Raw genomic sequence first — 61,730 nt, forward strand, 5'->3', positions numbered from 1 at the left:
GATGTAGATCGTCTGATTCGCCGGAACTTCGCTGCCGCTGTTGTTCTCTCCCATGGCTTCTCTCTCTGACAATTTTGATTTCCCGAACAAAGGGGTTTTAGCCGAGGCTTTGAATCAAGTACACGCTGCACCAGGCCTTTAGCTTAGGCTGTTGATATGCCCTAAACGGCGCAGTGATAGATTGAGATGAGCTGGGCTGATGGTGAACGAGTCGGTTTGGGCTGGCTTAACCCAAACTTGAGTTATGATATACCCACGACACAAGGCCTGACCCGACAAGAACATTGCACATCAAAACTTTTAGCGTTCGCCCCAAGGGATGTTTTCCATGAACTCAGGTTCAAACTAAGGACCTTTCAGAAGAATTCTAGCACCGTCTGCCCCACTTGTAGACTTGTTTTGGCCATGCGTCTCAGCAGGGGCAGAGTCGGGACTTCGATGGCGCAAAAGTAAAAATACGGTTGCGGGGCGTGCCACCTCGCGGACGAGGAGAAAGTGCGCTGCGCTAAACTTCTAAACAAGCAAGAAAGGGGTTTCCGATGCCACCTCGCGGATGAGGGATTACGAGTAAAACCTCTTGTCACCTGTGAATCGATACTCACTGTTAGAGCGAGCAGAGCAACAAATAGGAAGAAAGGACGAATCCGTAAGGGATCTGAGAACTAAGGCGAGGTGCGCTTAGAACTTTTAGGGTTTCGAGGATGCTCGAAGATTTGTAGTTGTTTTGTATGATTTGATTGTGTGTGTAGACCAGATCCTCAAGCTCCCTTATATAGCGATCCGCAAGCAATCGGCAGAGACCTAATCACAAATCCATTCGGACTCAGCAATTACAACACGTGTCCAAAAAAGAGTTCGCCTAGGTCTCTCTCACCGCAAAGCGTTACTGTAGCGTCGTATGCGAACTCGAACACTAAGCGGTCTTATCCAACGAGGCGCTACAGCCCCTTTCTACCTCGCCATGCACTGCAGAGTCCTACGCGAACTGAAACAAGGATCTCGCGAGGACATTGAATCCCACGGGGTATCAGAATCCTTACAAAAATCTAGCTCGCGCGCTGCCAGATCTCGCCACCCTACATGGGCTTCGTATTTAAAAAGGGCCACAGGTATTGGCCCAAATGTTATCTAAAACTTATTTCGAGTCTTGGACCAAAATATCCACTGGGCTCAAACATTGCCCCCTAGGCCTTGAGCTTAACCCATTTCGCAACGGATAAGCGAAAAGGCCTTAATGAATACTTTACGGGAATTCGAAATTCAAAAGGTGCTGACGTTTTGGCATCATCGCCTCCCTTCATCATTACGACTGTTTGAAATTCGAAACACGCTGACGTTTCGGTCGTCATCGCGTCTCTTCATTACGGCTACTGATTGAAAAGACATTACGGTCCGTCTCCTTTATAAACCTCGATGCGGGTCCCCACATCTCACCATCGCTTTCCAACCAGTCTTTCTCCTTCTTTCTGCAACCAACAAACCTCACCGCCGTACTTTGCTCGACCCAGAAAATGGTTCCTAAACTAGCTGTTAGAGACCCAAACCTTAACCTCACGGCGGCGAGCTCCTGGTCGACCAACCTTGCCCGCCGTTTTACCAACAACCCTCCTCAAGGAACACCCATTTATTTCCTTGAAACGGGGGCAGCCCTGCTTGGCCCGACGCCTTCACAGCCCTTATCAGCCGCTGACCTGAACCATTATGCTGACTCCGTGCGTCGGCCAATCCTTGCCCAACGTCGCGAATCGGGAAATTTCGCCTCCTGGTTTCAACAAGCTCGCTCTCACATAAACATCAGGGTCGGAGAGTGGCCCACTGCCATCGTGGAGGACCGGAAATGGTATGCGGTTTGCCTCTAGACCGATCAAACGATCTGGGAAGCAGCCGGCATCGGCGAAGCCACAGCCTTGAGTTTCTCGCTACCCCCTCATGCCGACAGAGCACCCATCGTTGTCGCAGCCTGCCTATGGAACAGCACCACCAACACCTTCGATTTCCCCTTCAGGCAAATGAGCATCTCTCTGCTGGACATCCTTGCCATCACAGGGTTACCAATCCACGCCAAGCCATATGTGCCGGGCGACTTTGCATCGACCGAATTCACACATTCCTGCAACTTGGGGGCTCGCTGCGCCCTGAAAGGCTCATATGCAGTGTGGCGGGCTTACTACATTGGCCATGCAGAACAACACGAGGGAGGTATCGCTTTCCTTGAATATTGGCTTGATAAATTCATATTCTGTGGCAGCGCTCACAAGCCTACAGGGAAATGGAGAAAGCTAGCCGAGGCACTTTACAACGGGATCGAAGTAGGGCTAGGGCAGCCCGTGCTGGGCGCGCTTTACCGGACCCTCCATACACTCTCCCTAAGGCCCTTCCACCTGTCTGCTGGTCCCCTGTGGGTTTTGGATTTGTGGATGCAGCTATACTTCCCGCTCTTCCGGCGCGCCCCGCTTGACTTTTTACCTGAGGACCAACTGCTTGGGTTCGCCGTGTGCAGGAACTCCGCGAACCGGACTCCTCTGTCATTCTTTGCCAGCTTCTCCATCCTGTACAATCAACTCGAGCCGCCTCCCACCATAGATATGATGGTTCGCCGGCGCCATCCTGAAGTCTTGTTCGCGGGCTTCTTTCCCTGTTCTAACTCGGACTCGGATGCCAAGACAGCTTTCATGAAGGTGACCTCATGCTGCGACATTCAACTCGTCGAAGATGAAAAAGGCTTCGCGCTGTACGCCCCCAACCACTTCGCCAGGCAACTTGGCTTCTCTCAAGGGGTCCCTTACCCGCTCTTCCATTCGGTGAACAAGTACACCTCCTGGCGGAAAATTGGCGAGACCGACCGGGTCACTCCACTGCAGAACATTTTTTCTCTCACTCCCGACTTGCTCGAGATTGAGCCTTCACTGGGCGTTGACCCCGCCTATCTCTCTTGGTGGCGATCCCTGTCAGACAACCCTTGGGGGTTCCCCGATGACGTTGTCTTTGCTGCCATCTTTTACCCTCTGTATGACACCCTGGGTGAGTCAGATCGCGTCATCCTTGATGCCCAGCGCGACCGTGCGGAGGGCAGCCAAAGGGTTGTGACGAGGCCTAGGTCTGCGCTCCCGCCAGTTTCTGCTGCTCGCCGTTCGACCGGGATCGTCATTCGAGAACGCGATCCTGCACCCGAGGTAAGCTACTAACTATGTGAATTCCATACCGCCTTCACTACTACTTCAACAAAGTACTTCCTCTTAATTCTCTTGTCTTTCCTTACAGGCTGCACCCTGCCGGAGATTTGTCAGGAGACCCGAGGCTGCCGGAGATAAAGGGAAAGCACCTGCTCAAGAGGAGCTCGCGGCGGAACATGATGGTGAGATTGTTCCCATCGTTCCTCAGCCAACAAGCGGCGAAAGCTAGCGAAAGCGCCCCGTCGAGGACGAAGAAGAACTGCTAGAGGATGAACGATATCGGCAAGAGTATGCTTTGGTAAGCAACCTTTAACCAAACTCATTAAAGCCAACAACGATTTGCTAACTTTGCATTTGACAGGTTCGCCACCGCATTCGACCTCGCCTTGCTGTCGTCGAACCCGGCGAAACATGGATAGTTGAAGTCTCAATCCCGGAACTAGTCGTCGAGAATCAAACCGTGGTCATCGAGGAAGTCAACGTGCGACCCCCTTCACCCACCGGCGTTCCGGGCGAAACTGGCCCTCCTCTGGAGTCTACCTCGGTTCCTATTCAAGACGAAAGTCTCGGCCAGACCAACCTGCTTTCTGACTTCACTACCTCCTTGGTGATTCCGCCAGAGGACCTTCAACCGGTGCTTGAGCCTTCTCCTCTGCAACCAGACTCAGCGGCTCAGACCATTGAAGAAACCACGGTCCCAATTCGTCTTGAGGTCCCGCTGCCCGTTCCAGAGATGAAGGTAGTTGCAAAGATCGAACCAACCACTCCGGCGCCAATGAGAACATTTGGCGAGGCGGCTTCTTCCTGGGCTACCCGGACCGCTCGTCTTTGGGCCCGGGCCACCCCGCCTGCCGATCCAGAGCCCATTCGCTCAGCCTGGGGCTTCTTTCACGGGCTATTGCGCCAAGGTCCCCATATGAATGTATTTGACTTGGTGAAGCGTGCCCGCGAGGCCCATGGAGCTCTGATTTGCCACCTTGCCGGCAACACCCCAGCTTTAGATCATGCACTGGAACTTATTGACGTTGTCGTGCTGCAGGCCCGCCGAGTTCACGATGCTGGCACCCAGTCGGCTGCTCAGGAGAGAGTCCGCCAGGCCTTAGATAATCAGATGGCAGTCCTTTTGGCCGAGCTTGAAGACTTTAATGTTCCTGAGGCGTCTTCAGAGAATCCGGGCGTTGTTTACGCCCGGCAAGTGGAGGCCTTGGAGGCTCAGATAGCGGAGTTGCAAGTTCAACTTGCTCAAGCTCGCCAGAACCTTGCGTAAGCTGAAGACGCAGAGGCTCGCGTGCAGGCTACGGAGGAGACCCATGAAGCTTTGGACTCGGCTACTGCTGCTGCCGATGAAGCCCAAGCCCAAACGGATGTTGAAGAGTTGGCCTTAAAAAGCCTTCTCCTAGATTTATATAGGGCCTCTAGGCAGGTTTAGACTTAATCAGCGCTTTGCCCCCTCTGTATGAACCTTTATAATATATATATATATATATATATGAAATCAAATCTTTCCCGCTTTGTTAAATCTTGTGTAAGAACTGCTTTCCAGGAAAAAATCTTCTTCCGAGATTTGGTGGAGGTTTCCAATGTAACTGCTTGCTTGGAACGCGGGCAGTCATTATGGAACAACGCGTCCGACCTTATCTCCAAAACTCATATCTCGGAGCAAAGTGCTGCATGTTGGACATTTGTCAAAGGAGAAATCGGCCTCTTTTGCCTATAAAAGAGAACCGCTTGGTTGAGTTGAAGCATCAACCAATCTTTTGCACCCTCTACCATGGATTCTTCTTTCCTTCTACTCATCCTACTGTCCTTGCTCAAAGCAAAACCCCCATTTCTCAACTTCACCCCCCTTCGTTCCCTTTGAGTCTGAAAATCTCCTCTCAGGCCAAGCCTTTGTTTGGACAAACAAATGGTCTGGGTACCTTCTGCCTTACACCAGCTATTCTGTCCAAACGTGAGGTCCTCGAGGCTCTGCGCCCGCTCGCGTTTCAGGCCTTGGCCAGTGCCCTTGAAGCACCTTCGAGGCGTGACTGGTAGCATGAGGGACCCATGTCCAGTTGATAGGAGCACAAAGTGTGACGTTCTTAATATGTTTATACCCTTTATTTACCCTTTGTTAACTCCTGTTTAGTTGTTTTAGCTTTATATTTGTGTTTAGTATAGAATAATTGCTTAATTTAGAAATATGTAGTTTTTAGTATTAGAATACATAGTATTTTCGGATTTGAATAATTTGGTGTTGAAATTGTGCTGAGTGTTGGAAACCCTTGTTTACTCAGGATTCCTGTCTTGATCAAGATTCCATCTTTCCTCGAAGCCTAGTCCATGAAGGAGAGGTCCAAACCAAGTCCAATATGGAGAAGAAGATCTAAATTCGGCAGAATTTCAACAATATCCAAGCCCTTGAAAATCCGGATTAAATCGGGAGAATTCCTGTGCACGTCTGTCAACTTCAACGGACTCTCCAGGACAGCTCACAATGAATCAGAAAACGTGCCAGATATGGATAGAAAGCTACGGGAGTCTAGTTTCCAAATAAATTGAAATCACCTCAATATCTGTTTTCTAGAGGGAGTTATGATGCAATCATCAGACGGAGGTCATTCTGCCGAAAGGGAGAAAAACTAGGAATCCTAAACCAATTTGGTTTAGGCTTTGTGGCCGACTTCTCTAGGGTTTTTCCTCTATATAAAGCACGACTTCAAGGACAGAAGAGCATCATCAACCCGTGCAAATAACACCAAAGTCTTTGCCGAAACTCCATCAACCTCCAAACACCACAATCCGATCCCACCTTCAGCATTCGTCCAAAGCACGTAGCCTAGGACTCCGCGCACTCGAAGAATAGAACAAGTAGGGATATTTTGAGAGTGTATTTCATCTTCTATTTTCGGATTGCTATGTGTTTGTTCCTGTTTTTGTTTGCTTTAGGTATTTGCTTAAGTATGTTTCGATTCTTGTCTATGAGATAGAAGTACTTTTGAGCCATGTTATGAATTAAAGTTTACAATTTATAATCAATGATTTGAGGTTTTATGCCGTGAGTTTTATGTCTAAATACTTTAAGATTTTCGGTGCTATATTCCATTATCATGTGTAGTTGATACAAGTAGTTGATATTGCATGTGTTAATCATCCAAAGTTCGACTTTGATACACGTAGTTGATAAGTTGCATTGTCTTTGTTTTTCACCGATTTTCTACCTATGTTTGATTTGGACTTGTGCTTAAACACATCAAATTCTTTATGTGATACGTAATTGCATGATTAGTTTATGTGTGTGACCAATAAGTAGAGCATGTAGCCGAGCTTGTTGTGTCGCGATGTTGAATGAAACCCGTAGTCTAATTCTAAGTTGGTCTATGTCATAGGAACCACGTAGGAACTTATGTGCATATCAAATTTAGGTTGTATATTTGCTCACGGTGTAGACTTAAATGAGATTAGAAATCGTCTTCTTTATTCTTGCATGGTTGTTTGGTTGAGTTTGCATGAATGTTGGTTGATCACATGTATATATGTATAGAAGTAATTTAGGATTTATTATTAATATTGTTCCGAAATCATAAAACCTTTAAACCTATATGCTTATTTCGATACTTACATTAGATTAGATGGATCTACCATGTAGTTGGATCCCCGGTTTAGAACGATCCCTGCTTGCTTTATACTACGATTGATTTGTTGACAGAGTTAATTGATGCGTGTGCAAATACGTCTTATCACCAGTAGACCTCTTGCTTCTCAACAATTTGTCTTAGGTCCAGGCCAGTGTCCAGGCTTGTGCTGGCCTGAGGAAGCGGGACGTTCGCCAACCTGAACCGAAGAACGCGGCGGCAACCTCTTCTTCAACCCTGCAAGATATGCGGGTTAAGGTTTCCAATATCTTCATATATATGCTTTTGAATGTAAACATAGTCTAATTTTACCCTTTCTGTCAATGTAGTCGCTTCGGCCGTAAAGCCAATGTATGAAACTTGTATTTGAAAAAACGCCAAAAAGGCAAAAAAAATGAATTTATTTTTTAGGGCCTCTGGAATAGGCCCAATCTTGTACTTGTCTTTGTGTTTAGACTTTGCACAGTTTACAGAGAATGAAGAAAATAGAGTTATCTTATTTTAGGGCCTTTGGAATAGGCCCCAATCTAGCACTGGCCTTTTTAGGCTAGTACGTTACAACGTATTCTTCCATCTTCTATCCCGGGTTGCCCCCTAGTGCTAGGCGGCGGAGCGAGAATGCGATGGCGCGTAGCACTATTAACTGTGGTTACGGGTGCTAGAGGGGGTGGAGGATCCTCGCGTTCCCAAACTCCAGCAATGTGGCGCTTGAGGAAGCGGTCATTAATAGGATTGCGATGAATGGTGCCGTCCAGGTCGCGCATGTGGTATGCCCCCTTGGGGAGTATACGATGAATAATAAAGGGGCATTCCCAGCAAGCGAACCACTTGCCCCGACCGTCGGTTTTTTCCCCAAGTGGGAGTACCGCGCGCCACACTTTCTAGCCCTCAGCATAGCTCCGTCCTCGCGTGACTTTATCGTACGACCGCGCGATGCTTTGTTTCTCGAGGATGAGATTGTTGAAAGCGGTGACTCGGTGTTCGTCGAGATCTTCAAGCTCCTGCCACATAGCTTGGACGTAATCTTCGCTAAGTAGTTGATGTTGTTCCTGAACGCGGAGCGAAGCTATATTGATCTCGAGGGGAAGGACGGCATCATGACCGTACATAAGAGCATACGGGGTAGTGTCTGTCGGGCCGCGCTTGGAAGTGCGGTAAGCCCATAAGGTATGGTAGAGTTCCTCGTGCCATACACGCGGGTTCAACTCCTTGGCATTCTCCGCATCTTGCGGAGAATGCCAATGATGACCTTATTACTGGCTTCGGCCTGGCCGTTGGACTGTGCATAATATGGCGTGGAGTGGATGAGCTTGATGCCATAGTCGTTTAAGTATTTAACAACTGACTCAGCCATGAAAGCTGCCCCCCTGTCCGTAACTATGCACTCCGGAATACCAAAGCGGGAAATGATATTGCGGAAAATGAAGTTGCGGACCGAGTTGACGGAGGCAACCTTGAGCGGTTCGGCCTCGACCCATTTGGTAAAGAAATTGGTGGCGACGATAATGAACTTATGCTGCTAAGAGGAATGTGGATGAATAATGCCAACAAAATCTATCGCCCATCCGCGACCCGGCCAAGGTTTAATGACAGGCTGCAATGGAATGTTGGGTATGTGTTACACTGATCCGTGGGCCTGGCAGTCTTGGCAACCTTTGGCAAACACAATGCAGTCTTTTAAAATGGTCGGCCAGTAGTACCCATGGCGGCGGATCAACCAACGCATTTTTGGCCCTGCCTAGTGCGAACCGCAAACCCCACAATGTACCTCGTGCATGAGGCGTTTAGCTTCGTTTCCATACACACAGCGAAAGTCGTTGCCGTCTTCCCCACGCCGACGGAGTTCGCCATTGCGTAAAACAAAGTTTAAGGCGAGGAAGCGGATCTGCCTAGAGTGAGCGGCGTCATTGGGATTCTGGAGGTAAGCGATAAATGGCAGTCGCTAATCCTCGTCGATAGGGTCTAAGGCCGCAACCTCGGGGGTGTCGGCCTGAAATTGCCCCCTAGCGATGAAAGAGGGAAGAGTACGGCGCTCGACTTTGAGCAAACGTTCGCGCACTCCATCGCGTAGGCTGAGACCGGACGCTACTTGGGCGAGCTCGTTGGCGGCGAAGTTGAACTCGCGTGGAATGTGCTCGATGTAGACGTCGTCGAATTGATCCAATACTGCAAATGCCTTGCGCAGATATGGTTCAATGGACGAACTTAAGCACTTGAACTTCTCCACTAGCTGGTTGACGACCAACAAGGAATCGCCAAAGACCTGAACTTCGCGGACTCCTAAGTCCAACAAAATTTCTAGTCCGATGATGAGCGCCTCGTATTCGGCCTGGTTATTGGTACATTTGAAATCGAGCGGGTACGAGTAGGAGAAGCGATCTCCGGCGGGATTTTCGATGGCTATCCTGGCTCCGGCTGCGGTATCAGTCCGTGATCCATCAAAGTAAAGGGTCCATGGAGTGAGTGCTACAGCAGCGAATTCCAACTCGCGAAACGCCGTGAGCTCTAAAGGCGGGTGATGAGCGAGAAAGTCTGCTATTGCCTGTCCTTTTACTGCCTTTTGCGGAACATATTGCAACGAGAATTCGGACATGGCTAATATCCACTTGCCTATGCGTCCCCGTAAGATAGGGCGTGAGAGCATGTATTTGACCAAGTCGGATTGAGCGATCACAACCGTGGTAAAGGCAAGCATGTAGTGGCGCAGTTTGCATCCTGCAAAATATAGAGCAAGACACAACTTCTCCATAGGTGAGTAGCGTGTTTCCCAGTCAGTTAACACCCTGCTGAGGTAATAAACAGCGTGTTCAACCCCATTTTCGTCGTCTTGGGCCAAGAGTCCGCCGATAGACAAGTCGGCAGCGGCGATATAGAGTTTAAGCTGGGTACCTTCGCGAGGTGGGATCAGGACTGGTGGGTTCGTAAGGTAGTCCTTGATTCGATCGAAGGCCTGCTGATGTTGGGTTTCCCAGACGAACTCGGTTGCCCCCTAGAGCTTAAGAATGGGTGAAAAAGGCTGGACCTTCCCTGCCGCGTTTGATATGAAACTACGGAGAAAGTTGATTCGCCCAAGCAACTGTTGAAGCTCCTTCTTGGTAGTGGGGGGTGAAGCAGTGATTACCGCCTGTGCCTTGTCCTTTGGGATTTCGATGCCCCTTTGATGTACGAGAAAGCCAAGGAAATTGCCGGCTTCTGCGAAGAATACACACTTGGCGGGGTTCATCTTCAGGTTATGGCGGCGCATCCGTGTAAACACCTGCCGCAAGTCTTCAACGTGGGTTGCCCGTGTTTTGGTTTTGACTATCACATCGTCGATGTAGACTTCGATCAGCTTCCCCAAGATGTCATGAAAGATGAGGTTCATGGCGCGCTGGTATGTTGCCCCAGCGTTTTTAAGTCCGAAAGGCATGACGACATACTCGAACGCGCCAGCAAAACCAAGGCATCGGAAAGCCGTCTTGTGTCGATCTTCCTCAGCGACGGGAATCTGGTGGTAGCCGGCTGTTCCATCCATGAAGGATAGCACCTCGTGCCCTGTAGCTGCGTCAATGAGGAGGTCGGCCACATGCATGGGGTATATATCATTTGGCGTTGCGTTTTTTAGGTCGCGGTAATCAACACAGACGCACATCTTGCCATTTTTCTTGCGAACGGGGACAACATTGGATAACCACTCGTTATACTTTGCCACGCGAATGATACTCGATCGGTGCATGTTTTTGATCTCTTTCTTGACTACGATCTGAGTCTCAGTTCGCATGAATCGGCCGTCTTGCCGCACTAGACGTCGGTCGGGATAAGTTGGCAACCGGTGACAGACTAAATTCGGGGACAAGCCAGGCATATCTTCGTACTTGTCGGCAAAGCAATCCATGTACTCACATAATAGGGCGAGAAGATCTTCCTTTTCGTCTTCCGCCAACTTAGCACTGATGGAAATAAGTAAGGGCTTTTCTGCAATCCCTACGTCAACCTGTGAAATGGGGTCGCGGACTTGAGGTGGTGTATCGTCTAGGGCACTATACATCAGAATGGGGTGTGGAATCCGCGATGGTGTGAGGACGTTGCAAATCGTCCTTCGCCTGGATAAGTCCCCATCGCGTTAAATTAGAGGCCGTTACCCCATATGGGTGGCCTTTGTCATCGACACCTTAAACGTCCAACGGGCCTAAGTCCGTGGTATAATATCGGGCGTCGTTGAAGTTGGCAGAGATGGAGAATGGCCGAGGGTCGGCTTTGATGATGACCGCTTCACGGTTCTCGGTGTCCCAAATCATAAGTTCTTAGTGCATGGAGGAAGGCACGCAAAAACTCATGTGGATCTAATCTCGGCTGAGAATCATGCTGTAAGAGGAAGGACATTCGACGACGAAGGTGTAAACCCGTGACGCCGGTCCGACCTTGACTCGTAGAAATAGCAAGCCTAGGGTCCTGGATACCTGCCCGGTGAAGTTCTTGACTGTTAAGGATGTGGTTTGGATCATCGAGCGCGGGATGTCGAGGAGTCCCATGGTGCGGGTTGTAACGACATTGACCACGGCACCGGTGTCACCCATGACCTTATTGATCATCTTCCATTCGACTTCGGCCGTGATATACAATGGTCGGATGTGAGTGGCCATGTCTAAGGTTGGAGTTGAGCAGGTCAGATTTTGCTTATGTTTGATGCTGCTCGTAATCTCCACTTGTGGAGCATCGTTGACAGGAGCCGGAACTGAGCCCATTTCTCCGCTGCATGGCGGGGGTATGCTACTGACATCCTCGCTGCTGACTGGAATATCCTCCGCACTGCAAGTTGTGTTTGGCGAGAGAGCGTATCTTTCCGAAATGAAGAACACCATCCCGACCTGAAAGGAGAATTGTTCATGAACTGGGACTAGCGGAGTGTCGATGACCCCGTGTTCCCCTTCGAGCACTGCGAAGGCGTCTGCTTCGCGGCTAAACCCTTTGTCTGCAATCCATCCTGAAATCTCTAACATATTACAGGTGAATGATTCCCCTTGCTCATCTTCTCGGTCTTCCTCTAGGTTAAGTTGTGGTTCGGAGTGGGCCTCGTCGTCCGCTGAATTCTCGTGGAAACGCTGGGCCATTTGCTGAGCGAGGTTAGGACTGGAGGACGCACATGCGTCTACTGGTGGTGCATGAGCCTCCGGCTGCCGCAGGCGCCATACCGTTTTAGGTGAAGGCTGCTGGTCCCCGGCTGGTTGTTTGTCTGTTGCCAGAGGGGCCTTATCGTTGTCTTCCTTTTTCAACCGCTGCAAGGCGGATACGCGGGGAACCATCTGAGTCTCGGGCTCTGGTGTAGATCGTGCCCGAGGCTGATGTGGTTGTGGTGGCCGAGTCTCCGTTTTGGTATCTGCTTTCGGGTTTTGAGGTTCCCGACGCCATAAGGGCTGAGGCGGTTCGCGCTTTGATTCTGGTTCGGGCGTCATAAACAGCTTATGCCTAGGACCCGTAGGTGGATCCCTTCTCCTTTCAGGCTCTGATGTAGGAGGTGACTTACGCCTGGGAGCTTGTGAGTCTCTTCTTCTCTCAGGCTCGGGTGACGGCCTAGGCCTGGAAGGTTGCGGATCCCTCCGTCTTTCAGGCTCGGGTGATGGCCTGCGCTTGGAAGGTTGCGGATCCTTCCGTTTTTCAGGCTCGGGTGATGGCCTACTCCTGGAAGGTTGCGGATCCCTCCGTCTTTCAGGCTCGGGTGATTGCCTGCGCCTGTAAGGTTGTGGGTCCTGTTTTGGTGGAACCGAAAGTCGGCAGAAGACATTTGCCTTGGGTGCAGGCTCGTCTACGAACTACTCGCAAATCCTTAGGGGTGTGACATGCGGCATTTGGAGGAATGCGCGCAAACCCTCTACCTCCCTCCACATCCGCTCAGGCGTCTGCGCGAGCTGTGAGGGGCGGACGGAGCCCTCGTCGACAGCATGTAAGGCATGCAGGATGCTACCGTACCACTTTTGGAGCTTCCGCTTTCTGGACTTGCTGATGGTAATTGTCTTGCCCCCTTGTTGTGTGTACCAAACCCCGTCCTTGATTGTTGATTTGGACGTCGGGGGAATATAGGGATCGGTCAAGATACCTCTACGAGGGCTCGAAGCCTCGTTGTCGTGATGATCGCTGCTGGAGTCTGACACGTCCATCTCACTTGTGACAGGGGACGAAGGTACTTTCTCTGTCCAATGTGTATAGACGAACGTCTCAAGACGTTCTATCCTCCTTTCCAGCTCTTCTCGGGTCCTGGGGCTCATAGGCGGGTAATCTCTGGGGGGTGGCTGTCCATCGTCCCTCATGACTGCCTTGCCCTTGTCTTTGCGAGAGGGACGATCTGGTTCAAGCTTAGCGACTAACTGCCGAGCCGGGTCGTCTGCTTTCCCCCTCTGGTTACTCAGGACAGTATAGTTATTCGCCGGCCGTTTGCGATTTCGGCCTGGCGGTTCATGTAAACCTGCATTTGGTGACAAGTCTAACGTTATCCTCCGTTGGCCGACACGAGGCCAAGCGATGTCAGCCGTTGCGATCCTGAAATCAACCCTATTCTCAAAGCGAATGTACCCGAGGTCTAGCCAGTCCTGAACCTGGTCTCTGAGTTGCTGACATTCGCAGGTTCTGTGCCCCCAGCTATTATGAAACTTGCAGTGAATGCGCCCCTCCTTGTATTCTATGTAAGGCAAGGAATTGGCCACTATGACGAGCCCGTCATCAATGAGATTGTCTAGAACCTCGTGAGCGAGGTCGACGTTGTAGGTATATTGGCGACGCGGCCGGCGGGCATCATTGTCACATTCCTCGCCCCCCCTTTTAGGTGCCCGGCGTCGATCTTCGTCCTCGGCCTGATCGGGCCAGTTTACCTCAACCATGCCAACTACAGGCGGGAAAGGGTCTATATCGACCAACGAGGCTGTACTACCTGGTGTTTTCATCTTTAGTTCGCCAGAGTTCAGCCATGTCTGCAACTGGTCTCGAAGCTTGACACAATCTTTGGTGTCATGATTGTAAACATTGTGGAAGGCACAGTACTTCTTGTCCTTCAGTTCCTCCTTGGGTGAAATCTTATGATCCAAACGCACGTATTTCGCCTCGATTAAGTCATTACAGACCAGATGGGCGTTCTTAGCATCATAGGTGTATGACTCATACTCAGGTTTGGTCCATGCAAATGACTGGATGGTGATTGTTTCGCGCGTTATTTTCAGGTTTTTCAATTTGTGAGCCAACGGTTTGCTAGTCAGTTCTACCGCGCCGATATCTTCATGGTCCTGATCCGGACGAGCTTCCTCAGACCTTTGATAATATGGATCATAAGTAGGGGCCTGCAGGCTTAATGCCCCCACTGTCCGATTCTTCCCCGGTATGTAGGTTCCTTTGGAGGCGTTTGTTTTGTCGTCTAACTCGTTTAGGATTAGCTCGTAGCTGCCGACTTTGTTAATCAAGTCACCCATGGAAGTAAAGCACTCTCCGTGATGCTTCAAACGCTGGCGGTGCTTCAGGCCTCTGATAGCCAACTTAATGGCTTCCTACTCAGGTAGCAGGTAATCGCACTTGGTTTGCTGGATCTTGAAACGTTGGAGGAAAGAAACTCTAGACTCCATGCTCTGCTGGCTCATCTGTGTGAGGGAGTCGAGGCCGACTTCAGGCTCAATTGTGCCGTACGTCTCTCAGAAGAGTCTTTCCATAGTGAGCCAGTCGGCTATTGACCCAGGCTTCAATCTGGAGTACCAAGTGAAAGCAGCTCCGGACAGAGAAGTCCCGAAAAGCTTGAGCTTGAGCATATCATCATTCCCGTATTGGCCGCATTGGACCTTGAAGCGGGCCATATGTGTTGTTGTATCCTCCCTTGTCTCCCCAGAGAAAGTGGTGAAGACAATATTCTTAAACCCCTAAGGGAAGGGATATTGTGCCACGCTATCCGGGTAGGGGTCACGATAGTGCAGGTTAGCATCACCTTTTCCGGTTTGCTCCCTGACTATGCTCGAGATGAGCTGGCGCCAATCAGCTGCCGTTACTGGTGTGGACTAATCAGCTGCCGTTACTGGTGTGGACTCTACCCCCTGATCGTAGTTGTGCCATGCAGAGAGGCTAGGGGCCTGCACGATGTTCTTAGGGGTTGAACTGGAATAAGCTATGACTGGGTCATCTGGTGTCCCGGTCCCTTGATATGGAGAACCACCAATACCCTTGAGTGTGACTCCAGGGCTGTACGGCAAAGGTAAAAAGGGTGGCGTCTTTGACGAACTGGCCCCCAATGTGAATTGGGGAGTCTTTTGGGCCCCGACCTTCGGATTTCCCCTGGGGCGTTCATTAGGTGGAATGTACCTTGAACCCTCGGTTGCACCTGAACTAGTTAAGTTCAGAGCATGATTCTTTGGTGCCTGAGACCGCATCCAGTCTTCCATTTGCAGGACCCTTAAGCTCAGATTATCATGTCGTTCTTTGTAGTCCTCAAGCTTTTCCATGCCATTCTTACTCCCAAAGAAGGAAGCGTCCTGCTATTGTTGTATCTTGGTATCGTGTTCATCCAAGCGACGAGTTTGCTCATTCACGGTTGCACGGGTAAGCTTCATGGTTTGTGTGAAAGCTGCCTTGCTCTGGTCCAATTCTTTCTGGATCCTTTGAAGGGAACCTTCCACCAAGTCCTTATTTTCCCTGACTTGACCAGCAACGTAGTTAAACTCCTCGCTGAGCTTAGAAAGGTTTTCTTGGTTAGCAAACCAGATGGTTCTATCCTTCGTGACCTTTTCAGATAGGTCCTTGATGCTTTACTGGGGGTGTCGACTTTCGAGCTGAGCGAGTTGAGATCTTTCTTCAGTTCCCCAAACATCTGGCGAACTTCCTCCGCGGGTACAGTAGGTCCTGCATCCTGGGTTGGTCGTGAACCTTTCATTGTGGTTTCGCTAGAGTCGGGGTTGCCAAACTGGGCGAGAACCTCTTCTTGGGTGAGAGATCGGCAAGCCGCGCTGTTATGGGGCTTGTATCGTGGAGATTTATGTTTCAGACAAGAAATCGAGGGTCTCCCGTATGGGGATCCTCCTGACTTCCTAATGATGACGAGAATGTTATACTCCCGGTCCTACTGGGCGTGCCAATGTTTTGGCCACGCGTCTCAGCAGGGGCAGAGTCGGGACTCCGGTGATGCAAAAGTAAAAATAAGGTTGCGGGGCGTGCCACCTCTCGGACGAGGAGAAAGTGCGCTGCGCTAAACTTCTAAACAAGCAAGAAAGGGGTTTCCGGTGCCACCTCGCGGATGAGGGATTACGAGTAAAACCTCTTGTCACCTGTGAATCGATACTCACTGTTAGAGCGAGCAGAGCAACAAATAGGAAGAAAGGACGAATCCGTAAGGGATCTGAGAACTAAGGCAAGGTGCGCTTAGATTCGAGGAGGCTCGAAGATTTGTAGTTGTTTTGTATGATTTGATTGTGTGTGTAGACCAGATCCTCAAGCTCCCTTATATAGCGATCCGCAAGCAATCGGTAGAGACCTAATCACAAATCCATTCGGACTCAGCAATTAGAATCCCACCAGGATACGACCAGCTCGCGAACCGCGCTATCCATGCAACACGTGTCCAAAACAGACTTCGCCTAGGTCTCTCCCACCGCAAAGCGTTACTGTAGCGTCATATGCGAACTCGAACACTAAGCGGTCTTATCCAACGAGGCGCTACAGCCCCTTTCTACCTCGCCATGCACTGCAGAGTCCTACGCGAACTGAAACAAGGATCCCGCGAGGACATCGAATCTCGCGGGGTATCAGAATCCTTACAAAAATCTAGCTCGCGCGCTGCCAGATCTCGCCACCCTACATGGGCTTCGTATTTAAAAAGGGCCACATGTATTGGCCCAAATGTTATCCAAAACTTATTCCGAGTCTTGGACCAAAATATCCACTGGGCTCAAACAAGACTAACATGCGCACTAAACTCACATGTTGAGTGAGTTTTATATAAACTTACACGTGAGGAAAAAAAACAACAAAAAAGAGTTTGACGATTGGATAAACCTACTTTTTTTATATTCTTCTAGTTAACCCTCTTTCAATTTTTTATGTGTAATTGGGAAGAATGCCTCAGTGTGATCTCATGATCCCACCTAGCCACTCATTTATCGTGCTTACAAAATAAACGTCTTCCGTTTTCACTCTTTCTCCATCAAACTTGTTCTTATTCTTGTGCTTTTCAAATTTTCCTTTCCGCAAACCAAGTAAGACATGAAGTTTTCATTTCATATTTATTTTCTTTGTTCGTCACTGGTTGTTTCACAAATACTTGTCATATATGATAGCCGACTGTTATCGCCATCGCTAACATTTTCAGATCATATCTATCTCAACCCTATGATAAAACATTTTGAATGCATCACCAACCACAAAATCATGCATGATCTATTTAGATTCTTTTGAAAGAGCAAGCATTTTTTTTCGATATTGAGTATTTTTGTGCCTATACGACCCACATCTTTACCAATGAAATCACAATCAAAGCAAAGCCATTGCAAAAACCTTCATTTTTCTTGATAGTCTTTTTCTTTAATTTGATAAATCGAAACTAAAAAAATATGTGCAAGTCCGTGTTAATCACAATTATGTGGTTAAATTTCAGGGTTCATAACTTGAGGGCATGCGCAGTCCCCCCTTTCGACCATTTTGTGATGTCCATTACATATTTGGTTCAATTTCTTCTTATTTTAAAATGAAAAAAATCCAAGAAACTAACCAATGAAAGGGATGGAACACAAAATGCATGAGATGTGGGATCGATGATCAGGTTCCTTTGCTCCCTCCACTAGCTAGCTAGCCACAATTATTTTTGATTAATAAGTGGACAGAGGTAGTGTCCAAAATCTGCAGAGTACACGACCTCTCACTAGCAAATGGCTCCATTCATTTTTTGACTCCAACCTTTGTGCTCAGCCTAGAGTCGCATATATTATATATATCAATATATGGTACACATGAAGAGTGAATTGAAGATTGGTATGTAAGTATGAAATGATATAAATTGAACTAAAGTAAATATTATAAGTCGTCAAGAATAAACAAATTGATGAATTGCTCATGATGAAGCATGTTTTATAATTGATTAGTGAGTTAAAAAAAGCACATTTTGCTAAATAGTGGTGTTTAACTGTTTAGGGTTGAAACCTTGCTAAATAGTTATCTTTAGCCTTAAAAAAACAAAGTTCTAAGTGATCTAAAATGCAAGTGGTACGTTTAAAATGCATTGACCATTATCAACTACAAGACACTTCGTTGTATATAAGAAGAGCTCACTAAAGTTGTTTTATTTGTTTGATCATGATGAAGAAGCTTACTTAAGTATAATTAAGTAAGGATAATTAAGTATATGCAAGATCCATTCATCCATTGACATGGTCGGAGTTTGTAATGCAAATTGTTGAAGGATCTAGAAGAGTGATGGATGGCTAATCGTTAATTCACCAACTCCAACTAGATATCCAATTCGATCTTCCTTTCCCCCTTTTTGACTACTCGTGGTGTCTTTCTAGAAAGACATCAGAGGAAGGGTAGGCGGTCGTGAGAAATTAACAGAGGACCATGAAAAGACCAGGGCGTGTGTCATCTGGAACCAGTGGACTACTACGTATTCCGGTCTTAGTCTTTGGATGACGACGACGATGAAGCCAGAAGAGGTAGTAAGGGGACGAGAACCAATGCCACGAGAGAGGCTGATATGCGTTAAAACGACTGTCGTAATTGTTGCTTTGTGCTCTACATGGAGAGAGGGGGTGTATCACTGTATCAGTGTAATTGAGCCTGCAGGCTCGTAGGACCCTGCATATATTACGTATCAGAAAATATCTTCACAGCTTCACTGACAACAATGAAAATATCTAAACTACAAGACCGGACAGTTGTCAGAACTGCTCGCCGGAAACGGCGCCGTGGTTTTACGAAGCAGCAGCAGAGAGCAGCTGGTTTTCTCTGTCATGGTATGGGCAACTTGCAACTACATGCACGCCATTCTCGTGATGATAGCACCTCCAGAGTTCCAGCCCATCCATTCATGTTCTCCTGGGCGGTGCGCACGCTTTACCATAACTTCACGACTGACTAATTTCACGACTTAGTCGCATTATATTTCTACAGGAGTGCTTTCGAGTGTTGAAACTTAAGACTTAAAAAACATATATCGTAAGATTTATTGGATCAATAGTTTTACATAAGTGAGTTAACAATTTTTAAATTATGAAAATTAATCGAGTGTCCGGCCGCAACGTTTTATCTTGTTCGTAACCGTAATCGGGATTAGTTAGTTGAAGAAGACATCTGCGGATGAAGACACTCTTTTATGATCATAAGTTTTGTGGCTTCAAAATCTATGGACATGATCATCCTATCTTTATGCTGTGAACAGCCTGTGTGCGTATGCATCTGAGGCCCTGCGCCTTCATATTTACGTCGGTTGCATTGTCCACTCAATTTTAATAAAATTTTAAGCCTTGATAATTGCTTCACCCAGCGAGAAAAGGAGAATACGTGTTCATTTTCTATTTCGTGTTTTATTTGTTTTGTTATACACCTGGTTACGCAGCTGTTAACGGCAAAGAAAGAAAATGACATAACACACGTAGTAAACATAATAATGGCAAATTATTAGCTCCATAGCCGTTCATGATTTAATTTGAGTACATATTTTTAACGTAACAACCGTGTATAAAGTTGCACAGCAGTTCAGGATCTGTCATGCTTTATATTTAGATCTTTCAAATTTAGAACGTGAAACATGAGAGCATTTTCAGTGCACGGCGTATATCTTCATATACATACATGAATAATCAAGATTAGAAAAAATAATATAGAAATATGATGGTCAAATATATAAATTGTTATGAACGGTTAAAATTATGTCGTGTAAATACACGTCGTGCATAGAAGAATTTATTCTAATGAAATAAAGGTGCTACTTCGTAGTCATATACGTTTTGCTTCTTCATTAGAAAATCATGAATAATACTATGAGATTTTCGGTTAAAATTTAAAATCTTATTTAAAATACATGTGATACGTCATAACGAAGACTTGCTTAGTTGCTTCTAATTTGGAGCTCCTATTTTCATCATCGACACCTTGACTTGGCTAGACCTTCCATCAAACTTCTTCTCAATTTTCACGAGCCCAATTTGCATGCACCACCTTCCAGAACCTAACCAAGAAACCCCGCCACCCTTTCCTCCTCTTTTCTACACCCACCTGTACGCCTCAGATCTCACATCCCCTCCCCCATCGACGGCCATTATCCAAAAGGCCTCTCCCACCGCTCCCCCGCCGACTTTTCCTCCCCCACACGCCTCGACGTTGACCCGGTTCAAAAAAAGAAACGGAGCCGTCTCCTCTCTCCTCCCTCCACGTGGCGCGAAGTTACTGGCCCTACAGAACCCCACTTGCCCGCTTCTCTGCGTCTCCCTGCCCTTTATAAACCCCTCTCCTCCTCTCAACCTGAAACCATCTTCGCATTTCCATTCGAAAGAGAGAGAGCCATACACAAAGAGATCCCTCTGCCTTTGTCTTCGCTGCTGTGGAAGTTGAAAGGTGAGACAATCTTTCTCCTTCCGGTTTTCACTCTCCGCAGTAGCGTCTCTCCGGCTCCGGCGTCTCTTTGAGTTTCTTCAGTTTTCCGATTCTAAGAAAAAAAGAAAACAATGGCTCGTTCTTTCTCCAACGCTAAGCTTCTCTCCGCTCTCGTCTCCAACACAATCGCCAGGTACAGATATTTTCCGAGATCTAAAACATTCTTTTTTACTGTATCATCGACACGGTAGCCTTTTCTTTTATTGATTAATTTATGTATTGGTTAGCTAATGGTGTCTTGTTAATTTTAATGGCAGACGTGGATACGCGGCGGGGTCACCAGGACTTGCGGCGGTTAGAGGAGAGGTTGCTGCGGCTTCTGTTACTAGAAGCGTAAACCTAGAGAAGAAATCAGGTGAAGACAAGGTGGGGTCCGTCTTTAAGGTCTCGTGGGTCCCTAACCCCAAGACCGGCGTTTATGGACCGGAAAACCGCGCCGATGAGATCGACGTGGCTGAGCTCCGTAACGCTCTCCTGAAGAAGCACTGATTTTCGTGCTGAGGATGAAAATGGGGTGATGATTTTCTCGTCGTTTTTATGGGAATGACGAGAAAAAAAAAATACTGAGGAATGGGCTGTCGGCGGACCTGGCCAGATTTTATATAATGTTGTAATAGCTTGTTCTCCTCGTCCTCTCCTCTGTTTAGGGTTTACATGTAACGTTTTGGTCTAATTTTTTGAAATAAAAAGAAACTCATTTTTAGAATGATTTTGCGTTTTTGATTCTTTGAGTGATCCATTACGTGAACTGGGTGATGAATGCTACAAATGGTTCCTCTTTGGATATCTGAAATTAGAATCAAAACAATCAACTACTGCCTCAAATGAGAAGGTCAAACATAGTGATTCTGGTGCGTGCACGGAATTGAAATATCGAGGCATAATTAGGGGATAATTAGCCAAGTTATTTCCACAAACATAGTTTGGGGCCTGTAGAAGCAATTACACTGGTCATGACTCGTGACCAACTGTCTCTATCTGGTTTCCAGGTATAATGCCGAGTATTCGCACTTTTCACTTGTGAACCATTTGGTCAATAAACGTAAACGATATACAATGTTCGCAAGATTGTTCTAAAAATTTGTATGCAAACAGATTGCATAAAAGGAATCTAATTAGGCGAGACGGCAAGTCACTTTTTTCTTAGACGAAATGTCGTTTTTTTTTTTTGTTAAGACTCTTTACGTTTAAGACTTTATCCGTCGACGCATGTGAAACGCTTAATCTATGCATTGCAGCATGGGGTATGGGTCACTTTTGACACTTTCGTAAGCTGAATTTTGCCTCATTCTTGACCTTATAATTGAGAATAACTATTGTATCCGACCATTACAGGAAGAGATATAATTAAAATTTGAACGGACAAGGAACATGGTTTGTAGCTCCCAAGTTGGCAAGGTCCGACTATAAAATACATGATATGTGCAATGCATAGAGCATCGCTGATAATACAATACGATGCAAAGGGACTGATTGCTACTGTTGAATAATTGGGGACAGAAGAATATCACTTGCCATTTGGTGGCCATAAAACTAGTCCAAGATAAGAGAATTATTAGTGTTAGGCGTATACTATACATAAACACGCATTTGTAACCTAATTTAATTAGGAGCAAATATAGGTATCAATCACTCTGTCTCATCACTTTGTTTGCCAACCCCATAATCATCCAAAAGATAAGAATTAAAATTTCTGGGTAGGTCCAAAACCTGTGATGCAAGCTTAATAAAGCTAGATGCGGTGAATTGTCGACTCTTTACTTTGTTTAAGTCTTTAAGACTTAGTCATGCAAGACTAAAACGACTTGTCCAATTCGAGGTCTCAACGGCCAGGGCCAAGGCCAAGCATCGTTAACACAGGGATGTTGAAGTATTTACTCGTTCTGGGATGACATCAATTTGTTTGTTTTGTATACGCTTTGCTTCTAGATGAAGGAGAAGAAGAAGAAGCAAAGCGATGCGACAATTGGAGAGACGTTCATGGAATAAAACAAGGCTGCATAGCAAAGCAATGATATATATTTATATAGTATAAAAATTACAGAACTACTTTCGGCTCCGATTTTGAACTTTTGTATTCACTGTCCGTTGGAATCAATCATCAATCAATTAAAGGAAAAATGTGGTCTGCCACGAGAAAAATTGTCACGCAACAATTGTATCCGAACGATTCTGAGTAGATTATTTGTCGTCTGGCATTATAAGAGAGATAGAAAACCATTGTGTTCAACTGTTCATGACGAGAATATACACTCTTCTCAGGTCATCCACAAGGATACTACGAGTCATATGACCAAATAGCTTCGTCCCGTCAGGACTTTCAGCTCCTGGTTCATAACATGAAGTGCTGTGTACCGAAAATAAGGCGTATGGATCATGCAGAAGGCAAGAAGATGAAGCATGTTGATATATCGGTTGACAGCACCGGTGGTCTGTAAATACTAATCATCAATTCCTAATCAAACCAGAAACTGAAACCATGAGTGCAGATATATGATCTTCTGAGTGTCCAGATGAGGGGTAATCATTATTTCACATCAGATGAGTAAGAAACTGAAAGCTCTATGGGTTGTTTCAATTCTCCCTCCATTATTCTGCTTCGCAATTCAACAGGGAATCACATTCTTGGATAAAGACTACAACTTCTGTACGGTTTTACAATCATATATAAACTCAAATTTAATAATCTAATAGCTTATGCTAGAAGGGAAAAAAAAAAAAATGAAAGAGAGGAACACTGCAGAGGTTCTCATTCTCTCCCACTTGGAAATAGTATAGGCTCCAGTGCCATCAGTTTCCCCACAGGTTCACTGCAACAATGGATGGAGACTACAAAGCAAAATATCTCACAGAAAATCTTCATTTTGTTATACCAAAGAAAGAAGGAACTGCACATCAAAGACCTTCAAACCCTAAACTCTCAAATCTCAGTGTACATTACTCAACTCAATTACTCAACATACTACAGATGTACTCGTCACACATTCCTTTCAACTTAAGAGTATCATCTACAAATCTAACTATACGTCTATAACATAGTGCAGATACTCAACTAGGTATAAATCAACTCACATGTAATAGGACATATCATTCCTAACTTTGTTAAGAGAGCATTAAGATTAGTACCTCGCCATAGTAGGCAGTGAAATACAGACACTGTCCACATGAACATCGTTTTATATCCAAAGCCTATATCATCATCACAAACTGTACGCACCTAATCTAAACCCTAAACCTCTCCAAAGCCTCAAACTCCAATACACAAAGCCATACGTGACAAGCCTTTCCATCAGCACCTAATTCAAACATTTTCATCTATCTGTAGACATACCAGCACAACAATGAACAAGCATTCCCTACCATACCTCATAAGAGCACACATCCTAATTCAGATACAAGAAAACTTACTCCTAAATCTGTATGACACGCAAATACAATACTACACTCGGACGAATCAAGTGTATATGGTCTTTTAGCTCTCATTCCTACTATCCACTATAAACACATCACTAATTCTCTGCAACTCCCTTCTGCTTAATCGACACACAGCGCAACTATGCCCTCATTTCATCCTGTACAACACCACCTGTTCTATACACTCATCGAAGCACCAATTACTCAAATCCTCTAATTCCTCCTTAAGAATTACAATCAATTTTCTTCAATTTATTTCCAGAATCATAATTATTGCAATAGAACTAAACACATCATCAAAATCTCAAAATGTAATCAAACACAATAAAACCTCTCTACAAATCCAATTCCTTACTCAAATAGAAGAAACCAGAGACTTCTTCATCTTAATCTTCCTCACTTGCGGCGGCGCCGGGCTGCAATTCAATCCACACCCGCACTGCGGACACTCGTAGAAATTATCAATCGGAAACGACGCCGACGCGATCCCCACCGAGAAGTCCAGGTCGTCGCCGCTGCGTGAAACCTCGACGATATTGAGCCACAGGAACAAGACCTTAACGCTGACTCCGGTCAGGTCCTTGAGCCTGTTGTTGGAGATGGTGCCGGTGATGGTGGACTTGTACTTGAGCTGGTACGAGCCTTCGAGCGAGAAGCTGCACGCGCCGTCGAAGTAGGCGGCCCACTTGCCGTTGCTCCGGTCGAGGTCGTAGCCGGTGACGCCCTTGGGGAGAATCCCCATCGGGAAGTTGAAGTCCTGGATGACGTCGTAGGCCGACCGTGTGTCGTCATCGGCGGCGGAAAAGGATAAGGGTGATAGGAGGAGGAGGACCGCGAGAATGGCCGGGAGAGACATGGTTTTTCGTCGACGGAGAAATCTGTTGGGAACTTGTTTTTTTTTTTTTTTGGGGTATTTTCCGGGAAATACTAGTAGGAGAGTCGGTTGGAGTTGACTGACAGCGAGGGAGAGAACGATGTTAGTTATTGATACGGTGACGTTTTGGTGAATTAGGTAGATTACGACGTGGTTTTATCTTGGCAAACCATGTTGTGGCCAACCCACTTATCGAGATTGCCGAAAATTTAGTAACAAGACAGACAGACGAAATAACTAGTATTAATGTGGTAAAAAGTCAGTTTTTTACCCATTTGTCCCTTTTTGATCTTATACATAGAAAAGAAAAATGAAAATACTTGTGTCCGGACTAATATATACGTGTGCGTCCGGACTCTTTTATTTATATACGTTTACTAATGTAGTTTATAATCTTAACCGTTGAAAAGTTGAATTCACCAATAAAGATCACCTCTGTAAAAAATCAATGTAAACAAAATTTGTTTGCTCAGCTCATCGCATTAACAAATCGACAATTCTTGTGAAACTTAGCAGTTTTACGATAAGCCGTCCATTGTTTGATACATTCGGCTTAGCGAACGATTTTTGTTTACATTTATTTTTTGTAGAGATGATATTTATTGGTTAATTCAACTTTTGATCGGTTAAGATTATGATTTACATATGTAAAATTATGTAAATAAAAGAGAGTCCGGACGAGTATGCCTATACTGGGTTAGACGCAATTTTTTTCCAAAGTCAAAAAATCTTAAACCTTCGCCTAAAACTATTGTCATCTAATTATTGGGGAACAAAATCAAAGATTAGATATAACATGATGTAATTGGGCAATGAACAATCTTTGAATGTAAACCACAAGAGTTACATACTGCATTACATAGCAAAATATCAGCAAAGCATTCATTGCAGTCAGTAAGTACCGACAGGATACGAGGGCAGACCAGGGCACAACTAGTTACAATCAAATCCACACCCAGTCAATGAGGACGCTCCTCGAAGTTGTTGGCTGGAAAATTTGCCGAAGCATGTAACTGAAACCCTAGCAGAAGAATAGAGCTGATTTGAAATATATTGACTACTCCTACTCAAACTAGGTATGCTCATTTCCTTTATGAGACATGATAGCATACTCACCAATACCATATACTTTTTTTAATTTTATTTATTTAATATTTAATAATTAAAATGATGGTAATGTGAAGAGCTGGTCATGCTCTATTCGATTGAAACCTGATGAACGAAATGAATTCTCTCTCTTTATTATCTCTCCGTGCAAACTGAAATGTTTTTCTCTGTATCTTTCGTCGTCTTCTTATTCTTACTCGCAAACCTAATATTTATTTATTTTTTATTAAGTTGAAAGTGACCGGGTGACAGGACCCACCCCGAATTTCACCCTGAAACCCGAAGTAAATCCTGCGGGGACCACCTCCAAGAAAAGTTTACCGAAAAATTCGACATAACCTCCCTTGAAAATGGACAACCCTTCCAAACCTGCAAACACTTCTGAAAATTTAAATCCAACTATAAACTCCTGGAGCCTTCGTGCTCCCCCAAATCACAACACCACCCAAAATAAATACTAACTTAAACAAATCCCATAACCAACTATTTATAGGTTCAGAGCAACTCTAATAGGAAGAAAGGAAACATAATAAATTAACAAGCGAAAGCTATATGATGACTATGCCTCATCTCCATGTTCGCCCGACCTCAACTATGCAATCCTGTAAACTGGGCATTTTAAAACGAAGAGCCCAGGGGAAAACATTTAATAACGTTAGAGTGAGTGGACAAAAATAAATTAATAAAATAAAATATTTATGTTTCCCCAAATCAATTTCCAAGGAAAAATCGAATGCATGACGCAAGCGATAAAAACTTTTATCTTATAAAATATCGAGCCTCTCAGGCTCTAACATATATGTATGTATTTACACACGTCCATACTCCCTATATAAATTCATGGGTCTATATAGGGCTACTACGCTCGCGTCCAACGCTCACGTCACGCCTTAATGCGGTGCTACACTACGCCATTAAGATGGACAGACGGGTATATAAATATGTGTCCATACCCCCTATATGAATTAGACACTCATATAGGGCTACTACGCTCGCGTCCAACGCTCACGTCACACCATAATGCGGCTATATGCTACGCCATTAAGGTGGATAGACACATAGGGCTAGCTAGCATTTATATACATACTCTCTCATAAATATATATTTATATCCACCGAAAATCCCATTTTCGGTAACTCTCCAAGAGAAATAAAATCGTCAAAATAAAATGACGTCAAAATGCTCCACAACATTAATTGTTCATCTATGAACTATAGCATGCATTTTATTTAAAACAAAAGTCCACTCACAGTATGAGGCCTAAGCCTTCCAATGCTCGGAATACTCCTCGAGCGTTGCCTCCAACTAATCACACTCTCTAGCCAATCCCACGTCTGACGATAAACAGAAGAATAAATTGGTCAAACCGGACTCCAATAATCATTAACGATTCGACTTCTTCCTAGTTTGACTAGGTTTACTGAGTTGACCAGGATTGAGCAAGTTTGACCAATTGATTTATGATTAGCCAACTAACGAAGCCTCAACAATTTCCACTTTAACCTTCGACTTAACAAATCGGGTTACCTTGATTACTCTACCATCCAATTTAATTCCAACAACCATCTTAATAATTCAATTACAATTGATTCCTCATCCAAACAATCCTCAATCACTCTCTCTCTATACAACTTCACACCATAAATCACTAAGGGCACCCAAAATGGGTTTCCATAAATAGAAAGTTTTCAAAAAGGGAAAGTTTCCCCAAAATAGGAACTTTCCTCACTTAGAAAGATTTCCGATTATAAACCGACAAACTTTCCTATTTATGAAACAACGCAAAACAAAAAGGAAAACTTCGATAACTACCTCAACTGCTCTTGTCGGACTAACTGCCTTCGCCGGATTCCGACGACTTACCGGAATATTCTGCCGGATTCCGGCCACTTGCCGGAATTTCTCCATGACCTCCCTATATCCTTCAATATATCGAGTTCTCGACATACAAACACAAAATAACCAAAAGCAGTCATTAACCATCTCCAAACCACAAAGGAACAACATAGCAGCACCCAAAAATCAATACTTACCTCCACTATGCCCAAATGAAAATCCAGTGGCTCCTCCCTGCTAAAACTCATCATACAGGTCCTCTAGCTACTTCCAAATCAAGAACTGGCCTAGGAACCACTGCCTCAATCGCCACCTCCACCAAAGCATTTCCACACAGCTTCAGGTCCCCCTCCAGCCTTTGCTCCGCCTTTCTTCGGGCTAGGGTAACACTAGGAGAGGGAAGGAGACAGCCGAGCCTCTCGGGAATGCAGTCGCCGGAGCTCGAGCTCGAACACAGAAAAGAGAAGAAAAAGGATTTTCAAATTAGGGTTCGATTCGAATATCCCAGAACATAGAAAGGATAAGGGAAGAGAGGAGAACAAGATTATACCCTTCATAGCCGTCGTCCCTGCCGGAGCTCGCCGAAAATTGTAGAACACAGTCGAGCTTTCCTTCGATCGATCACCACCGAATCGACCCTCTTCCATAATGCTACATCATGAAATATACCTATAACGACACAAACCATCAAAATCAACATCACCATGCAACTCTCAAACTACAACATAGGATTTACGGCATCAAGACTCATCGCTTAAATGAACTCTAGCTCACTTGGGATCACCACTGGATTTATTCCGAATCCATAACTACGACACAACTACCAATTTATCATTTACCTCGAAACTTCGACAAAATAACCAGAATCTCTACCCTTCAAATCGAAGCGTTGAATTCGCATTCCATAATTTCAAGCTTTGAGGATACTACCCAAAAACTACAGTAAGAATAATTTAAATATTCCCACACACACCACAACCAAAACTATACTCCATCTCACCGAATTAGAAATAAGGTGAGAACAGATCCTCCCATTGTTGTGTCGTAGTTAGTCACCTATTGTGAAAGAAATGATGTTAGCAAACAAACTTCGATCTCAAATTCAAAACTTACATCACTACTCGAAACAATGCAGCTTGAAATTACTATGGACACCCACGCACTCTTGCTTCATGATTTAGTGGCTTTATTCCACCGCTGCCACTTCCACCAAATCCACGCAACTTTCTTTTTTTCTTTTTTTCTTTTTTTTAGAAAAATACCCATGACAACACGAATAAATTCACCAGGTGTTGTCGTAAAACTGAAATGACCACAACCATTTCGCTCTCACTCCACCATTACTTTTCAATTCCATTTACATTATCATCTTCCCAAACACTCAACAAATCTGGAAACCAAATTTCAACACCTGGAATTCCGAAAGAATCCATACTGACTCCACGATTAAAATAATATAACTGACATCTCACTCCACGATTCCAAACTTGCTTGAAACTCAACATTTAGTGCCATCAATAAAATTTTAAAAATTCCCCGACTATGGCACAACAAGAAGTTGTCACAACGCACTAACGAATGACTTTTGTAAAACCAACAATCCAAGTCATTCTACTTAGTGCTTTAACAAACTTCAACTAACTCACAATAGAGACCAAAATCATCAGAAATCTTACTATTCATCGACTATTATTATCCGTCATTTCCAAAAGATATTACCACCACTATCTTAATAAATTGCTCAAAAGATAAAAACTTATCCATAATTAAAGTTGTAGGAACCAGGATACGTGCTGACATAACCAGCATTATTCCAAAATGTTCCCAACTGCTTTCTATTGCGGATAAACATAGTCGGTAAATTGGCCTTCAATCATGACTTATCTAAATTGACATTTAGCTCTTTATGCAGCAATGTCTTACCACCCAATCACTAGCCATAAATTCCCTAAAACCTTATTTAACCCAAGACTAGGGTCCTCAACAACTCATATAGGTACCCATTTGAATTACCATGGATACCTCACCTCATCATTTCAACTAACTTTTACATCAATAGAATACATCACTACTTCAAACTTTCCTTCCAAATCGACTCTCTCAGAAGTCACGTAACTCAATACCAAAATCTCCCATCAATCAATTTTTTGACTCCAATCTTGCCCACTAAAAATGGACAACTCCAAGGCATTAATCATCAACATTTCACCCAACAGATTTGCACAAGATGCTCACCTTAGCATCTTAATCTGAAACCTTACTCTTAACCCAATCAATCATTGGATACCGGAAAGGAATGTTAACAAGCTTATGAGTTCCCAACTGGAGTTCCCAACTCGCAATTGAACTCTAACACTTCAAGATATCAACTCAATAACCCTTAAAAAAAAAAAAAAACAAACAAACAAACGTCAACCATACACCTCTTTCCTTATTCAAAGCATGATGATTACTTGAGAGATCGGCGTACAGAGGCATAGTCTTGATGATAAAAACATTTATGACACAATATTGTCCATAAAAAGACAAGAATAACTACATCACAAACCTAATCAACACATAGTGTCTAAAGCATATAATGCTAATAGATCCGCCGCGGTCAGACTATCACTCTATAGACACTAAGCATGACCAAGAATATGAGGTAGTACTAAAAAGAGAAAAGAAACAAATAACCTAGTGCTCTGATACCATTTGTCACACCCTAGGACCCATTCCGCCGTAACACGATATTGTCCGCTTTGGGCCCACCGGCCCTCACGGTTTTGTTTCCGGCAGCTCAGAAGCAGCTTCCCAGTAGGTCACCCATCCTGGGATTGCTCTAGCATCAACATGCTTAACCTCGGAGTACCCATCCCCTCCGAAACCGCTGAGCCACCAAAAGACCTCGTGTTAGATTGGAGGTGGGCATGTACATATACAGCACATAACCCCTCTCCGTTTGGCCGATGTGGGATATTACAATAACTTTTATTTAGCACGACGGCTCCAGGAGTTTATGGTTGGATTTAAATTTTCAGAAGTGTTTGCAGGTTTTATTAGGAAGGGTTGTCCATTTTCAAGGGAGGTTATGTCGAATTTTTCGGTAAACTTTCCTTGGAGATGGTCCCCACAGGATTTACTTCGGGTTTCAAGGTGAAATTCGGGGTGGGTCTTGTCAGTTAGTATCAGAGCCACTCTGCCGTGTGGTGCGAGTGTGCCGACGAGGGCGTCGGACTCCCAAGGGGGGTGGATTGTAATATCCCACATCAGCCAAACGGAGAGGGGTTTATGTGCTGTATATGTACATGCCCACCTCCAATCTAACACGAGGCCTTTTGGTGGCTCAGCGTCTTCGGAGGGGATGGGTACTTCGAGGTTAAGCATGTTGATGCTAGAGCAATCCCAGGATGGGTGACCTACTGGGAAGCTGCTCCTGAGCTGCCGGAAACAAAACCGTGAGGGCCGGTGGGCCCAAAGCGGACAATATCGTGTTACGGCGGAATTAGTCCTGGGGTGTGACACCGGGTAAACAATTATTCATTTCAAAATATTCACAACCATCAGATATATTAACGATCCAATGATTACAAATATTCATAAAAGTTACAGGACATACCCACCAATACTGTAGATCAATTTGTTATTTCCTTTAGCCTCTAGGATTTAGTTTCCCTATCCAAAAAGAACTATCGCATTATAAAAAGGTCAAAAAGCACAGGTTGAGATGAGAAGGCGAAAGAAGGCAAAGATGAGGCTGTTGGATCTACCTGTGGAAATCCTGTGTGACATTTTTAAGAGACTTTCACTAAAATCAGTCTGCTGCCTCCGATGCGTCTCTAAAACCTTGTTAGACATAGTCCAGTCGCCCTTTTTCTTTTCACTGCATTCTCGTTTCTCCATTCTGTTAGGATCATTCCTAACCCTCAGCCCAATCCTTCAAGTCCATCAGCCCATCAGCCCAACCTATCTTCATCATGTGATCCCTCATGTACAGTTGCGTCTTCTTGTGGCAGCAACTCAGTTCCCAGTTTGCAGCAACTCAGCTCCCAGTAAGAGTCTGCAGCTTATGTTTTGTCTCTCTAGGCATGCCTAGTTTGTTGGCATTCTAGTAGTAGTGGACCTTCCCAACTATAACGTTTGAATTCATCAACCCACCTATATGTAAGGAATTTCCTCTCCTGGAGAGGGCATCAATGAAATGAATTCAGTTTAATTTCTTTTGTTTTCCCTTTCCGTTGTTCTTGAGCTTATCACATTCTCACCAACGCTGCTTCTGATCATCAACCTCCTCGCCTTACGCTGCGTTTTGTGGGAGAAGATTCGTCCACAAATGAAATGAAAGAGATAGAATGCCTGAATTACGATGGCAACAAAGGTAGCCTTACTGTCTCGAAAATTCTGTCAACCTCCGACGATGCTCGTTATTCTCTGTATTTTGCTTACTGCAACTTCTTTCTCTTCACTAGAAACTACGAAGATTGCTTCTTGATCGATCCTTTCACCAGAGAAGTTCTAAGGCTCCCGAAGAGTGGCATTCAGTATTCAAAGTATGGTACTCGTAACACTAAAATCTTCAACGAAGTTTACGGCATGGGATTTGATAGTCTAACTAGAACGCACAAGATTCTTCGCTTGTCCGAAATTAGTAGAAAAAATGCCTTCGATTGGGGCAGTGTAGCCCCAAGTTCTTGAATTGGGCACAAATTCATGGCGACAGATACCCCCGCAAACTCTAAATTCTAGTTCCTCCCCAAAGTATCCTTTATGTTCTCACACGAGCATATGTGCTTTTGGAGATATGCATTGGTTGAGTCTAGAAGGCAGAGAAATTCTCATCATTTCTTTTGATTTCACAAAAGAAGAGTTCTATCGGACTCCCACTTTGGAGTTACCAAGCTTGAAGCTTGTGGGCACAAACTTGATTGCTTTAAAAGGATCTATGGCTGTTGTTATAATCGACTTCACTTCATGTGTGAACATTGATATATGGGTGATGAAAGATTATCATACAAAACAGTGGGTGCGAGATTACACTATAGATGTGCATGAATCATGCCAAGATTTTGGGTTCATGAACGCTTGTTGTGGTGAATGGGAGAATGGAATACTTTTCGATGATGAATTGGACGAAACATCATTGTTTGTGGACTTGAGATGCAATTCTATGAAAGTTGTGAAACGTCCAAGTAGGTGTAAAGGCATTTGGTCGAACATTTTGAGTGTTCATAGGAGCTTGCTCTCCCTGAAAAATTATGGAAATTTGGATGAAGCAAGACCACCCTTGCTTGATTTCAGAAACAATTACTTATGGCAGCACCCTGACTGAAGGAGTAGCAAACTACAGCAGTTCATTTCCTATGTTTGCTAGCTTGGAAAACATTTTATTTAGAGTCTTTGCTTATTTCTTTGAGTTTGAGAGCAAATTATGTAGCTTTTTACACATGTTTTTTGAATCAACTATGAATTTGGTTTCTTCTTTTATCACAAATATGAATTTGGTGCAATTGATTAGCTTATGATGAGTCTCAGATTCACAGAGAGACTTCAGGTAAGCAACACTAGTGATTTAAACAAACCCATTTCACTCATTTAAATCGGTTACAATGCCTACATTGGTTCCCAAATTACAATCGGATCCAACATAATTTGAAAACTAATGCTTAAGCAGAGGACAGTTGTGACTGATCATCAAACTTGATCTTCCTTCCATCCACATTGACACAATCAAACCCACATCCGCACGTCGGGCTCTCCACAAAATTACTGACCGCGAAGTCCGCGGAGGCGATACCAACAGAGAACTCGATCTCATCGTCGTCTCGAACAACTGTGACAATGCTCAACCATAGGAACAGCACCTTGACCTTGATACCACTCAAGCTCGAGATCTTGTCGTTGGTGATCACACCGGTTATGGTGGACTTGTACTTGAGCTCATATGAATCAATAGAAAAGGTACAAGAGCCATTCAAGTAGACTGAGAATTCACCTGTGGAATTGTCTAGCTCGTAGCTTAGCACGCCTTTGGGAAGGATGCCAACTGGGAAGTCATACTCTTCGAGTGCTTCGTAAGCTGTCAACTCGTCCTTGACAGATGCAGATGGGGTTGAGATGGAAAAGGAGACCAGAAAGAAGAGTATTAGGCATGGTACTGTTGCCATTAGAGAGATGAGTTTTGATTGGAAATGAAAACCTGTTTATCTGTGCTAGTTGGAAGCAGAACTTCTTTGTTTGCTGAAGCCTTGACTGTTAGGTTGTTGTTTCTATGCACAGCCTAATGTTAGTTGGGATATATAGAGAGGAATTTTAATGAGAGAAGAAGCATATTCCATTTTATACGATCGAATGCATACATAAAAACTGCACACTAGGGCTGTGACATTAATTAACTTAGTTTAAACAGAAGATTTAGAATCAAGCTGCTCAAGACACCAAAGTCGAAAAATCTTAAACCTTCGCCTAAAACAATTTTCATCTAATTCTTTCGGAACAAAATCAAAGATTAGATATAAGTCATATAACATGATGTAATTACGCAATCAATAATCTTTGGATGTAAAACACAAGTGACATACTGGATTACATAGCAATATACAGAAAGGTAACTCATATCAGCTAAACATTCTTTGCAGTCAGTAAGCATCTACCGGATATGAGGGCAGGAAAGCGCTCAACCGGTTACAATCAAATCCACACCCACAGTGAGGACTCTCATCGAAGTTGTTGGCTGGAAAATTAGCCGAAGCAATTCCCACAGAGAACTGCAGGTCATCGCCAACATGAACCACTTCGACAATGCTGAGCCAGAAGAAGAACACCTTGACACTGACACCTTTCAGATCACTGAGCCTGCCTTTGGACAGAAAACCAGATATGGTGGACTTGTACTCAAGCTCGTATGAATTTTCAACGGAGAAGGTGCAAGTCCCACTCAAATAGATCGAGAAATGCCCGGTTTCTGTGTTCAACTCGTAGCCTGTAACTCCTATGGGAAGAATACCGATTGGGAAGTCATATTGTTGAAGTACGTCGTAGGCTGATGGCTTGCCAACTTCGCAGTAGGCAAAGGATGAGAGAATGGTGAGTAAGGGAAACACCATCGATGAAGATGTGAGATTTCGATGAGAGAAGGAACCCATTTCTACTATGGAGTTTCTAGATGGTGTTTGAGATAGGTATAAAATGGAGGCAAAGCAATAGGGAAAACACGTATTGATCTAACCAAGGACCTTGATCAATTGTGGTGGTTGAGTACTTATGCATCTCAGGCAGCTAGATTGAAAGGGATAATGACATTTTGTCACAATTCCCATTAATGGTTTTCATTGCATTGGAATTTATCTCTTCTCAATGAGTCCAGAAGGTGCTACATTCAGGATGACTGGACATAGCTCCACATCAGATGACGTTTCAGACTGCTGGGCACAAATTCATGGTTTAGCAAATAATGCTTGAAACAGTCACCTAAAAGCTTAGAGAAATTATTTGCTGTGGCCGGAACACCAGCTGGCAAGCTGATTTGGTGTCCCCAACCAGTAAAAACACGACACGTGTCCAGCTGAAAAATTGACAGGATTGTGAGTTTAGTTTAACGTCTCCGTTTTCTCTTTGTTTAGAACTGAAACACCCACTAACCTAAAAACCGCATCAGCCCATGTCTCCCACCCCGCCCCCTTTTCTCCTTCTCTCTGATGTCGATGTCACCAAATTGAGCTCCACCTCTTCGTCCTTTCCTCCATCGCCTCTCGGAGTCACGCTCTAATTCGATGGCCACAAAGCGCAACGCAACTCAGCCTGAGAAGAGGACACTTCCAGACGGTGAGCTTTCACGAGGGTCTTCGCGTCGGAGACGAAGACTGCTGGTTTCGTCGCCACTCCTGGTTTCTTGTCTTCGGTAATCCGGGATTTAGAGGAAATTTATATATACATACAATACATATTAGTATTGAATCAGTTTGATATATACATATGGTAGTATTTGAGGAAATGTTTTCATTGAAATTCTTGTTGTTTTTGAAAGAATCAAAGGTGTGTTAAAAATAGTATTCTTTAGGGTTGAGATTCCAAAATGAATTGGGTTTATGTTCTCATTATGGTTGAGAACAAGTTGAATACAGAACACTATGGTTAAGAACTGTGGGGGTTAGGAATTACTGTGTCAAGGCTAGCTACTTGAGTGAGATTGGTAAGCTGCAATAACAATGGAAGGTCAATTATTGTCCCTTAGTGTCCAAATGAGTTTGGTTTATTAGCTTCTCATGCTAATGAAGACTTGATTTTGATTTCCTACCAGTACCTTGGAAGTTAGAGTGTCTTTTTTGAGGTTTTAGTAATCATTGGAAAAATGTTTTGTTTGGATGTGCTTTTCTGTTGGATGAGACAACTTCTTCATTTGATTGGTTGTTTGAAACATTTTTAGAGCCAATGGGAAATCAACCACCAAGGACCATTTATACTGATCAATGTCAGGCAATGGCAAATGGCATTAGAGATGTTTTTCCTGATACTTGTCACCGTTTATGCTTGTGGCATATATCGCTGAATGCAACAAGAAATATAGCAAGCTACTGAGGAATCCCTGACTTTAAGAAGATGTTCAATAAGTATCTTTATGCTTGTGAGACGGTGGAAGAATTTCAGTCTAAATGGTACGAGTTACTAGTAACATTTAATCTTAGTAGTTTATGAAAATAATTTATTTATTACCGTATTTTTGTAGGTTTTGAACTCATATTCCGCATATCATGCACAATATAATCCAAATTCTTCAAACCCATTTCCTCAGTTGATGAGTACTCAGGTTTGTTGTTATAAGTCTGCTCAAATCACTTCTTTTTTTATTTACTGTTGGTATCCTAAAAACTAATTTTTCAATCAATATTATGTAGTTTTATCCAACTATGAACTTGTCAGCAATCAATACTCAAGGATTTTTGCCTCCATCAAATCAGGTAATGAGCTAGATTCAAATACCATATAATTCAACTTCATTTAACACACTGAATGATTCTTATCTATTGCAGGGATCTGATTCTACAGCATTCTATCAACCAAATTCTTTTTTTTACTAGCATGCTTTTGAGTCAGGTATTGATTGATCTGATATTTTCAATTATAATTGCTTCTTCTTTTAGAGTTTTCTAAATTAAAAGTTCCAATCATATATTATGATCACAGCATACATCTGCAAGCACATCTGCCCCAAACCACCAATTTGGATCATATCCTCAACCAAGCCAGGTTTGCATAATTTGTTTAACCTTTTTCTATCACATTTCGTTTTTTAAGTTAATTTATCTCTGACTAATGTACAATGTAGGATTTACATTCAATGACTGAGCAGCAGCAGGTTTCAAGAGATATGCCATATTATTTACCATAAGACTCGATATATATTGTGTCCATATACAAGTGTAATGATCAGAAATTTTGAAGCCTATTTCATGGCAATTTGTACCTTTTCTTATTGTTTACCTGAAGAATGTAAACTCAGCAAAAAAGTTCAGAAAAAAAGGACCTGCAAACTAATCATGGTTTGTTTGTTTATTAAGCTTGCCTACTTCTATTTCAATGCATGGTTTGCATCATGGTTTTGACTTTTTAATATCAAAGCTACCACATAGACGTAAAGATTTGAGCTATAGTTCATCTAGTTCATATTTACTGAATTGAGCATTTTTAGAATAGAATCAGGTACATTCAAGAGAAGGCACATATTTCCCGTGCTTTCAAAAAACACAAATGAACTGGTGAAACTTACAAAAAAAAAAGTTTGAAGCACAACAGGTAAATGTAAAAGATGTATATTCAAATCTCTTCATGGTTCTGTGATACACATTAAACACTAAAAATATTAAAACATCCTGAAGCGAAAGAAAAAAATTTGCACACTAGTCTTCTCGAATCTGCATTTATCTTAATGACCGAAAACCTCTGTAACTTTACATGATGCTAGTGAGTCTCATCGGACTTGAGTTCGTCCTAGCTGAACCTTTGACATGGATGGATACTGCCAGACCATTTGATTTTCGAAACATCCATAAGTGCTAACTATCTCGTTTGTATGCTTACTCCATGCAAGATTACAAACCTGAAAGTCAAGGTAGCAACAAATGCATGAATATTAGTCTTGTAAGATCAAGCATTGCATTTCCCATTTTAACAAGTTCTTAAAGGGTGCTTCTCGTTTCAATAAAGGTCTCATCTCCTATAATTTTCAGTGGGAAACATACACATCCCCATGGGAAACATACATATATTCCCATTTTTAGTTCTTAACATGGCAGAACACTTATTCTGATTATGAACTATAAATCGAAACACCTATAATTTTTAACAGCAAACAATGTCTTGAAATCATATCTACTCCATTGCATAAACCTCAAAGTTACCTCGTGAAAGTAGTTCATTCAGCCCATGTATGATTATCAAAACTTCTCATAGGACAATACATAATCAAAGTACCCACGAGAATGCCAAAATTTCCCAATCAACAATCAATAAACCCCAAATTACAAAGACCACTAACATCCAGCTGATTGTTTTGTTTAATTACAAATGGAAATACATAAAGTATAATGTAAAATTGATAAAAAAGAGTTTTACCTTGGATTACCGAAGACAAGAAACCAGGAGTGGCGACGAAACCAGCAGTCTTCATCTCCGACCCGAAGACCCTCGTGAAAGCTCGCCGTCTGGAAGTGTCCTCTTCTCAGGCTGAGTTGCGTTGCGCTTCGTGGCCATCTAATTAGAGCGCGACTCCGAGAGGCGATGGAGGAAAGGACGAAGAGGTGGAGCTCAATTTGGTGACATCGACATCAGAGAGAAGGAGGGAGAAAAGGGGGTGGGGTGGGAGACATGGGCTGATGCGGTTTTTAGGTTAGTGGGTGTTTCAGTTCTAAACAGAGAGAAAACGGAGACGTTAAACTAAACGCACGATCCTGTCAATTTTTCAGCTGGACACGTGTCGTGTTTTTACTGGTTGGGGACACCAAATCAGCTTGCCAGCTGGTGTTCTGGCCACAGCAAATAATTTCTCAAAAGGTTAATACCATAGGTTGGCCACCCATACGGTTCGCAATGTTAACATCTCTGGAGACGCATGCATGGTTGTGAGGTCGTCACAGATAGTGAGTGGTGAAGGCTACACACAAGTAGAGAACGATATCGTGGAAAGGAAAATTGGAACTCGAGAACTTTGAAATATAAGGGGATGAACATGCAAGTAATCATTAAGAGTTGGGACAACAAAAATTCCAACTACACTGTCTCGGCTAAATCGAATTAAGAGGAAAGGCTTTCCTTGAGATTTTTCAGTTTTCTTGTAAGCCAAGTCCTAGCAGTAAAATTTGTGCACAAGGAAAAGAATGTTGAACTTAAAAGATTAAAGGAAGAAAAGGAAAAGAAAAATCTATAGATAGATTTTTGTAAAATAATATTAGTCAGCTTTGCCAGAGATTAAGCCAACTCATTTGAAGGCAATTGTGAATTTCTATCCTGAATTGGCACACCTGTTTTGACCAATATTCAATCGGAGTTCTGATATGAATATGCCAAATACAGCCAATTTGGGGTCATTAAGAGAAAACTTGTAGGGAAAATGCTTATTTGTAAAACACTTCAAATCTTAAAAATCCCCAACTTGAATATCACACCAAAGCAAGTTGGTGATGGTCTTTAAACAGTGAACTGCAAACACCCCTCCGAAAAACTGATATCCAATTCTTAGATAAAGAATAGCAACGACAAACTAGTTTCAGTTGCCAAAATGGTAAAATTAATTATTAGCAGAGGAATTCAAAGGGAATGACTGGTAAAAACCTTAATAACATTCGGGTAGATATGTATCCATCGCGGTCCTAATATGTCGGCTAGTATAAATAAATCACCTATTTCTGAAAACAAAGATTAAAAAAACAGCCCTTGAAACTTACAAAGATGACTGGATGGCAATTAGTTTTCCTGAAGTGACTTAAAAGTTATCACCCTTTGCAGGATCTTCTAAATGGTGAAAGCACACGCCCGTAGGTTTTATGCCATCTGCAATTAATAAGTACCAGGAACAAAATTTTGACATAAGATAGTTGATTCAATAGCAATAACTGTGAAGTTTCATCTCATATGCATACAAAGAAATAATCATGTAACAGTTGAATTAGAATAGCTTTAATGGAAAGGCAAGTAATATAGTTCAAAAAGGAATCGTATAACAGAAACAATATCGAGCGACCACAGGATATACAAGATAACAGACTAGTATACTGAGACCTACAGTATACCAGCCTAAAGGCATTCATATAAGAAAGCCAGCAAGCTCTGCTGTTGACTTCTCAGTTCTCAGATGTTGACATGTCTAATTGAATTTCCATTCTCTTTCAAGACAAGCTTAGTGGGCGGTTGCGAGCAGTTTATTTATGTAAATGAAATTTAAGAATAAATGCAAAATGCTAACAAGGCTCAGAGAAATCATCAATACAATAACAAATCAGGAACTATGAAACTGATACATACAGAATTTTCTATGGAAATCAACATATTCAGCAGGCAAGAATTGGCACAGGGGAAAAAAAAATTAAGTGAACAGTAAACAAGCTACGAAGTAATTTCAATCACAATCAACATAGGCATTTGTGGGCAATGATCATACATACAGCTATGTAACAGATTAACTCACATCCTTCAGTCTTTTTATCAACGAATCAAGAGATTTCTTCTTCGGGTTCTGCCTGCTTCCCCGACTCCCAAAAGTTCCAAATAGCCGCTCCGAAGAATCTCTCAATTTTTCTGAAATAATCACTACTTTTCTATAATCCAAATTATTGTAACTCCTTTCCCTGATTACAGGATTAAGAAAAGTCTCTGGATTGTTGCTTAAGAGTAAATTAACTAACTGCCTCGACTCAGCAAGTGCTGATTTCAACTGATTTGCATCTTCCTCTGATAGTAAAGGTGCTTGATTATCTGCAAATGATTCCAATATCCGAATGTCCACATCAATGCTCATAATTGCATTTACGGTAAACCTCTTAACTGTGTCCCCAAGTAAAGCCCCAACTATCTTCTCTGATATGTGAGAAAGGACATCTTGTATAACTCGTTTAAGAACCTTTGGTGGCAATATCTGCTGCGCAGTGGAAACCAGAGTTTCCAAATAAATGATCACCTCATTGACATACTCATTCCCATTCTGCAGAGTCTCATCAGCCATCCAGTTCACATGCTCCATCAGCATCATGAATCCATCAACTTTTTGTTTGAGCAACCCCGAGAGTATGTCTTCGGCAGCATCGCGAGCTTTGCAGAGTGGAAACTGCCTCCTGCCCCTCTCCACCATTCTCAAAGGAATGCCAGAAAGCTGAGCAGCATGTCTGAAGAAGAAATCACATGCTCTCTCCATGACAGCCATATTAGCAGCCACCTGCATTGCGTGAGAGACCGCACTGATAGATGTATTGATAAGCTTCACAAGAGCGCCATCCAAATCCTCACTTAATAGCCGATCCAAATACTTCTTCACAACCTCAAAGAAATCAAGCTGCCCACCATAGGACATGAAACTCACAGAATCCTCAATAAAAGACCGCACAATGCGGCAACAATCAGGCACCGTAGAGCTAAAGGGTGCAACATAAGGAAAAGCCGGCGTGATATCAGAAGTCTGTATCTGAAATGAAAGCACATTCATGGAATACTCATACTCTTTCTTCATCAACATCTGATCAAACTTATCCGCAGATAGCGCTTCCGTAATCTGCTTTCTACAATCCGACAACAGCAACTCATGGTACTTATCCCTGTGCTTGCTCAACACATCAAGCAAAGGATCAACCAAATACCCATACCTCCTCAAAGTCACACCTAACAAGCTCACATAGTCCTTAATCAACAACAAATGATTAGCAGTCTGCATCCTAGAAAATTGATCCTCTAAAACTGAACACATTTTACTCACAGCAGTCTCCCACAGATTCTCAACCTCCAATTTCGATATCAATCCACCTCCGGTCCTCACAACTCTATCCTCCACAATAAAAAACCCGGCGATTTGCGCAAAGAAAGTCTGGTGAGACTCAAGAAACGGAGTCATGGAAGATACCTGAAAATCCGAAGTGAGCTGAAGCTTGCGATTTTCGAAGTAATACTGCTTGAACCGGTCCTCAACTCCCAGAGTCTGGTGTATATGATAGGCTCTGTACAATGGAGTCAAATCAACATCTTCGCCATTGCTACTATCATCTCCAACCGGATCTTCATCCTCCTCCTCCAAAGCATACACACAGTCTCTGAGGCTCAGCCTGCTCTGCTCCTCAGCTTGCCGCTGCTTGATTCTCAGATCCTCCTCTCTCTGCCTCGCCGACGAGGCTTGCCCGATCGCCAATTGACCTAAATTCCGGCACATAACTCGGATCTCGACGAGCCAATCGTTGAAGTCCTTCATCACCTTGCGCTCGATGTACCACCGAATCTCCGGAATCTTCTTCTCCATCATCCGCTTGATCGTAGACGACGGCGTTTTGTCGAGGAAGACGCACTCGATTGTGTCCAAGCACTTGAGCGCCATGTAGAAGTTGCCTCGGGAGAGGTGGTAGTTGGATCGGGAGCAAAGCTCCATGAGCCGGACGCAGCTCCGGACCGACTGGAGCGCCAGGTTGACGTTGCGGCACACGTTCCGAGCTTCCACGAACGAGTCGAGTGACGTCAGCAGGGGGAGGCCGACGGCCTGGAGCTTGGCGTTGGATTCGGAGAGGGAGGACTTGAGGGAGTCGACGTCGGAGAGGAGAGATCGGAGGTCGTCGACGGCTTGGATGAAGTCCTGGTAGTGAGCGCGGCAGACCTCTTCGATTTCGGACTCTTTGGAGCGGGAGAAGTGGCGGAGGTGGAGGAGGAGGGTTTCGGGTTTGCCGGAGGCGAAGGCTTTGCGGACGAAGGGGCCGACGTCCTCGCCGTTGGAGATGGCGGATGAGAGGAGGAGTTGGTCGAGTTTCTCGGCCGAGTCGCCGTTATCGGCGGCCGCCGCCGGAGTTACTTTCCGGCGGGATTTGGAGGAGCTCATCGTGGGAGTGTAGGCCATATCGGGCGGAGGGGATTTAGGAGGAAGGGGGGAGAGAGGTGAGGGTAGTTATTTGGACAGGTGGGTGAGAACGAGAAGGAGAAGTTGTTGTTTGACGAAAATGCCCACTTTGGACTTGGTAAAGAATAATGTGGGTTTTCAGAACTTCTGGGGCTAATTGAGTAAATTGGTCATATGATAGTTCGGCGGCGCGGTGAGAACGGAGTTTTGTCTGAGGTCGACGGCTTACGGTAGTTTAGCTGGCAAATTTATTTCTTTTCCGTATATTGATATATACTCGGAAGAACTAAATTAGGAAAGAATTTCATTTATCGGATAGAAAAACTGTTATTCTCCAATAAGTATTGCATTAAAGACCTAAAGCGTACTGATATTACACTGTGTTAACTAAACATACAACATTAAGCTTTGAGCATACCGTATACGGTATATGATGGGTCATACCGTATTGTATTAATGTCACAATCGACTCTCAAAAAACACGAGAAAAAATTAATAATGAGATGTTTAATTTTTGCTAGCCAATACAATCACGCAATTTCTAGTTTTTTTTTTTTTTTATTGATTGCTTTTGATTTATTTCCTTCTGTGGCTAACTATACAGCTTTTGTATCATGAATCAGTTTTATTGTGCATAAGCGTCGTTCATAGGTTGATGACTTGAACAACCCATAAGATTTTAAAATTGAATATGTACATTAGGACAGTGGTGGCTTGAGTTGGTTGGGTTTAGGTTGGATTCTCAGGGATCCTAGTTGTTGATACAATATTTATATCAGATTATCAGCACACACAAAAAAATTATGAAAATGAAAATGTAATCCCACATATGGTACGGTGTAACGTTGAATGGCCTGGGTGCATGTTTTGTCATTATAAAATATAAACTCTGATGGGAGTTTGTTTAAAACAAGCTTTTAAACTATGAAATTAACGGGTATAGCATTACGAAATGAAAATGGAGATTTGTTGTTTCAAAGGGTTTTCGTGAGAGATTACAAGGTAAGGCTGCTGAAATTTATCCGACGGCTTTGGATCTACAAATGCATTTACAGTTAGGTTAACACACTTTTGATCTCATATTAGAATCATATGCTTTATATGTTGTTAATGATCTTTGCAAAACAAAGGATGGCTGGTCTGTGTAGGGAATGTTACTTAAAGAGGTGTCAAACATGTTTGATCTTTCTCTTATGTTTTATGTACATATTGTTATAGGAAATGTAATCAACCTAACGCATGTTTTGGCAAATACACGCTTATGTTTCTTGCATTTCAAGTTTGGATAAAAGACGGACCTTAATAGTTGTTCGATGTATCTATCTAAACTATCATCAATGAAAGCTCTTGTTCAAAAAAAAAATAAAATGTGAAATTTATGTGTCGGAGAACAAGATTGATTCTACGATCATTCTTGCATCCTCTCGGCTCTCTTACCTCTTATCGCAAAAACTTGCTTCCTCAGTTTCCAATGTGTGTCTTTGAAACACATTAAACAATATCTTTAAATAGAGAACCTCTGGATGTCATCCCACGCATGCACACTTGCGCATAGTCCCAACTATTATATCAGGCCCCACAGTACAAGTAATGAATGTTAATAATTGTTCAGTTTTTGTCGATTACATAAAATACAAATGGAAATGAGATAACAAGCCACCTTACTCGCATTAGCAAGTTAGTAACACATATGCCTAATCAGTATTCAGACTGAATGTATAGTATATGAGAGTTTCTAACAAAACCAGACCTTTCCTACCGCATAAGCTCGAACTCAGAGACCCCTTAAACCTGTTGGCCATAAACTGATGAGAATTGAGACTTCAACTCTTAACATGAGTATTTCATCATTTTATACTAAGCAGTTCAACCAATTTTACCATGGATCATTCTATTAAAAAGTCCACCAACAGTGTGTAAATAGAAGTCATAAATTTGGATTGGGCTTGGGCTTGGATCTCTATATATGTTCTCCTTCTACTCATAACTCATAAGACTAAATCGAAAGGAAAAGACATAAAATACCCAAAGCCCAAAAACGTCCACAAGCCCAAGACCCCGCCAACTCACCTCTTGTTTATAAAGCCTCACTCTCGCCCCCTCACAATAAACCCTAGAAAGCACTCTCTCTGCCGCAAGTGAAGAAAGGAGCTTCAAGCCGCAGTCGCCATGGTATCGTCTCCCTCCAAACCCTAACTCCTCCGCCTCCTCCTCCATTTTCCCTTCCTCTCTCTTTCTCTAACCTCCTTCTTACCTCTTGTTTACTCATCGCAGGGTATCGATTTGGTCGCCGGCGGCAAGTCAAAGAACACCAGGCGCACATCGCCTAGGTCTCAGGATATCTACCTCAAGCTCACGGTCAAGGTACGCTTCTACCTTTCCACAACGACGTCGTTTGTTTTGTGATCGTTTCTGGTGTTTTACGTTTCTGGATCTGTGTGTGTTTTTCAGCTTTATGACTTCATTCACCGAAGGACCAAGAGCCATTTCAGCAAGGTGATTCGTCACAGGCTTTGCATGAGCAAGGTCAACAAGGCTCCTCTCTCGCTGTCCCGACTGTGTCGGTATATGCAGGGCCATGAGGACAAGATTGCTGTGCTCGTCGGGACTGTCACCGACGATGTTCGCATCGCTGAGGTCCCAGCTCTCAAGGTCACTGCTCTCAGGTTCACCGAGAGAGCTAGGGCTAGGATTGAGAAGGCTGGTGGAGAGTGCTTGACTTTTGACCAGCTGGCTCTCAGAGCTCCGCTTGGGCAGAACACGGTAATTATGCTATATCTTTACTCATGTTTACTGTCAATTTTGGTCTTGATTGTATGTAATTGCCTGATTGAAATTCATGATTTTGTTTGTGATCAATCTGTTGCCAGTATAATTGCTAATTTGTTTGTGCTTTGTTGTCTCTTGTTGAAAAGTTTAACAAACATAACCGAAACTTGTAGCTAAGTAATGCAGTTGTGAATGATATTGAAGGTGGTTGTGGTTTGTGTCTGGTAAAGGGAAAATACTTGATTGGTAGTTGTAACCTTTTGAAAGTTTAAACGATGTTCAATTCACTGTGGTGTACTGATTGTTATGGTTTTTTGGGAGATGACTTATTTCTTCAGAGATTATACATTGCTAAGAAACTTGTTATGTTAAATAGCAATCGTCTTCCTTGTTATTTCCTTACTGTTTCTGAGATATTTTTGACATATCTATCTTTTCAAATAGATGCATAATTTCTTTCAAAAAAAGTAGATGCATAATGTAGTAGGTATCATCGACTGTTTAATGCATTACGATTTACATCTGTGCACAATAAGCCGATGCTCTGGATGATTCAAAGGAAGGAAGCATGGTTATGTGCACAGAAATTGGATAAAAGGGTCCGCATGTCTGCTCTCTGATAATTTACTGATTTGAGGGCCTGGTTACGACCTACATTTGTTTCCTGTTTGATTTCTCTCATCTTAGCTGAAGAATGTCTAGCAATATCTGCCTTTGATTTATTTGATGCAATGTGTATTTTTTTTTTGTGTTCTGTTGATTATCCTACAAAGTTGAGACTAAGTACGAACACTGTGTTGTATGCAGATGCTGTTACGAGGACCCAAGAATGCTCGTGAAGCTGTGAAGCATTTCGGTCCAGCACCTGGTGTCCCGCACAGCCACACCAAGCCATATGTGCGATCAAAGGGCAGGAAGTTCGAGAAGGCCAGGGGAAAAAGAAACAGCCGTGGTTTCCGTGTCTAAGCTATGCATTTGGATCTTTCATATTATCCGTTTTGTTTGTCACTCTTTGTTTTTGCCCGAACTGATTTATCATCCATAGGACGCATCTATGTTGCAATTATATGCTATGACTTTCTAGTTTGGAAATCAAGGATTTTTAGATGTTTGGAGTAAATGTTGAGAATTTTGATTAATTCGTTCTTGTTGAAGATCATATTTACATGCTTGATCAGTAGTTTTTTTCTCCTCACCTAAGTTTTTATGACTCCTTTGTAAACCTTTCCAGACCCTCCTCGGCCTAGTCTTGTTTCATTTGTGAAAGTCAAAGGTTGCTGCAGCTAGTCCTTACAAAAGAACTATGAATTTTTTTGATGGAATGATATGTGCTATTAGCTAGACCAGAATACGGTCTTTACCAATTCAAACTAGTAAACAAACACGGTCATATGGTAAAGCTAATACCTCAACAAATTTGATCATGCTTAGTTGTAAGATCTCATAATGAGCTCATTGAGCTGAATCAGGTTGTCTGCCTGGTGGACAGCCATGAGTTCCGAAATCCTAATGGATCGTTAACAGGTTATATTTATGATCAATGGTGTTTTGTCTCATTTTCCGAAGTACCTCAATATGATGATATTTGATCCTGAGGTTGAATGCCTTGTTAGCTTAGACAGCCTAGAGGTCCTCATTTGAAAACCTAATGGATCCTGAAATTTGAAAGCCTCGCATTTCTCTTTTCTAGTGGCAGCTCTCCTTTGGGTTCTCTTATATGGGAGGTAGATTATGTTTCTCCTGATCGTCAGTCTGCGCCTTCTATGGTGGCTCGCCATACGTTTGCCACATTTTTGATCGTGTCTGGTTTCAATTGATTTCCTCCTTGTTCAATTGTTAGCTTATGTTTGCCTTATTTTTTCATTCTGTCTCGTTTCAATTCATTTCCTCTTTGTTCGATAGGTAGCGAGGGACCATGAATAGATTCTACAATGTTTATTACTTTATTACGTCGATGAAATATCAGAGACGAGTAAAGGAATCTACCAAGATCCAACTGAATTTAAGTAGTAAGATTGAATAGATGGAACAAGTTCTGATGTTTATTATTACACAACAAAACAAAACAGAGTACAATTACAGAACCAGTGTTACATTTAGAGGACTCAAACAAGTCTAATACACCAAGTGCAGCTAGAAATCTTGAATCTAGTCCGGGTATGAAAATCAGAATTTCTTGATGAAATCATATATATGAGCACTGCATTCCTCTGCCTTCTCTTGGTTAATAAAATGAGCTGCTCCTTCAACTATAATAACCTCTTGCAAAAATGGCACTTGACTCTTGAAGCCACCATTATGAATATATTCTTTGATACCTGGTATATTATAGGTGATGTCCAGATCGCCCACAATGAATTTAACTGGTACTTTGATTTGTACCCCAGTCCATGGTGCCGTAAGCTCCCAGGTTCTGCAACCAGAAACATAAAATTTCAATGGTGAATAAGGGTTTTGCTGCAAGCATTTTAAATTGTGTATCAAAACAGAAGCAAAAATTTAGTAATGTACAAGTTTATAGCTCGATAATAGTTCAAGCCACCCGTGAATCCTGTCTTGCTGAATTTAGTGGCAAAATAGTTAACGTCTTCTTCCGAGAGCCAAGCGGGCATGGGTTCTACAGGTTTCCAACTTGCAAATCCAAGTTCTTTAGATATTTTAGGAGGTGCTGGATTGCGACCGGTAAGAAACATTTTCATTACTGAGGCAGTATCAAGACCACCAAAATATGCTTCGGCCTCTCCAGGTTCCTGTGGTGCAACATTCAACAATCTTATTTGTCATGTAGGAAACAGAATGATCTGTGGCAATGACTTGTTAAGTTAACTGAACATCTAGATAAATAAACACTTTGCTCATACAATTGATCCATAAACATTTCCAGTGATTCAGGCAAGTAAGATTATAATGCATTTATCTCTGGCCAAAGGACATCCAGCAAAAATAGTTGACAACATACAGACCTTAACAAGCTTCTCATTTGTGTACCAAAGAATCAGCTCTAAAGGAACAAAAATGATTGTTCTAAGTCAACAAGGAAGCAACAAGCTACTCGATTGAACACTTGAAAACTCAAAAGTTTGTGCCCAGAACTCACACACATACACAAGAAATTGGGCAGGATGTGAGAACCTGATGGTCAAACTACTCATGTTCGGCTATGAATTACAGTACTAAAACAACTTACTGTACTAGAGGAGGTTGTTGTGCAGACTAAATATAACATAAATGGCACTATACCTACCCAAACGAGTACAGGGACTTCGTTCCAAATCGCTAGGCAGCTCATTACTATTTTAGATACTGCACTATCCACTATATTGCTTGATACTGTTATAGCATGCATCAACTCAGATTTCACTATAGAGTAAAATGCCTAATAACCAAGGGATTCATATTCAGCTAACACATTTATCAATCAATTGCAGAGCTTTAACAATCTTTGAGTTCAGACCCTAAGCAGAGAAACAAGCTCAAACAACAGAACTTCTAAAAATACAATAGCAGTTGAATAAGTGAACAAACACATAAAACCAACGACACTAGAAAATCAGACTCAATTTTAGAATCCAAAACAAAAACCTCTGAGTTTACCTGAAACCTGCAAATGTAGTAATCATCCCCAAACAAGGCCTTGAACCCATCAACAGGCTTCCTCTTGGGGTTTCTGGGATTGAAAGCGACGCTCATGTTGACCAAGCACTTAACCCTATCAGGCCTAAACAAACAGAACCACCACGCAATCACAGCACCCCAGTCATGCGCCACCAGAAACACTTGCTCGATACCCAGATGGTCAAGCAGCCCGATCAGGTCCCCGACTATGTGCATGGCCGTGTACGACGACGCGTCGGGCGGCGCGTCGGTGTCGCCGAAGCCGCGGAGGTCCGGGGCTATGCAGCGGTATCCCAACGCCGAAAGGGAGAGGAGCTGGTGGCGCCACGAGTACCAGAGCTCCGGGAAGCCGTGGAGGAAGAGGATTGGTGGGCCCGACCCGATTGAGGCTACGTGCATGTTGATACCGTTTGTGGGTACGGTCGTGTGTTCGATCTTCTCCATGGTTGATCAACTCAGTTGAGGTTTTGTGTCAGAAAAAAAGTGTGGTTTTGGTGCTTTGAGCTTTGTATGACTTTATATAGAAGGAGTGGGAGGATTTGGCTTTGGTTTCTGAGTTAGGTCTTTGTTTTCTCCTCTAGAAAACTCTGAGGTCATTTTCATAATAATGGTGGTTTAACTAAAATATTTGGATTTTTCTCTTTGAAAATGCTTTGGATTTTCTCTTTAAATTGCATTGGATTGTCTTAAACAGAAGAAGCATCTAAACCCATTGTGATTCCTAATTCTATTTATTGCCTAGAGAAATCTTTAAGCAGAGATTATCACGTAGCAGTTTGGGATGGTTGGCAGGTTAATAGAAATGCAAGAAATTTTATGAAAATATAGTCTTACTTTTCGAACGTGCAATACTCACAATACTAGTATTTGCGTATGCTCTTATTCGCATGCCATACCGGAAGGTTGTAGGGTTGTCATATTGGCATGCCTTCTCGTCACACAAAGTATTGCGCAACCTAGCTATTTGATTTCCCGATAGAGAAGTACTAGCAAGTCGTTCCAATTCTTAAGAGCATAAAGCCTTGGTGTCTTTCCTCTAATTCCAATAGCAATATGCCAAACATGGCATCAAAATTTCCAATCTCATCTCCAGCAAGCAGCACAGCACAGCCAAATGCCAATTCTCATCACAAACAAAAAAGCCATGTTCATTAAACTCTTTGCATGCAGATCAAATTAAGAGGCACCCACCACCAACCAACTGAACCAAGTACACTAAAAAGCCTGAAACAAATATAACTGATTTGGTTGGTGTTGGTTGATGCAGACCGGAACGAATGAAAGCATTGAATTCTTGCCGATGAAGACCATTTTGATCTTCTGGGGAGCAGGATTTAATGGGTGTGGTGAAACATACCATACCCTAATCAATGGTGTTTCATAAGATGACCTACTGAAATTCAATGCTTTCACATCACTTCTCTGAGAAAGGGACAGTGTTTACGGTTACGAGTTTAGATCAAAAGTTGTTTGTTCATGTTTTTCAACATTACGAACCGTATGTCATTTGAGTCTACTTGTAAGAGTCGATTGTAAAAAGTTTCAAAGACGTTAATTACTTAAACATTTTAGTAGATTAGACAAGCAGATACGGTGATCGAACGGCATTAAGGTGGCCGGAAAGAGCAGAGGTCGATACTTTGCTTTGCCTACAATGATGAAAGTACGTTGGTGACTGCCTCCGTATGTTGGGCCTATTTCAGTTCTGATTTTCGCTGTGCAGTAGTTGGGTTGGTATCTATAGGCCCAACTCAATCTTTGCAACAGCCCAGTTTACTTGTCTTTGTTTTGGGAAATGCAGGGTATTGCAGGCAAATATGCTAGGTAGAAATAGAGTTCAACTGTAGCTACTAGCTATAAACAAGCACACTAAAAGCTAGGGCTCTAACATTTGTGTGCGAAATTTTGGATACCACATGATCTGAGAATGTATGTGTTAGTAGCTTCACTAACCTAAGTAAACCAGACCATCAAGGATTCCAGATTTCCAGGCTTAATACTGTTAGAATCAAGCAGTTTTGCAGTTGTTTTCTCCGCCCCTAGATTTGGTATCCTTAGCATATTGCTCAATTATGTATGTCAACATGATCATTCTGTCTAGGACTCCAATCTCACAGACTCACACCATTACTATTAGAATAGTAATACCATATATGCCAGTTGTGGTACTACCCACAGTTTGATGAAGTGAACAACAGAACAACATGGGTTGCAAAACCAAGTGCTTGCTAAGCTTGAAAGCAGATAAGTTGATCATGGAACTGGGGTAGCTTCTTTCTTTGGGTGGGGTGCAGAAGTCCCAAAGGATCTAGCTATATGCTTTGGTTGCATCAAGCCTCAATGCACGTTATTGTGTGAATTATATATCCACACAGTTATATTCTCTGGATTAGATTAGCATATATGGTAGAATATATAGGACCCAAGTTTGATCATGGGCAACATGTATATCATACTGCAAGGTCCACTAGTACTACTGCTAAATATCTGTTTTGTTTCTTAATAGTTTTGATCACCAAGAATTTCCCATTTCCCCTATTGCTGAATATCTGTTTTGTTTCTTCTAAACATGAGCTTGATAACTCATAAAGGATTACAATAGCATCCAAAAGAAATTAATACCAAAATGGAATAGTAGTTCATGTTTCATGTATTATTGAGCTCGGATATATTGTCTGCTTCCTGGTGCCATTTTCTCAGCTTCTACTACTAGGACTATACATGTATCTCTGATATCGCTGTGTGTTCCACACTTCTACTGATAAAGTCTAAAAAAGTTCAGTCACAGTGACAGGATGCACCTCCTTACCAAGTAGCTACCTTTATTCAGTCTTTCTCCTTGCCCATTTACTGAGGCAGATAGAGTTGCATGAATTCTGTCTTTAGCTGATGTAACCTTCCCATAATCCCATTCATTCAAATTCAAAGGATCTTTGCATTATTGACTATAGATATCAATCCATTCCATAAAAGACCAAATTCAATTGTTTAAGTTTAGATGACATAAAATAGTCATGTGAGAAATAGTCTTGGAAGAATTATATCACAAAATTATATTTTTATATTTTTATGCTTTCTTTTTACTTACATTTTCTTCCACTTTGGGTCATCATTCTGTTAAATCACATATTACAAAACAATACAAAATATTCAACCAGTTGTTATATAATCCATGATATAATTATATTTTTGGAAGTAAATAAATCTAATATAATTCCTCTTAATTGTAGCATTTTATCCTAGCATGTTCCAAATTTCATGATATTTCTTAAAAATGAAATTTGGAAACCTAAAGCTCATTAAATTTTAAATGCATAAAGTATATAATCTTTCATGGCTCGAATTATACTTAGTATATATGAGAAATGCGAAGATACATATAACTATCAAGGTAATGTGTTGGGTGAATCACTTTTACTACATACAGCCCATTTTACGTGAAAACATATATGATTGAAAATTCAACCTATCACATAATTTCATTTTATAACATGTTTGTGTCACATTAATTATCATATGAGGTGTGATTTAATAGTTTTTAGGTAAACACGAGTGAAGAAATAAAGTAAGTTTTTAATTCATGAAAGAAACGAGACCGTAACGGTTGTACTTGGATAAACATTCAAAAGGATGATAATCATGATATATATTTCCATATGGGAAAATGTCCTATTTTTATTTACGAAATTCTGTGTATAAACCCCCCACAATATTATAAATCCTATAAAAACCCGCCCTGCTGAGCACAGAACAGCAATAATAGAGTGAGTATAATAAGAAACCCCGCCATTCCCAATTGCCGATGCTCATAAAAACACTACCACAATTCCCAACAACACGAACCTTCCTCTCCATTTTCCATTGCCACCTTTCACAAAACCAAATTAAACCCTCTCACCCACTTTCCCCATTTCCCTAAAACCCTCACCATTTCCACCTCTATCTACTCCTTCTCCAAACCCTAAATTCTGACATGGATAACAATCAAAAACCCGCCAACTACGCCCTCAACGGCAAGATCATGCTCTGCTCCGTCATCATTCTCTTTGTCGTCGTCTTCGTCGTCGCCTGCTTCCACAGTTCCTTCCGCCTCTGCTTCCACCGCAACCATCCCCGCCGCCGCCGTCGCCGGAGTCGACTCATCTTCTCTCGAAATAATATCATCTCCCCCACGACCAGCAACAACGTATCTCGGAAGGGCTTGGATCTCTCGATTCTCAAGACGCTACCTAGCTTTGTATACTCCATGTCAGCAGCTCACGACCCGCTGCTAGAGTGCGCCGTGTGTCTGTCGGTGTTCGAGGACGGAGAACGTGGTCGTGTGTTGCCCAACTGTAAGCACGCGTTTCATATAGAATGCATAGACACTTGGTTCCAGTCAAACTCGAATTGTCCGCTTTGTAGATGTCTGGTCCGGCTGGATGTTACCGCTCCGATGCCGGAAGTTGTGATCACGGTGAGTGAAGAACCGGCCGGTTCGGGAAGCGAGGAAGGTGAAGACAAAATGGGGTCGCCTTCGGTGAGGTTTTCGGTGGAGGAGTGTGGGAGGAGGCCATTGGATCTAGTGGGGATGGCGATGGAGGATAGGGTAAGGGATTTTCGGTGGCCGCAAAGTTATGGGGGGAAATGTTCTGGAGATCAGATTGTATCGATGAAGAGGATTTGGAGCATATAGATCAGAATAAGCTTTAGTTCAATCTCATCCGTGTTGGTGTGGGCGGCGTCACCACTTGCAGTGACCAAACCCGACTGTAGAAAATGGCGGTTTGTTTTGTTTTGTTCAGATAGAGTATCTTTTTTTGTTGCTACTTTTTCCATTTTTGGGTTTGTTTGTTTTCTCAAACTGGATAATATATACATAACTTAACAATCACAAGATTTCTTTATGTTATCTACTCCGTGGAGAGTGGGTGTGATAATCTCTTGATTTGTTGACGGTGAATATTCTGTTTTGTTCAAGTTGAGGACGAACAGAGGGGAGAGAAACCAAAGCTCAACAAAACCCATAGATCGATATTTCGATCCACTAGATATTTCGATCAAATCAAATATCAATCCATATAAATTATTGTTGCGATCCACTTTCTCCCTTCCCATGAGGCAATGTAAGCCAACACTCCACATTGGGTCGAATTATATGATCCCTCAAGTTTGGGTCTTATTTTTTTTTTTGATAGGCAAGTTTGGGTCTTATGTTCGGACCTTCTTTGGCATTTCAGTATAAATGTTCTCTCCCTGAGTTTTCATATTTTGACAAAGTCACGGAATCATGAAGACTTCATAAGCTTAAGGGCTAATCCCTTTGAGCCTAGCATATGTGAAATGCTTCGATTATGTATCGCATCACTTGTGGATGTTAATTTTCTCTGATACACACATAATAGGGTTAAACAGTAAACACTTAGCATTTTTCATTTACCTGGTGGATTGACCATGCTATCCTTATTTTCATTTTATTTACAAGGATGTCATTCATCTGGTGAAATAACAGTGTTACTCATGTAGTCCTGTTTTTATTTTATTTACAAGGCTACTATTAATATGACGAAATAACACATTCGATATTAAACTCTTAGAATTGTATATATCAAATATTCACAATATCACATCTAGAAGAGTCGGACCGGAAAATTCTATGAATACTGTTAAGATTGTAAAACACACGATGATATCAATCCTTTCTCTCTCTTTTTTTGTTTTTGTTTTTGTTTTTTGTATTTGTATACATTAATACGAGATACAAATATGACACAGCATAAATCATCTTATTCGAAAGTTCATATTGACAACAAAAATGAACCACATGGTTTTAGGCTATAACACCCGATTTTTCGGAAGAGTAGCTTTTATACCATAGTCTATCACACTAGGTAACTTGCATGGAGGAACGCACAAAACGAACACGTTTGGTAGTTCCTTACAAATCGTAACATCGAGAGGTTCTCCATTGATGAAAATTCACCACCTCTCATCCAACTCCGGTCAATTTTCACATTTCTCTCATATTTATTCACACTGCTCCATCATCATTACAATTTCAACAAGTCATCACCAAACATCAACAACGTACAATGAAGCCAATCACATCATTCTTCTTCCTCTCAACACTCTGCGTGCTCCAACATGTTGCCCTCGCTGCAAATAGCAAACCTGTAGGCGGCCAACCGGGCAAACCTGCCAGAGGCCAACCGTCCGGTCCCGTCAGTGGGAATCTACTAGAAGAAGCATGCAAACAAGCGACGAACAAGGACCTATGCATCAACAGCCTGAAGAAAGACCCTAACAGCCAAGGAGCCGACCTCACGGGCCTGGCCTTCATAGCGCTCAGGCTGGCCGCCGCGAATGCCGCCGACGTTGAATCCCACCTGAGGACGCTGATGCTCAAAAACGCCACTGGTCTAGACCCGGATGTTCAGCAGGGGGTTCAGGATTGCATAGACAGTTATACCGACGCCAACGAGCAGCTGGATGACTCGGTGGCCGCGCTGTCGGACAAGAAGTGCAAAGACGTCGTGGTCTGGGTGAAGGTAGCCATTGCCGACTCGAATTATTGTGAAAGCTCCCTAGACGGTGAGCCTACTGTGCTTGCTGACAAGAACAAAGTGTTTATACAGATGTGCGAGAATGTCTTGTCCGTGATCAAGGCTTTGGCCCCAAAGGGTGTATGAGCTCGATCCTTAATCATCTTTTAATCAGTTGTATCAAGTATTCATGACTTCTTTTTCCTAATTGCATGTAGCTTAATTTAGTGCTTATTCCTTGTTAATATCAAAGGACATCAATTTATATGTAACACATGAATTTCCAAGTTCCAGATCCAGTTAGCAAATTTCAACAAGAATCGTTTGTTCAAGTATATACGTAATGTGTCCTAGGAATCGAAGGTTTTATCAAGAACATCTACAGATTAGAATTATGAAGAAGCGAATACCTCTTTTCTTTTCTGAATTACGGTTAAATTTGTGTCTTTATGTGAAAGTTACCCGCAACGAAATCAGTTAGTATATATAGAGTGCATTTTCTACTTTTGACTTTATATTGTTTTAGATTGTCATTATTGACTCTTCCATATTTATATATATAGAAGACTATATATGTAATTGTATTTCATGTGAATAAGTTTCGTATTCTTGTAAGAAGAAAAAACGTAATTATACTAGCAACCAGGCTGAACTTGATCAGAAGGGTTGATAACTTGATATCATCACAAAGTTGCATCATCTAGCTGATGCGGTCAAGTGTATAATTAGAGTGACTAGCGTAGTTACATATATGTTCTTGATTTTGTTTGAATAAAGACTAAGATGCAGAAAATGGCTAGGTGATTACCTTCATGCACGTGGTAAAAATGCGTAGAACAAGTATTGAGTACGTTCTAGTACTACTACTGGATATGTTCGTGTTCATCTATCTGATGCGTCCTGGCCAAGACATTGATGAACATAATTTTTATCTTTTGTTTTTATTTTAGGGTCCGAAAGAACAAAAGTAGGCATGCATGAAATTAGTTTCATTTTTGATAATGAGTAATGCAGTTTCCCCTAACCTTAATTAGATTCTTGTGCTGTCAAGAAGTCTTAATTAAAGAAATGAACTAAAGAGCAATCTGAACTGCATAATGCATTATGAGCAAACGAAGCAATGTATATATGTTCAAACTTCACGCCCAGCTAGCCGTGATCAACTGCATGATCATAATGAAGACCTGAATTACATATACTGGGGATAACACATGTCTCTACTAAAATGATCTCCAATGCTTTTAGACCAAAGTTTAGGTACAGTTAACGTTCTAGACCAAACATTGTTAGGTTAAGAAGACTAATTAAATTCAATTTTAAGACGTATGGCTTGTAAGTTTTGCATAGTAACTTAAATAGTAGTCTGCATGGTTCTATTTTTCAAAAGCTGTTTAAAATTGACAGTGTTCAAACTTGAACCTTTGAAGCTTTGCAAATTAGATGAGCATGCATGATACAAACGAATGGAAATCCAAAAGACAATTTACCTACGAAAAAGAATATACAACCACAAGGGGACTGTGAACTCCGGTTTATATGGGTCGTCGATCATAATGATTTAATTTTGTTATTCAATCTGCATTGCAAATTTGCAATGCTATATAGCTAGCAACTTTTACGTACTAGAAGTCTGAGTCAATTTTTCTTTATATCTATATTTTTCTTTTTCAGAAAGAGACACACAGAACAGGAGACAGAGATATTCTAAAATTAAATTTAAATCATAAGTCTTTAATTTATTCAGCATGGTCATCAGACGTAGTCAGCAATACAAAGAGTAATATATAATGGAAGCTGCTTCACTGTTCTTGATTTAGAATCCATATGGTATTGAGTATTGACATTTTGGGATTGAATACAACAATATTTAAAACCAGCAACTAAGCTTGTAATCGTTGAAAGCTTAATTGGGTATTACACACTTATTACTTTACTTAAAACAATGGCAAAATGAAAAATGAAGGAACAAATTAGCTACCTAAATTCAAGAGCTTAATTTCTCAAAGTAAGCCACCGGTGTAAGGCACCCCTGTTTGAGGCAACCAATCCTCTCCCAGCAAGAAATTCGACACAGTAAAATTAGAAGCATCACTGGAGTTGGTAATGACATGGTATCCTGCCCACGTAACCCTGTTTGTGGTGTCCGATCCAGCCCCTGTGTTATTGTACTCTGCATAATACAATGTGCTAAGAGCAAACTCTCCATCCCAAGCTCTCCACCCAGCTGAGTTCACCACACTGTCAATGTTAGACTGCATGTAAACTGTTCTAGAATACTCCTTCCATGGCCTTCCAAGATATGTCTGTGTAGTGCCATTGCTCGAAGCCAAGTCATCGGCGGCTCGGATAGTGCAATTGTGGATCGAAGTGCCGGTGTTCTGATTCGGGTCGGTTCGTCCCTGAGCGGTGATGGCATTGAACTGGCCGGTCATGGGAAGCCGAGGGTATATGTTGCAGTTTTGGAGAACAACTGCTGCATTTCCAAAGATGAAATCCACCGTTCCGTAGATGTCACATTCTCGGTAGAATTGCCTTAGGGAATGTGTGTATAAGGTGTCTTGATACGCCTCGAAGCTGCAACTGTAGAATGTGGATAGGTCTGCGCCGTTTCGGACTGCGACTGCTTGGTGCTTGGCAGCTCCGGCTGTGTTGCGGAATGTCATGTTTACGGCTACAAATCCGGGTGCAACCACAGCTGAAATAGACACACATTAAAGATTGTTAGTAATGCATGTCCGCCAAAATGTGGTTCACCTAGTAGCATTGCTCATTCAATTTAGTGACATGTTTTCAAGGACTTACCAAGTGTTGCAGAGTTGAAAGTTGTCCATCCATCAACAACGCTCCTATTACCGGTGAGAATCGTCTGGTTGATCCCATCTCCAACCATCATCAAATACCTCTTGTTCTTTGCAATAGACACATACTCCTCATAAACACCGGCCGTCACATAGATCATGAAGTAGCCATTCGCCGCGGCAGAGTTATTCGGAGTCGCGGCAATGGCGTCAGTAATAGTAGTATAGTCGCCGCTACCATCCTGCCTCACCGTCACCACCTCACTCACCAACACGCCATCATCCTCCTCCAACTTCCTCCGGCTCGCTGCCTCATAAACCTTTCGCGATTTGCTTGACATTTTCATCGGCAACCTTCCGTTTTTGAACCCGCTCTTCCTCCCTGTCCTCCCTCCACTCCCTTTTTTGTTCTTGGGGACCCATCCCTTGGTGAAGAGCGCGAGGGAGACACTGTAGAGCTTGGTGTCGTTGCGGAGCGGAACGGCGAGCCCGTTCTTCAATCCCCAAGACGAAGCCACGGCTTGTATGCCGTCCAAGCACGTCTGTTGGTTTGTTAGAATAGCACTCAGAAAGGTCTGAACGTCGTCGGCTTTGAGAGTAGAAAGAAGGCGGCTGGTTTTGTCGACGGTTTGAAACGAGTTGGACAATAAGTCCATGTTGAGCCCTGCAAGGAAGCGACAGTCCTCGAGGGCTCGGACGGCGGGGACGGACAAGGAGGACCCTTTTTTGAGGTAGTTGTCGACTAAGTTTAGAAACTTCCGGGCTTGGGACAGGGATTTCCGAACGGAGAATCGTCCGAAATCATAGACGGTTGAGGATGTTTGGTTAGAAAGGACGGACTTACAGTAAGAAGGGTCCGGGGTACTCTTGCATATTGTCCCTGAAGATACAGGAGTTGTTGGATCGGTGGTGTTAGCAGCAAGAGATAGGGAGGCAAAGAGAGAAAGAAAGATGAGAAATGAAGCTGTAGCTAGTACCTTAGAAGAAGCCATGAGGTTTGGTTTAGCTAGACCTATGAAGAGTGATGTAATATGTGTTGTAGTGGATTAGCTATTTGAGGGTTTGGTTTCTTATATAGGGATCCGGGAGGGAGAGGATTTGAGATTTAAAATTAGGCATAGTTGGTGGTAAAGAATTTGATAAAAATTCTTGTGGGTTTATGTCTGTGTATGTGACTTTGAGTGGTCAACTTCAATTGGAGAGACTAGAGAATACGCGTCGAGGGTTATATCTTGGACTTAAGATGTTAGGCAATTCTGCTTGTCTAATATTCTTATTTTGTGTTTCAAAATTCAGAGCAATAACATAAAAATTTCATTGGAAATGGGTGATTGGATTGTGCGTAGGATAAGTAGAGGTGTTTGTCAACATTGTTTTAATAGTGGGTGACGACATTGTTTCAAATTAGTTTTTGAAACGAAGATTAATTATTATCAACTAATCCATAAATATATATATGGTTCATGCCGTCTTCACATTCTATGATGAAGAAAAAAAATGATACGTCTACAAGAAAAGAAAAGAAAAGATGAACTACTAATGAAAATGAAGTTCGTTCGCTTTCAATTGGCATGGTGACGGTGGATTCTTCTTAGAAATAGTTTTTCTTTTGGTACGTTCTAATGAGTTTTGACACTGGTGTGATTGGAATCATTCAACACACTAGGCACAGCAATGTAAACCCCATATTCTACGTATGTTTTTGTCTAAGCAATCATGGAACTATAAAGGAAGACGATGTCAATTTTTTCAGTTAATGCTTCGATTTTTATTCAGCATGGAATTATATAGAAGCAAACATCCCTGACCTGAAAGCTGAGTTTTATCATTTGCGATAATAATTGATTGAATATACCAATGAATAGATCATGGATATCAAAAATTCTTGTATGCATGACGGACATGCAAACACACAGTGTTAATCGTTATTCATAACATGTGTTAACATGTGAACCCCATCATGTATCTATATTTTATAACGAAATATGTAATGGTCGACCAAATTAACACAATCAAGACGCGCAATCAACCAAAAAACCCAAACTCGCTGATCGAGTTGGGTAATATAACATGCTAGCTAGATTACTCGGTAGCTTGCATTAGGGTAAAAAAAAAACCCAAAGACCAATTCCTTTGTGGCTTTGTGCAAACACGAATAGTCACCCTGCTTAATTATAAGATTGACAACTGACTACGCTAGTATTATGGAGATCTGAGGATAGATACACACATGCATATATCTACAAAGAACACACATTCTTAAACCGCGTGGATTTGTCATTCTAGCTAGCTAGCTCTCTCCGACACTGAAAATGTAACCCAGTGAAGAAGCTCATATCGAAGACGACGGTGGACGCAGCGACGGGTCAATGACAATGCATGTCTACCTGTCTAGATCTAGCTTCATTTGTTACCCCTGTACTCCATCCTACAACTTGGGTTTGTCTAAACCATCGACCAAGTCAATCACTACTACTAGTTCATGTCGATCAGAACTTCCATTATTCCGATCCCCATTTAAACCTTGCGTTTAATCCGGAAACAGCAAATTGAACTAGCTCCGATCCCATCATGAAGCTTCCTCAAACCACAATCAAACTATAAATTACGTACTGACTTATAATAATCTTAAGTCTACTTGATCACGTAAAACTATATAATTAGTACTACTACTGATCTTATACCTAACTATATTCCAGAGACTGGGAAAATAAGACAGGAATTTATTCTGATTTGCAAAGAAAAAAACGACGAGAATGCATTTTATATACCCTAAACAAATCTGGAATTGTACTATACGCATAGAGATATCTAGCTAGTCGTTAGAAGACAATAGATAAAATTGATTAACGTATCCATCACCAAGTCAATATCGTTTAGAAGTTTGAATTCAAACGTTAGGGTTTTAATTTTGGGTTTGAATCGTATAGTCGTAGACGACAGGTAGGCAGCGAGCTGGTTTTATTGACAAACTCCTAAACATGAACTACGTTCCTTCTTTCATTACTTCTTTGTCGAATCAAGTTGGTACATGATAGGAGCACAAAGTGTGACGTTCTTAATATGTTTATACCCTTTATTTACCCTTTGTTAACTCCTATTTAGTTGTTTTAGCTTTATATTTGTGTTTAGTGTAGAATAATTGCTTAATTTAGAAATATGTAGTTTTTAGTATTAGAATACATAGTATTTTCGGATTTGAATAATTTGGTGTTGAAATTGTGCTAAGTGTTGGAAACCCTTGTTTACTCAGGATTCCTGTCTTGATCAAGATTCCATCTTTCCTTGAAGCCTAGTCCATGAAGGAGAGGTCCAAACCAAGTCCAATATGGAGAAGAAGATCTAAATTCGGCAGAATTTCAAGAATATCCAAGCC

At 42.5% G+C, this 61,730-nt stretch overlaps 11 protein-coding genes across 11 annotated transcripts in view; 4 read left to right on the forward strand and 7 right to left on the reverse strand.

The window, feature by feature from the left end:
• The window catches only part of LOC101310568 (U1 small nuclear ribonucleoprotein A-like), a 2,663-nt gene extending 2,531 nt beyond the window's left edge, over positions 1–132 (reverse strand). Inside the window, exon 1 of the mRNA XM_004290755.1 lies at positions 1–132. This exon is cut by the window's left edge and continues 204 nt beyond it. Coding sequence (XP_004290803.1) covers positions 1–54 — 54 coding nt within the window. The 5' untranslated portion in view covers positions 55–132.
• A 20,106-nt stretch (positions 133–20,238) lies between these two features.
• LOC101310851 (indole-3-acetic acid-induced protein ARG2-like) lies at positions 20,239–21,076 on the forward strand. The gene is made up of 2 exons (XM_004290756.1): positions 20,239–20,501; positions 20,626–21,076. Exons 1-2 carry the CDS (start codon positions 20,440–20,442, stop codon positions 20,855–20,857), a joined length of 294 nt encoding a protein of 97 aa, XP_004290804.1. The 5' UTR covers positions 20,239–20,439; the 3' UTR covers positions 20,858–21,076.
• Positions 21,077–23,920: 2,844 nt separating this feature from the next.
• On the reverse strand, positions 23,921–24,750 carry LOC101311147. The gene has a single exon (XM_004290757.1). It carries the CDS (start codon positions 24,636–24,638, stop codon positions 24,138–24,140), a length of 501 nt encoding a protein of 166 aa, XP_004290805.1. The 5' UTR covers positions 24,639–24,750; the 3' UTR covers positions 23,921–24,137.
• Positions 24,751–33,126: 8,376 nt separating this feature from the next.
• On the reverse strand, positions 33,127–33,815 carry LOC101311433. The gene has a single exon (XM_004290758.1). It carries the CDS (start codon positions 33,740–33,742, stop codon positions 33,242–33,244), a length of 501 nt encoding a protein of 166 aa, XP_004290806.1. The 5' UTR covers positions 33,743–33,815; the 3' UTR covers positions 33,127–33,241.
• A 398-nt stretch (positions 33,816–34,213) lies between these two features.
• On the reverse strand, positions 34,214–34,720 carry LOC101315122. The gene has a single exon (XM_004292616.1). The coding sequence runs from the start codon at positions 34,718–34,720 to the stop codon at positions 34,214–34,216; it is 507 nt and encodes a 168-aa protein (XP_004292664.1).
• Positions 34,721–39,507: 4,787 nt separating this feature from the next.
• LOC101312220 (probable exocyst complex component 6-like) lies at positions 39,508–42,633 on the reverse strand. The gene is made up of 2 exons (XM_004290759.1): positions 40,232–42,633; positions 39,508–39,620 (listed from the first exon to the last, which is right to left on the reverse strand). Exon 1 carries the CDS (start codon positions 42,631–42,633, stop codon positions 40,246–40,248), a length of 2,388 nt encoding a protein of 795 aa, XP_004290807.1. The 3' UTR covers positions 39,508–39,620; positions 40,232–40,245.
• Positions 42,634–44,759: 2,126 nt separating this feature from the next.
• On the forward strand, positions 44,760–46,526 carry LOC101312508 (60S ribosomal protein L18-2-like). The gene is made up of 4 exons (XM_004290760.1): positions 44,760–44,823; positions 44,926–45,015; positions 45,103–45,414; positions 46,228–46,526. Exons 1-4 carry the CDS (start codon positions 44,821–44,823, stop codon positions 46,384–46,386), a joined length of 564 nt encoding a protein of 187 aa, XP_004290808.1. The 5' UTR covers positions 44,760–44,820; the 3' UTR covers positions 46,387–46,526.
• Positions 46,527–47,418: 892 nt separating this feature from the next.
• Positions 47,419–49,525, reverse strand: LOC101312794 (bifunctional epoxide hydrolase 2-like). Its single transcript, XM_004290761.1, has 3 exons — positions 49,015–49,525; positions 47,932–48,170; positions 47,419–47,833 (listed from the first exon to the last, which is right to left on the reverse strand). The coding sequence occupies exons 1-3, from the start codon at positions 49,477–49,479 to the stop codon at positions 47,587–47,589; spliced, it is 951 nt and encodes a 316-aa protein (XP_004290809.1). The 5' UTR covers positions 49,480–49,525; the 3' UTR covers positions 47,419–47,586.
• Positions 49,526–53,008: 3,483 nt separating this feature from the next.
• Positions 53,009–53,710, forward strand: LOC101315410 (RING-H2 finger protein ATL5-like). Its single transcript, XM_004292617.1, has one exon. The coding sequence runs from the start codon at positions 53,009–53,011 to the stop codon at positions 53,708–53,710; it is 702 nt and encodes a 233-aa protein (XP_004292665.1).
• Positions 53,711–55,106: 1,396 nt separating this feature from the next.
• On the forward strand, positions 55,107–55,703 carry LOC101290930. Its single transcript, XM_004292618.1, has one exon. It carries the CDS (start codon positions 55,107–55,109, stop codon positions 55,701–55,703), a length of 597 nt encoding a protein of 198 aa, XP_004292666.1.
• Positions 55,704–57,424: 1,721 nt separating this feature from the next.
• On the reverse strand, positions 57,425–59,391 carry LOC101313085 (probable pectinesterase/pectinesterase inhibitor 41-like). The gene is made up of 2 exons (XM_004290762.1): positions 58,359–59,391; positions 57,425–58,251 (listed from the first exon to the last, which is right to left on the reverse strand). Exons 1-2 carry the CDS (start codon positions 59,344–59,346, stop codon positions 57,557–57,559), a joined length of 1,683 nt encoding a protein of 560 aa, XP_004290810.1. The 5' UTR covers positions 59,347–59,391; the 3' UTR covers positions 57,425–57,556.
• Positions 59,392–61,730: the final 2,339 nt, after the last annotated feature.

This window comes from Fragaria vesca, linkage group LG2 (assembly GCF_000184155.1).
Source record: "Fragaria vesca subsp. vesca linkage group LG2, FraVesHawaii_1.0, whole genome shotgun sequence".
NCBI lineage: Eukaryota > Viridiplantae > Streptophyta > Magnoliopsida > Rosales > Rosaceae > Fragaria > Fragaria vesca.

What these genes read in the sequence shown, in the direction of transcription:
- LOC101310851 (XM_004290756.1), top strand. Translation starts at nt 20,440, where the DNA reads ATGGCTCGTTCTTTCTCCAACGCTAAGCTTCTCTCCGCTCTCGTCTCC. An exon ending in GTCTCCAACACAATCGCCAG is followed by an intron (nt 20,502 to 20,625) that starts GTACAGATATTT and finishes TTTTAATGGCAG; the next exon opens with ACGTGGATACGCGGCGGGGT.
- LOC101311147 (XM_004290757.1), bottom strand. Translation starts at nt 24,638, where the DNA reads ATGTCTCTCCCGGCCATTCTCGCGGTCCTCCTCCTCCTATCACCCTTA.
- LOC101311433 (XM_004290758.1), bottom strand. Translation starts at nt 33,742, where the DNA reads ATGGCAACAGTACCATGCCTAATACTCTTCTTTCTGGTCTCCTTTTCC.
- LOC101315122 (XM_004292616.1), bottom strand. Translation starts at nt 34,720, where the DNA reads ATGGGTTCCTTCTCTCATCGAAATCTCACATCTTCATCGATGGTGTTT.
- LOC101312220 (XM_004290759.1), bottom strand. Translation starts at nt 42,633, where the DNA reads ATGAGCTCCTCCAAATCCCGCCGGAAAGTAACTCCGGCGGCGGCCGCC.
- LOC101312508 (XM_004290760.1), top strand. An exon ending in ACCTCAAGCTCACGGTCAAG is followed by an intron (nt 45,016 to 45,102) that starts GTACGCTTCTAC and finishes TGTGTTTTTCAG; the next exon opens with CTTTATGACTTCATTCACCG. An exon ending in CTCCGCTTGGGCAGAACACG is followed by an intron (nt 45,415 to 46,227) that starts GTAATTATGCTA and finishes TGTTGTATGCAG; the next exon opens with ATGCTGTTACGAGGACCCAA.
- LOC101312794 (XM_004290761.1), bottom strand. Translation starts at nt 49,479, where the DNA reads ATGGAGAAGATCGAACACACGACCGTACCCACAAACGGTATCAACATG. An exon ending in ACTACATTTGCAGGTTTCAG is followed by an intron (nt 48,171 to 49,014) that starts GTAAACTCAGAG and finishes GTTGCACCACAG; the next exon opens with GAACCTGGAGAGGCCGAAGC. An exon ending in TATTATCGAGCTATAAACTT is followed by an intron (nt 47,834 to 47,931) that starts GTACATTACTAA and finishes TTCTGGTTGCAG; the next exon opens with AACCTGGGAGCTTACGGCAC.
- LOC101315410 (XM_004292617.1), top strand. Translation starts at nt 53,009, where the DNA reads ATGGATAACAATCAAAAACCCGCCAACTACGCCCTCAACGGCAAGATC.
- LOC101290930 (XM_004292618.1), top strand. Translation starts at nt 55,107, where the DNA reads ATGAAGCCAATCACATCATTCTTCTTCCTCTCAACACTCTGCGTGCTC.
- LOC101313085 (XM_004290762.1), bottom strand. Translation starts at nt 59,346, where the DNA reads ATGGCTTCTTCTAAGGTACTAGCTACAGCTTCATTTCTCATCTTTCTT. An exon ending in TTTCAACTCTGCAACACTTG is followed by an intron (nt 58,252 to 58,358) that starts GTAAGTCCTTGA and finishes TGTCTATTTCAG; the next exon opens with CTGTGGTTGCACCCGGATTT.